Source organism: Pinus tabuliformis, chromosome 6, assembly GCF_031772625.1.
Source record: "Pinus tabuliformis cultivar Carrire ecotype Pingquan chromosome 6, CPIR1, whole genome shotgun sequence".
Classification (NCBI taxonomy): Eukaryota; Viridiplantae; Streptophyta; class Pinopsida; order Pinales; family Pinaceae; genus Pinus; species Pinus tabuliformis.
In genome coordinates, this window is record NC_142292.1 from 80,456,562 (window position 1) to 80,528,650 (window position 72,089).

At 39.0% G+C, this 72,089-nt stretch overlaps 1 protein-coding gene and 2 pseudogenes across 1 annotated transcript; all 3 read right to left on the minus strand.

Moving 5' to 3' along the window:
• Positions 1-5,317: 5,317 nt before the first annotated feature.
• Positions 5,318-7,196, minus strand: LOC149257352 (adenosylhomocysteinase-like). The gene is made up of 3 exons (XM_089414099.1): positions 6,901-7,196; positions 6,053-6,268; positions 5,318-5,918 (listed from the first exon to the last, which is right to left on the minus strand). Exons 1-2 carry the CDS (start codon positions 7,084-7,086, stop codon positions 6,170-6,172), a joined length of 285 nt encoding a protein of 94 aa, XP_089270225.1. The 5' UTR covers positions 7,087-7,196; the 3' UTR covers positions 5,318-5,918; positions 6,053-6,169.
• Positions 7,197-21,199: 14,003 nt separating this feature from the next.
• LOC149257353 (putative carboxylesterase 18) lies at positions 21,200-22,441 on the minus strand (annotated as a pseudogene).
• Positions 22,442-22,512: 71 nt separating this feature from the next.
• Positions 22,513-22,863, minus strand: LOC149257354 (adenosylhomocysteinase pseudogene; annotated as a pseudogene).
• Positions 22,864-72,089: the final 49,226 nt, after the last annotated feature.

The following is a 72,089-nucleotide window of genomic DNA, read 5'->3' on the forward strand; positions in this document are numbered from 1 at the left end:
GATCTTGGACATGCCTTTGCTATTTGTTCTTCGTGGACCAAACATGCCAAATTTACCCTTTCTTTTGGCTATGGTAGCAAATGCTTGCTCCTTTGATCCCATATCTTCGTTTGCCTTAAGTTTGGTTTCCTCTGTTCTGCATAGAGATCACATTTCACTAAGAGTGGTTGCTTCATTCTTGGCATATATGCTAGATGTGAAGTTTCCTCACTCATCAGGTAGAGCATTGAGTACTACAGTTGTCATCTCTATGTCAGACATGACTTCGCCAAGCTCTTGAAGTTGATCTCTCATTTCAGATATTTTCATGAAGTAGGGAGCTATTCCTTCATTTGTTATCTTCATCTTGTATAATTCATTCCTCGGAGATATTACTTCTTCGGTTGTGGACACCAAGAATAGCTCTACTAATTTATCATAAATTTCTTTTGATATCTCAAACTTGGAGACATAAGGAATGAGAGAGTCTTTGATTGATTCTATCATAATCCTTTGAGCTCTTGTCTCATCCTTATTGTACTTGGCTAAGGCTTGAGTCTGTTCCTTAGCAGGGATAGTGATATTCCCTTTGACATGCTCTAGGAGTTCATTCTCCTTGAGTAGTAGATCAGTCCTCTTCTTCCATGCAAGAAAGTTATTGGTACCTACCAATTTATTGCTTTCCTTGCAAAAAGACATTGAAATATATTTAGAAGGGGACATGTACTTACTTGATAGATTTTGAGATGTAATGGATTTGCTTCCTCCTTGAAGGCTTGATGGCTTGTCTTCCCTGGATCTTGATGTTCTTCAAGTTGCCTTCTCCAAGTGGACTTGTTTGGTGATGAGGTTTGCTTGAAGACTTGTAGCTTGATGTAGGTCCTGCTTTAACCTGCTCTTCTTTGTAGGTGCCTTTATGCAAGGCTCTTCTTCTAGCTTTGTAGACCTTATTGATGAATGATGGATTATAGACCCTTCTTGTCCTTGAAGTTATTGAGACTTCTAGGCTTACTGCTTCAACCTTGTAGATGCTTCCCCTTAATGAGTGTTCTTGAGTTTCCCTTTCCTTGATGTGTCACCTTACCTCAGATACCATGTTGAAGAATCTAGGGCAAAGTAGTGTAGTGTGGTTCTTTGTTACTTGATAACAATTTGTGGAGTATTATACTTTTCTTGTTAGCTTATGCTTCTTATTATTAGTGCATATGTGTTTACTTCATCAAACTGCTACCAAAACATAAAAACAACAACACAAGATGTCGGCTCTCTACCAGGGCCAGAACCTTTCTACTCTTGAGAGGAAAACCCTTCAGTGAATTTCTCTTATTGAAGCGTCTATTGATCAATGCCAAACCCTAGACCCCTGACAATGAGATCCTCCAAGCACAAGTCAAGTTGCCACTCCTTTCTGCAACATATACACCTGCACTTCGTCTTCCTACTTTTGGCACTTCGTTCTTCTTGCAACTTGTTAGTAACCTTGTAGTCCTTGCTCTAGAGAAGATACTTTTGATGAGACCCTTCTCCTTATGATGGTTCCTTTCACCAATCAACTAACTTTGGATGACTGTAATGTAGGGTTGTTGTGACTGCAGAAAGAGATCTAATTCTCGCACGTGTGATTGTTTTCTACCCTAGAAAACAGTCCCTTTAACTTTGGTCTTGTTCCTTCTTCCTTCGTTGGTGAGGGCTTCTCCTTCGCTCTTGGATGGAGGCCTTGTAGACCTTAGTTTCTAACCCAAACAAAGATAAGGATTGAGTTGTTGTATTACTATTGTTATAGCCGCAGAGAGACCTCATTCCTTCGCACGTGTGGCTGTGTATGACCCTAAGAACAGTCTCTTAACCTTTGTTGTTTCTCCTCCTTTCTTCGCTGCCCTAACAGACCTTTTCCACGACTTCTTTTTCTCTTCTTTTCTTGCGGATTTCAGAGCTTGAGTTCTGTGTTGTATGAGTGGACAACCTCTATAAATAGAGGTTTGTCCCTCCTTTTAGGCCAACTTGTAGGCCGACTTGGTTGCTGCTTGTAGGCCGACTTGTAGAGTTGTTTGTACGCTGACTTGGAGGGCAATTTGCTGGCTGATTTGTTGAGCAAACTTCACACATTTTCTATGGTGGTGTAGCATGCTTGAAGGAGCTTCTTGAAGGGTCATTACATAGGATCAGACTTGACTTTGCTAGGAGGTTTCCCTTTGACTTTAATATGTATTTATACATAGTGTAACATGCCCTTAAGGCCTTCAAAAATTTCTCTTGACTATTTGACTCACCTATAGCATTTTGACATGTGCTAGATCTACTTCAATGAGCAAGAAACTCATTGACATATATTATAAAGATAATATTTCTTTTCTTGAATAAGTACAAATATCAAAAGTACATTTATGAAGACCAAACCTAGTTACACTTCCTTCAACAAAATATGCTTCAATAAAGACTTCTAAGGTTGCTTCACAAAGTATCCATAATTAGCTCTATAATCACTTCAAATTCTGATTAAACCTTGATCCAAAGTCTGCTCAAGAATAGTCAAAACACAAGCCTGGTTTTACACTTTTGCTTTAGGACATAAGTCCATCATAAGAGGTTGAAATCTTGCCTCAGGGTTGGATTATTTCAAGCCATGGAGGGGGTCGAATTATGTCTCACCTTAGGGTCGAATTTCAATCCTTTTCAAAGCGTATAAACATTGAACAATTTTAAAATTGTTTCTAAGCTACTAGTCTAATGTCCCAAGTGACAACAATTTTAAAATCTTTTCCATATTACAAGTGTGATTTCCCAGGTGATAAACCAACAAAAACAATAATTAATTTAAATTCATATTTTTAATAATAATATAGATATTCTAGTTCTATCTCAGAAAATTCTCCATGAATAAAATATTGTATTTAGTTGAGTTTTATAGATTTAATAAAATTAATAAGTGAACTGTCCACCGTAACATTATATACCCAAGTTACCCTCAACAACTAGACTTGAAAAAGTTGATTTCAGTAAGCCACCTTAAAATACAAGAAAATTTTAAAAAATAGAACTTTAAAAAAACAATAGCATAGAACATCTCTCTAGATAAATTGACCCAAGGTCGGTAGGTTATTCTCTAGATAAATTGAACCAAGATCAGTGAGTTATTCTCAATAGGTTATTATCACGATAAACGGCTATTGAAATGATGATTTATACAATTTTAAAAGAAATTGTAATTTTATTTTTGTTGTTTAAAATATTTCCAGTATAAATAAATCTGCAGCCTTGCTTTTAAAAGGCTCTACTTAAATTTCGATTAAAAAAGTTGACAAGTAAAATTGTGCTAAAAATTAGTCATTCAATTTATTAAATGAATATTACCCGTAAAAATGTGTTTTAAGAAAGCGATTTCATTTATTGTAATGACTTTGCCGTTGAATTCTTAAAAAATATAATTAGAAAGTGACCAGATCTGGGGTAAAATCAACTAAATCGTATTCAGTATCTCATTGAGTATATGGTAACTAAATCTTATTTAGTATCTCAATGAGTATATGGTTTATTATGATCTTGGCTTAGATCCCTTTATTAGTGAATCTTAGTTCTTGCTAAATTGTAAGATTTGGTATATCTGGTTTAGATCCCCTTATTCTTTATTCTCTTTATTCTTGACTCTCAGTTTTTGCTAAATCATACTATTTGGTATATCTGGCTTACTAAATTATAAGATCTGGTATATCTGGTTTAGATCCTCTTATTCATGACTCTCGGCTCTTGCTAAATCATAAGATCTTGTTAAGCATAAAATCTGGTATATCTGATTTGCAAATCAAAAAATCTGGTATATCTGACTTACAGGTCGCTAGTTGTACTCTTAATGTTATAGAATAACCATAAGAACTCTCAAGAGTTAATCCTGAACCTCCCTAAATTACAAATTCACCATCGTTTAACCAAAAAACAAAAAAATAACTCCAAAAATAACTCACGTTCATGTTAGATCCGTAACAATTTAATAGTACAATTCTCAATGGAATTACTATTTTACATACAGAAATACATTCAGCATCTTAGAACTACACAGATTCTATAAACTCACTCAGATGGTCTAAACAACTTAAAACTAAGATTTACCCCGTTTCTAATCATATTTTAGACGAAATGCAAATACAAACTATGGTGAGTAAAAGTTTGAAACGTAAAGCTAACTACACCCAGACATTACCAATTACCAGAAGCGATTTGTGGTAATTGAATTTCAAACTCAAAATTTAGAGATTCAAACATAGAAATCTTTCAACTTTGGATATGAACACTTGAAAATCCCATGTTTCCAAGATTGAACTTCAAAACAAAATGGACAACCATTTCCACAAAAAATTCAGGACCACACTGTACTCAAAAGTGCAGGTGAGAACGTCAAAACTAAAATGATTTTGGCACCCCACGAAAGAACCCCAAGATTTCAAGCTCAGCATCAGCAATCTTCCAAACTTCGGAAGTGAACTATCGAAACCCCATATCCCCAGAATTAATCACCTGTTCCTACTCGAACCGTTGAGCATAAAATATTCAGTAGATAGGATTCTCGGAAGTGCATAGAGAATTCCTCCGAGACACAGCCTACAGAGATAGAAGAAGCCGGGCAGAGAGCTGACAGTGAATGGTTACCAAACCCGACACGGGCGGAAGCACGCGGGCACAAAGTTAGAGGACAAAGCACACGGACCAGACAACATCTCTGGGACAAAGACCCAGTCATAAAGGGCTTGGACAAGCCAGCTCATAATTCACGACTGCCCTGTGTATGTCTTTTCTCTCATCTTTTTAATGATTCACCGTGTCTTTATTCTTTCTTCAAGATAGGTTATTTTGTAGGCATTGATGATGCAATGTCGAGCTTTGAAAATTCTCAAAAACCTTCCATGCAGAATAGACCATAAATTCTTCCAACATAATGGGATACTCTCTGGAAACCCTCACTCAGAAATGATTTACTGTATTATGCATCATGTTAATGACATTGTTAGAGCAATAGGATCAGGCATAACGCATATTCATGGCACTGTAGAATAATAGAATTGCTGTCCAGGCCATAATTTAAAATTCATTTGAATTGTAAAAATATCCACATTGGATCAAAAAGCTAAATATCCTCTCGAATCCCTCACTCAGAAATTATATACCATATCATGCATGTTAATGACATCGTTAGAGCAATAGGATCAGGCATAACGCATATTCATGGCACTGTTTGAGTGATACAATTGCTGTCTAGGCCATAATTTAAAATTCATTTGAATCAAAAAGCCAAAAGTGAGCCCACATATTCTCAAGTCCATTCTAAAATTCCAATGGAAAACACACATCAGAAGAAGGCAAATATGAATTCTATATTAGGCTCCTAAAGCAGATATACTGCATCCATCTCCATGACATTCTTACAGTCATTTAAATTGCAGTCCTCAGATAAAAATACACTTGAATCGTTTAAAAGTCAAAACCCGAGGGAACCATATATCTTGCTTGAGTTCTGAAATTTCAGTAACTCGTTAAAAAAGTCAAAACCAGAGACAACCATATATCTTGCTTGCGTTCTAAAATCTCGGCAATGCAAAAAGCTAGCTACATCATGGAGAAACCTCGAATACCAATTCTATGGCAAACTACTTCTATCATAAGACCATACTAAACAGGAAAACCTTCCGTGCTCCTGTAATAATGTCAGCAGACATACATAACAACAGCATTTTTTAATTAAAATTGGAACAAAACAATGGAACCGGCCACGGAGGGGGTTCCCTCCTTCAGCATCAGTAGTGGGCAGGTTTGTAGGGTCCCTTAACGGGCACCTTGACATCCAACTGAGCAGCCACCTTGTCGTCTAGATGCTTAGGCAACAAATAGACCTTCTTCTCGTACTTCCTGACTTCTGACTTCTCGTTCCAGAGCTCCAACTGAGCAATAACCTGCAGTTAAAAATAGAAATTATCAACCATTGATGGACCCATGTATCACTTCAACACGCAAATACATATGCAAGCGCGGTTGGGATGTCTAAGCAAATCTAATATAACGCTTGGGGGGCATTGCAAATATTTACCTGGTTTGTAAAGGAGCAATACATGACAAAACTTGGGTGGCCAGTAGCACAACCCAAGTTCATCAGACGTCCCTTTACATCCTCTAGAGCTGCAGCACAACCCTTTCCAACATCTCCTTATCCACACACAACAGCAACCTTACCAGCTATCATTACATCTGTGTCTCTCATCAGACCATCTGGGAGAGAGTGTCTACATCCATATAAGTTATCAAACTGCAAGAAAATAGAACAAAGACGCTATCAAACTTAAGACGACCCACAAAAATCAAATAGCATAAAAACACTACCAAAAGAACACTGCCAGCCCTAGATCTGATTTCACAGTGCTTCAAAGAACACATAACAAACTTCCAAAGAGGCCCAAACAACTTAGCACCCTAATATGACCTAGATGGATCCCAAGGCATTATATACAGAGCAACCTATACAGTCTACAATAACTTCATAGCATCCAGCCCAGCATTAAACAAAATACAACCAAGGACATAAATGAAACCCAATGTTTATTAGAACGCAGGATTGCTTTTCTCCCTCTCAATTCAACATTCACAAATTGCCCTTCACTAAGATATCTGTAAAAACTCACACGGATCCTTTAAAACCGAGTTCTACCACATCATATTTCCAACCTCATCATCTGGCTGTCACAGAAGTAGATTAATTATCTAAAACTCCCAGAAAATAAAATCTGAAACAAATCAAGGTATTTTTAATCGAAAGGGTAGCTTGGAGGACGCCCATTCAAACTTCAACCCCACTTCACAGACATTCACAACAAGAAACAAGATATATCTCCAAACAAGAACAAAACAAACACAAAATCCTAGCAGCTACTATACACATACCTTGCTCTTGGTAACAGAGTCATTAACATTGATAGCAGGTAACAGCAATGTCCCACTGGTTTGCATCTGATAAAGCCTCTTAACACCAGTAGTTGTCTCTTCAGAAACACCAACCAATCTATCCTTCATCTTGTGGTACCTCAAGGGATCGACCTTGATGCTCTCCTTGATCAATCCCAAAACCATCTGAAACTCCAGATTGGTGGTAGACTCCGGTTCAGGCAGCTTTCCGGTCTTGGCAAATTCCTCCTCGGCCTTCACCCCCTCATGGATCAACAAAGTTGCATTACACCGTCATCAACGGCAAGGGCTAACCAGCCATATATTGAGTCATAAATGCCTTTGCCATCTATGTATGTGGTGCACATCAGTGGGATGGCATGCATAACTCCGGCGGGCGACCTCGCGTTTCCGGTGACATACACGGGACCCAATATTCATCATTCCTATTCATACTCTTGTATGGATGAAAGGGCATGACCATGTATACTCCACGTTGTCAACTCAACACATAATTAATGCGTACTATCTTCCAAATTTTGAATTGTATAATGGCGCTCTAAAATTCGAATTCGAATTTTGAATGTGTTAACCCACCTTCTAAAATCCAAACACGAGCGCAAGCTGGGGAGGACGAGCTACAACTTCAGCAACATCCTACAGACTTCAATGCTATAACGTTCGGCTTTGAGCTCAATTAGCTGACTGAAGACCACAAGCATGCCCACACGGAGTTCACACCAAGGACTTCGTCATCGATACCAAGATGGGAGTCTGGGTTCATCTGTTCGTGCTCGAGATGGGGAATCGAAGGTGTCGGAGGAGAAAAGAAAGAAAGAGGAATTGGGGTCCCGCTTTCCTGTCATCTTCTACTTCCATGGTGGCAGGTTCTCTAGCTTCTCTCGCCATTTTCTATTACACAGAATATTCTGGAGGCACTTAGCGAGGAGGCACGAAGTTATAATCATCTATGTGGATTGTAGGTCCTCCCCACAGTTCCATGCAAAGATTGCTTTGGTGACATCACATGGCTGTGCTCGGACAGCGGTCGAGCCCAACTCCCAGGTAATGCAGATCTATCTCGTTGTTTTCTAATGAGTGACAGTGCAGGTGTGAACATAGTTCACCAGGTGGGTTGCAGGGTCTCGGCGCAGAAGGATATGGCTATGAAGGGAGTGAGAATAGTGGATATTGTGCTTCTGCACCCATTTTTCGGTGGGGAGGAGAGGACGCCCTCTGAACTCAGACTTCAGAGAGCTCCCATCGTCAATATCAACAACTCTGACTGGCATTGGAAGGCATTACATTTATGTCTATGGTGCCAACAGGGACCATCTCGCATCTCGCCTGCACGTTATTTGGGTCGAATGATATCTCCGTCCTCCCCCTTCCCCCAACGTTGGTCGTGGTGGACAGCCATGACGCTTTGTTGGATTGGAATCTCAGATACGTTGAGAATCTTAGGAAAATTGGCAAAGACATTGAGCGTCTCTTCCACGGGAAGGGCATCACATGGCTGTGCTCGGACGACGGTCGAGCCCAACTCCTAGGTAATGCAGATCTATCTCATTGTTTTCTAATGGGTGAGAGTGCAGGTGTGAGCATAGTTCACCAGGTGGGTTGCAGGGTCTTGGCGCAGAAGGATATGGCTATGAAGGGAGTGAGAATAGTGGATATTGTGCTTCTGCACCCATTTTTTGGTGGGGAGGAGAGGACGCCCTCTGAACTCAGACTTCAGAGCGCTCCCATCGTCAATATCAACAACTCCGACTGGCATTGGAAGGCATTACATTTATGTCTATGGTGCCAACAGGGACCATCTCGCCTGCAATGTATTTGGGTCAAATGATATCTCCGCCCTTCCCCTTCCCCCAATGCTGGTCGTAGTGGACAGCCATGACGCTTTGTTGGATTGGAATCTCAGATACGTTGAGAATCTTAGGAAAATTGGCAAAGACATTGAGCTTCTCTTCCACGGGAAGGGCATCCACGCATTTTTTCTATTTTTCTACCTAAAGTCCTGGTCGAGGCTTATATGAGATCTCAACTGATTCATGACGAAATTCTGTGGAAAATGAATTTAGCTGCATTGAAATACAATGCATATGGTGGCGGTGATGAATCAATATATAGTGAAAAGCATGTTTTTACCTTGTATTTTTTATTTATTTATGTAAAATAAGTCCTGTCCAAATTGTTTCGATATGTTAAAATTTAATTGGTTATTATATACAAAGAGATCGTTGAAATATAATATTAAAATTAATGGTAAATATAAAAATTATATATATATATATAGATATATATGATTTTGTATGCACATTTCTTTTCTAATATTTCAAGTTTTTATATATTAAATATTAAAAATTATATTTTATATTATATTTTTTAGATATTAATTAAAAGTTTTAAGTTTTCCTCTTAATGTAATATTGTTTATTTGTAAATTTTGTATTTTTTAATATTAATTAAAAATTATATAATATATTGATGAATTCTATAAAGTTAGATGAAATTAATTATTTAAATACAAATAAAGTGGGAAAGTTCATGATCTTGATTCACACGTTTATGCAATCTATATTTAAAGACTTTTACCAAATCTATAACACGTAAGACTTTAATCATTCTCAAATACAATTCAAGCTATGGAAACTATTATTCTCTTTTATGGATATATTTGAAATGGGGGACATTAATAATTCTAAAATATAACTTGAGCAAGGGAAACTCTTATGCTCCTCTTAGGGGAGATATATAGAAATACATAACAATCACAAGGGGAGATATATAGAAATACATAATAATCACAATTTAAGCGAAATTGTTATTTCCTTACAAGGGGACATATAGCAATCACTTTAATTCTTGAACTTATTAGTTATTTTATGAGAAGTTATTTAATGCGACCAACATTGATATGGTTTGGTAATGTTTTTATTGATATATATTTTAAATAAAAAACATGTAGTTGCACTATGATTGGTTGGTGGTTAGGTGAAATAAACCTCATAGAATGTGTCTTAATAGGTAATAGCTGTTGAGGTTATTATGCATTCACTACTATATAGTGTATTCATTCTATTGCATTAATTTCTCTATCATGCAGTGAGTACACCAGATTCATTCTTTTGATGTGTTGTGTAGGGAAATTCATTTGGATCTACTGGACTTTATCTACTTGTTAGCTCAATAAATGGTTCACATTTGAATTTGTCGGTCGTCAATGCAAGGCTGCTTGGAAGAGGGAGCGAGAGTGAGAGAGAGAATTTTCAAAAGCTTTCGGGTTGGGAGCGTTTTTTATATAATATATTTTTATATTTTTTATGCATATATGTCAACAAAAGCATGCAAAACCACATCTTCATCAACCACATGTCCACACACATCTCGATTCTCATCAACCTTAAAGTTTTAAAGTTTCAAAATTCAATATATAACATTTGTCATCACTAAAGTTGTGCTTGCAACCATTACCAATCTATAACAAAGAATATCAATCATGAAATGAAATGTTTCAAGAAGCATCATATTCATAATTCACTACCAATGAGTTATAATTGTCAACTTCAAACTTCAAACTTAAATTGTCATATATTGTTTACAAAATATACCATAATAAATATTAAAAGGTCAATAGTTATAAAAAGTACTAGAAACTAGAAAAGACAGTTAAATGTACCATCTACTTATATTTCTTCATGCCATGAGAAACTTCTAATTTATTTTCTCATGATCTATGAATAATGGGAGTCTCCTCCCACATAGTCTAACCACATCCAGAACCAGAGAACACATGAATTCCACGTAATGTTGCAGATGGAGGTGGCAACAAAGCTAGTGCAACTTCAACACTACTAGTGGATGGGTGTGGCATTGTTGTTGATGCTATTATTGCTACTTGATGATTGTCATCCTCATCATCCAAAAGTTCTACTTCCATCTATTCTAAATGTAAGGCTCCATCTCCAAATTGTCCTCCTTTGGTTTGTTGTCCCAAGTGATATATGCTCTATCAAACTGAGCTCGCTCACATAAATGTGTTAATGACCTCAAGTTTCTGTGTACATAAACCAAGTGTTTTTCCTAGTTTTCATTGAGGTGGTTTCTTTTGACATTTTGGAAGAAGTTATAGGTGCTCCAACACCTCTCTGTATAAGAAGTATCAGCCACCTATGAAAGAATTTTAATTGCCAATTTCGCCAAAGATCCCCAAGAGCCATACATGTTCCACCATTCAACAAGATTCAATCTATCTGTATCATCGATTGCGTGTAAAGTACCAAAATTTCCAATTTGACTGAAGTATTTTCCTAATTCTTCACACATTCTCGCACACTCCTTGTTAGGGACCATCTTCTCTAATGCTAGCATGTACCCATTTTGTACCTTTGGATTTGTATGAGGATTTATCCTAATACCACCCCTAGCTGTAGGTTTGGTGAACCAAGATGAAGAGTAGTATTTGGACGTAAGGACATATGCCAAGGCATGGAGTGGAACATTAAGATTATCCCACCCTTTTACCACATTTTTGTGAATATGATCATACAAGGTGGCATCTTTTGGCTAAAAAATATCTTTGATTTTCCCTAGCATGTTATCCATCTTCTCATACACCTCCTTAATCCCGACATATCTGTATCTACAAAAAAATCATGTTATAAATGGGCTTGGTGAACTGAAAAACATACTCCACACTTGCCCAAAATTAACCATAAAAAACAATGTCCCCCACCTCTTGAAAATATTCCCTGTGAAATGCAGTTGCAACCCTATCCTTTAATACCTTGTTGGAAATAATACTGAGAGGGGGGGGTGAATCAGTATTATCAAGTCAATAAAACTTTTTCATTTCCAAACTCTGATCCATATATTCTACTTCCACAACTTCTTATGATTAAGTTAATTGATCTTCAATGAGTGCATTAGAACATTATCAACCATATTATCAGTTAACAGATGCAGTAACATAGAGTAGATCATCACACATAAGGCACACACATGAACACCATGATATAAGGTGGAAACCCAATGCGGGAGAAAACCAACTGCTGCAAGTCATCTCAATCTTCTTCTTAATAAGAAAATCCTTTTACAATATTTTGTACTGGTGCAGTCTTATACCAGTACGGGAGCTACAACCCCCTTTGCTCTTGTACTAGCTTAGATACTAGTACGTGGGTGCTGACCTACAATCTTCTCTCCTCCAGGTACCACGTTTCATCAATTTTCAGACTGGATACACTGAAGTACAACACATAATTTGAAAGGCCACGCTTCATCCAATTTTCATACTGGACCCAACAACAACATTGAAGCTCATAATCAAACAACCTTCTGAATCACCCAATCACCAGATCAATACATATACAATGAGAGTTATCAACCAGATCTAGTCCACCAGATCATATAAGGATAAGTCATTATGAACCTGATCCATAATACTGAAGCTAATCATAATCATTCAATCAATCACTGCTGTTATCAGAACATAATACCAGAAACCAGACGTCACTTCAAAACCCAAAACACAACAATAATAAATAGGGGCAGCTAAATAGATTTCATGAAAAGTCCGCAGCTTCACCCATAGACCACCTGCGTACATCCGCACTGTTTCCAACTGCTTTCCTGCGCACCTCCGCTCTGTGTCCAATGGAAAGCCTGCGCCCCTCCGCATCTTCTCCAATTCTGGGTCTGCGGACCTCCGCACCCACAGTGCTTCTGGGCCTGCGTACCTACGCACTTTTCCTTCACTGTACTTGCGGTCCTGCGGGTATAGATAATTTCAAGACTTCAAGAATAACCCAGACTGTCAGATCTACAGATCTGAACATGCACCGAGGAGATATCAACCCATTAGTAGATCCGACTTGTAATTCTCATGTTTCTCCTTGATATTGATTCAACTCTCTCTCACAAACCAATTACAAGAATTTCAGATCTAGCTTCTCTTAAGATCTTTTAATTTCACAAGTGTCTAGCCAAATGATCTCCTTTGCTTTATATAGGCAAGCTCTTGCTAAAACCATGAGTCAATACCATAGATAACCAATACAAGGGGCCCAAAAACATGGGGCTCAATAATAATAATAATATAAAACAATACCACTGACCAAACCATAGGATCAAATACGTCGGGCTAAATACTATGGTCCACCATTGGATTCCCACGTGAGAATACTTTTTCACTGCATGAAAGTGCGTGAACTGGGGTCCGCACCTTTTACATGGTGTACCTGCGGGTATGTACGCACTTTATCTATGATATTCCTGCGGGTCCGCAGCTTTTGTACGGTGTACCTGCGTACCTCTTATTTTCTTCATTATTTGTGAGCTAATCATCAATCTCTGCTACTGACCTGTTGTACTGTGATCCATCACCTGTATGAGTTGCCATCAAGGACAACACTTTAGCCATAATGCCAACAATCTCCCCCTTTGGACTTGATGGCAAAGCTTACTTGTCATACTAAGAACTTGTCATTTGATTCCTTTGAACTGTCCTGCATCCATGAATTATGTTACATCTGATATCTCTTCTGTAGATTCATCTGAATGTATATAAGTGAGATGTTCTTCTATGAGAGGGTTGCCATCAAGTACAACATATGCATCATAATGCCAACAATCTCCCCCTTTGGACTTGATGGCAACAACACCACATTACTCTCCCCTTTGACATCAAGGGCAAAGGGTTATGCTCCCCCTAAGAACATGCTCCCCCTGACTATAAATCAGATGAGCTCCCCCTTTGTATATGCCATGGTGCACCAATCTGATCATGTTGAAATGTCTGCTCTATTATATAGTGTTGTTCATGCTCAAGCTCCCCCTGACAGTAAGCAAGGTCTGCAAAAAGATGTTCTACAAGAAGAACATGACTCTATACATCATAAATGACCTTCCTATCACCAAAAGACTCAATACATATATCCATCACCCAACCAAGTGAGGATCATCCACCCAACCAAGTGGGGATACATAAGAAATATTACATCTTCATCCCAGGCATAGTGGGGAAACCAACATAGGCCGTTACATGACCTGAAGAGATCTCATCAAATGACTACAATAGATAGAGACACACTATTACATCATGAGTCCTGATATGACCTTTACAGAGATCAGACACCTAAATAAGATCATGATAAACATCAGCAACAACATTGTATGATCTGCTTCATAGTATCTATCAACAGCAATTAGTGCATGAATCATCAAGGTATGTCCGCATCAACAGAATTTCACATTCTATGTGAGAAACACCATAGCCATCATGATCATCATTTGGGAATATCTGCATCAATCAACATATGTATGAAACAACCTATCATCATATAGGTAAGAGCTCATCATCATCATGTCTCCAACAATGCAACTTTGAATAATCACCCATGTATCCAGCTAACAATCCTCATATGTGCCAAGAACAATACGAATCTTGCATCATAATTCTTCTTATCCTTATGAATATCACCATGTAAGCACCAGATATGTAGCATCAGAGAATCAACCATGAATCTGATCCAAGAATCATATGAGATGGACAACTCATAACCACATTATAGCAAGATATATCATTTAGCCACATAATCTTCATCACCAAGGACTATTAACCATAATGCCAACAATGCATTAAAAGCATATGCTCCCCCTAAACTGGTGCCATCTATCAGATCTTATCAGTAAGAAAAGTCAGCCAACAAATGCCTCAAGACAGATTCGCAGTTTCTCATTATATGGCCTGCGTGGATCCGCACTTCACCTTCCGCTCCTCTACGTATCCCCGCACTTGACTTTCTGTGGTTCTGCATATTCCCGCAGAGAGCCTTCTACTACAGCGCGTACCCATGCACTGTTTCTTCAATCACGCCGCGTACTACTACTGTGGCCACGCACCCTCAGATGCTATCGCGCCGCGTATCTACACACCTGCGGCTTCTGTAGCGCCGCGTACTTTCACTGTGCCTCCGCACCTGAACCTCTATTACGCCGCGTATCTACGCACCTGCGGCTTCTGCCACGCCGCGTACCTTTACTGTTCTTCCGCACCTGAACCTCTATTACGCCGCGTACCTCCGCACTGGGACTGTGCCTTCGCTGCGTATCCTCGCACTTTCACTGTGTATCACCTGCGTTCCTCCGCACAGGAACTTCCACTCTGCTGCGTACGCCCGCACTTTCGCAGTGAATGGTCTGGGTACCTCTCATTAGAACCCAATTAAATAGTCCTCCTCTGTGCCACTGACAGTCAGATTCCTAGATCTGATCTTGTGCTCGAGAGATCATACTTCATAGATTCACTTCCAACTTCACTTTCCCTACTGCCTTTCTTCAAACAATCATATACGCGATTGTGCAGTATCCAACTCGCGTATATACGCAACTTTCCTTTATGGAGTTTGCATATGAGATTCAGGACACTGAAGTTTTGTACTTTCAGCTCCCTCTGATTCTGGTATGTCTGTACGTTGTGCTGTGCCGCCTTTTTCTGACTGTACTTCCTTTTTCCTCCATATCTTCAAGCGTGATGATGACATTTTCTCCTTTTGATATGGTGCCCACACTTTGTTCCTGCATTCCTTAGCTATATGTCCAAGCTTGTTACATGCATAACATCTTACATGTTTCATATTCCTCCTGTAACAGTCAGCAGCTTTATGACCATACATATTGCAAGCAAAGCAATATCCATTAAAGTACCTTGAATGTGATGATCTTTCTGCATAATGGTCTTGAACCCTTCTTCTTCTACATCTAGCTGCAACATGTCCAAGATTATGACATACATAACATTCAACATTATTCATAGGAGGAGTAAAGGATTTTCTTTGAGGAATCTCTTTCCTTGGTTGATGATGAGATTGATCTTTCATTTCTTCGTTGATCACTTTAGATTTCTCTTTAGAGTTCCTTGCCTCACCTTGTGAGCTAGATTCACCTTCAACAGATTCATGGAAACCAAGACCAATCTTTATAGCAGGAGACCTTTGACTACTAAGAATATCATCCAAGACTTTAGAACTATCTTGAAATCGTAAAAGCTTATCCTTTTCTTCTAATTTACCTTTCAAGATATTTACCTCAACCTGAAGCTGTTCTTCCTTTTCAAGAGATTGCTTTTTCAAATCTTCTTCAGCTTTCCTTCCTTCTTCCATTTGTTCCCTTAGTTTGAGAATCTCCTTTTCTTGTTCTTCATTCAGATCCTGTTGCATTTGACGAACTCGGAAGGCACATTCCAGCTGAGATTTTAAGCTGATGACTTCGTTGTCTTGTTTTTCAATTGCTTGATGTAGATCTTCATTCTGCTTCTTTGATTCGTCAAGATCTCCTTTTAGTGAGAGAATTGTAGCTTCAAGATTTTCATAGTAGTTGGATCTATCGTTGAGTTTCTTGATGGTTGTGCTTCTTTCGTTGACTTCTTTTCTTAATGATGTCACTTCATGCTGCAATTTTTGACATTGGTCTTCCTTGTCCTTGAGTAGTTTTCTTACCTTGTTTCCTAAACCCTAGGAATATGAACCATAGGGATTGATATTATAAACCTAATGGAATAATAAACCCAAGGGATTAATACTAAACCCCAAGGGATTATGAACACAAGGGAATAATATTAAGCCCAAGGGATTAATATTATAAACCCAAGGTATATAAACCATAAGATAAATATTTAAAACCCTAAAATAAGCATGGTTGACCATGGTTGATCTTCATATTGAGATAATCCTTGTCACAATGCAACGTTGGAGCATGTTTGACCATGGTTGATTTTCATATTGAGATAATCCTTGTCATAATGTGACGTTGGACAATGGTTGACCATTCTTGACCATGATTGATTTTCATATCGAGAAAATCTTTGTCACAATGTGATGTTGGAGCATGGGTGACCATGGTTGACTTTTATACTAACACAATCTTTGTCACAATGTGACGTTGGACCATGGTTGACAATGATTGATTTTATAAACCCAAGGATTAATACGAAAACCTCAAGGGATTATGAACCCAAGGGAATAATATTAAACCCAAGTGGTTAATATTATAAAACCAAGGTATATAAAATCGAAGATAAATATTATAAAACCTAAAAAAAGAATGGTTGACTATTGTCTACCATGGTTGATTTTCATATTGAGATAATCCTTGTCATAATGTGATGTTGGACCATGGTTGATCATGCTTGAAAATGATTGATTTTCATACCGAGGCAATCTTTGTCACAATGAGACGTTGGACCATGGTTGACCATGGTTGATTTTCATATCGAGACAATCTTTTCATGAATGTTTCGTTAGACCATGGTTGACCATGATTCACCATGGATGATCATAAAATTATAATCCCTAGGTATGTCAACCCTAAGATAAATACTATAAACTCTAAAATAAACGTGGTTTACCATGTTTTACCATGGTTTATTTTCATATTGAGACAATATTTGTCATAATGTGACATTTGACCATGGTTGATTTTCATATTGAGACAAACTTTGTCACAATGTGACATTGGACCATGGTTGCGCATGGATTACCATGATTATAAACCCAAGGCATTTATATTAAACACTAGGATTAATATTATAAACTTGATGAATAATATTATACCTTAGGAATATGAACCCTTAGATTGATAAACCCAAGGGATTGATATTATAAACCCACATTAGTAAATGTGGTTAATATACACCGAAGGCATATAATTATGATTGTTATGATTATTATTATTAATTGGTACTACTACTATTATTAATTTATATTATTATTTTTATTGTTAATTAAATTTAATAACATAATCAATTAATAAATATTAATAATAATTAATTAATTCATTGAATAATTAATTGATTAAGGAATTACCATGATTTACCATGGTTTATTTTTCATATTGAATAATCTTTGTCACAATGCAACATTGGACCATGCTCGACCATGGTTGAACCCTTAGATTAATAAATTGAAGGGAAAAATATTAAACCCAAGGGAATAATATAAACCCAAGGTATATAAGCTCTAAGATAAATATTATAAACGCTTAAATAAACATGGTTGACCATGGTTTATTTACATATTGAAACAATCCTTGTCACAATGTGACATTTGACCATTCTTAACCATGATTTATTTTCATATCGAGATAATCTTTATCGCGATGCGACACAAGACCATGGTTGACCATGATTGATTTTCATATATAGATAATCTTTTTCACAATGCAAAGTTGGACCATGGTTGACCAGGATTGACCACGGTTGGCCATGTTTGATATTATAAACCAGAGGGAATAATAAACCCAAGGGATTAATATTATAAACCCAATGGAATCATAAAACTAAGGGATTAATACTAAACCCCAAGGGATTATGAACACAAGGGAATAATATTAAACCCAAGGGATTAATATTATAAACCCAAGGTATATAAACTTTAAGACAAATATTTAAAACCCTAGAATAAACATGGTTGACCATGGTTGATCTTCATATTGAGACAATCCTTGTCACAATGTGATGTTGGACCATGTTTGACCATGGTTTATTTTCATATTGAGACAATCCTTGTCACAATGCGAAATCAAACCATGGTTGACCATGATTGATTTCCATATTGAGATAATCATTTTCATAATGCTAAACCTAAGGGAATAATAAACCGACAGAATAATACTAAAAACCCAAGGGATTATAAACCAAAGGGAATAATATTAAACCCTAGGAATATGAACCCTTATATTAATAAACCCAAGGGATTGATATAATAAACCCAAGGGAATAATAATAAACCCTAGGAATATGAACCCTTATATTAATAAACCCAAGGGATTGACATTGTAAACCCAAGGGAATAGTAAACCAAAGACATTAATACTAAAACCCCAAGGGATTATGAACACAAAGGAATAATATTAAACCCAAGAGATTAATATTATAGACCCAAGGTATATAAACCCTAAGATAAATATTATAAGCCCTAAAATAAACATGGTTGAACATGGTTGATTTATATATTAAGACAATCCTTGTCACAATGCAATGTTGGACCATGTTTGACATTGTTGATTTTCATATCGAGACAATCCTTATCACAATGCGACGTTGGACTATATTTGACCATGGTTGATTTTGATATTGAGACAATCCTTGTCACAATGCGGCGTTGGACTATGTTTTCCCATGCTTTTCAAACCGCAAGAATGGTTTGATAGAGCATATATCACTTCGGACAACAAACCGAAGGAGGATAATTTGGAGATGGAGCCTTACATTTAGAATAGATGGAAGTAGAACTTTTGGATGATGAGGATGACAATCATCAAGTAGCAGCAATAGCATCAACAACAATGCCACACCCATCCACTATTAGGGCTGAAGTTGCACTAGCTTTGTTTCCACCTCCATCTGCAACATTACGTGGAATTCATGTGTTCTCTAGTTCTGGATGTGGTTAGAGTATGTGCGAGGAGATTCCCATTATTCATAGATGACGAGAAAAGGAGATTCCCATTATTCATAGATCACGAGAAAAGAAATCAAAAGTTTCTTGTGGCATGAAGAAATATAAGTAGATGGTACATTTAACTGTCTTTTCTAGTTTCTAGTACTTTTTATAACTATTGACCTTTTAATATTTATTATGGTATATTTTGTAAACAATATATGACAATTTAAGTTTGAAGTTTGAAGTTGACAATCATAACTCATTTGTAGTAAATTATGAATATGATGCTTCGTGGAGTTTCATTTCATGATTGATATTCTTTGTTATAGATTGGTAATGGTTGCAAGAACAACTTTAGTGATGACAAATGTTATATATTGAATTTTGAAACTTTAAGACTTTAAGGTTGATGAGAATCGAGATGTGTGTGGACTTGTGGTTGACGAAGATTATCACTACTAGATGATTGATCTTATATGGTTTAATCCATGTTTTTATGCTTTTCATATCTAATTCATTGTTCTGCATGCTTTTGTTGACATATACGCAAAAAAATAAAATATAAAAATATATTATATAAAAAATGCTCCCAACTCGAAAACTTTTGAAAATTGTCTCTCACTCCCGCTCCCGCTTCCAAGCAGCCTTGGATTGACGACCTACAAATTCAAATGTGAACCATTTATTGAGCTAACAAGTAGATAAAGATCAGTAGATCAAATGAATTTCCCTATACAACACATCAAAAGAATGAATTTGGTGTACTCACCGCACAAGAGATAAATGAATGCAATAGAATGAATACACTATATAGTAGTGAATGCATAATAACCTCAGCAACTATTACCTATTAAAATACATTCTATGAGATTTATGTCACCTAACCACCAACCAATCATAGTGCAACTACATGTTTTTTATTTAAATTATATATCAATAAAAACATTACCAAACCATATCAATGTTGGTTGCATTAAATAACTTCTCATAAAATAACTAATGAGTTCAAGAATTAAAGTGATTGCTATATGTCCTCTTGTAACGAAATAACAATTTTGCTTAAATTGTGATTATTATGTATTTCTATATATCTCCCCTTGTGATTGTTATGTATTTCTATATATCTCCCCTAAGAGGAGCATAAGAGTTTCCCTTGCTGAAGTTATATTTTAGAATTATTAATGTCCTCCATTTCAAATATATGCATAAAAGAAAATAATAGTTTCCATAGCTTGAATTGTATTTGAGAATGATTAAAGTCCTACGTGTTATAGATTCAATAAAACTCTCTAAATATAGATTGCATAAACGTGTGAATCAAGATCATGAACTTTCCCACTTTATTTGTATTTAAATAATTAATTTTATTTAACTTTATAGAATTCATCAATATATTATATAGTTTTTATATCTTTTAATTTACAAAATTAAAAAATAAACAATATTACATTAAAAATAAAACTTAATTTTTTAGTATAATTTTTGAATAATATTAAAAAATAAAAAATTTACAAATAAACAATATTACACTAAAAGGAAAACTTAAAAATTTTAATTAATATCTAAAAAAAATTTAATATAAAATATATTTTTTAATACTTAATATATAAAAATCCTAAAATATTAGATATCGTTTTTTTTTAAAAAGAAATGTGCGCACATATATATATAATTTCAATATCATATTTCAACGATCTCTTTGTATATAATAACCAATTAAATTTTAACCTATCGAAACAATTTGGACAAGTCTTATTCTACATAAATAAATAAAAAATACAAGGTAAAAACATGCTTTTCACTATATATTGATTTATCACCGCCACCATATGCATTGTATTTCAATGCAACTAAATTCATTTTCCACAGAATTTCGTCATGAATCAGTTGAGATCTCATATAAGCCTCGACCAGGACTTTAGGTAGAAAAATAGAAAAAATGTGTGGATGCCCTTCCCGTGGAAGAGACGCTCAATGTCTTTGCCAATTTTCCTAAGATTCTCAACGTATCTGAGATTCCAATCCAACAAAGCGTCATGGCTGTCCACCACGACCAGCGTTGGGGGAAGGGGGAGGACGGAGATATCATTCGACCCAAATACATTGCAGGCGAGATGGTCCCTGTTGGCACCATAGACATAAATGTAATGCCTTCCAATGCCAGTCAGAGTTGTTGATATTGACGATGGGAGCTCTCTGAAGTCTGAGTTCAGAGGGCGTCCTCTCCTCCCCACCGAAAAATGGGTGCAGAAGCACAATATCCACTATTCTCACTCCCTTCATAGCCATATCCTTCTGCGCCGAGACCCTGCAACCCACCTGGTGAACTATGTTCACACCTGCACTGTCACTCATTAGAAAACAACGAGATAGATCTGCATTACCTGGGAGTTGGGCTCGACCGCTGTCCGAGCACAGCCATGTGATGTCACCAAAGCAATCTTTGCATGGAATGGGATATCGATACTGTGGGGAGGACCTACAATCCACATAGATGATTATAACTTCGTGCCTCCTCGCTAAGTGCCTCCAGAATATTCTGTGTAATAGAAAATGGCGAGAGAAGCTAGAGAACCTGCCACCATGGAAGTAGAAGATGACAGGAAAGCGGGACCCCAATTCCTCTTTCTTTCTTTTCTCCTCCGACACCTTCGATTCCCCATCTCGAGCACGAACAGATGAACCCAGACTCCCATCTTGGTATCGATGACGAAGTCCTTGGTGTGAACTCCGTGTGGGCATGCTTGTGGTCTGCAGTCAGCTAATTGAGCTCAAAGCCGAACGTTATAGCATTGAAGTCTGTAGGATGTTGCTGAAGTTGTAGCTCGTCCTCCCCAGCTTGCGCTCGCGTTTGGATTTTAGAAGGTGGGTTAACAAATTCGAAATTCGAATTCGAATTTTAGAGCGCCATTATACAATTCAAAATTTGGAAGATAGTACGCATTAATTATGTGTTGAGTTGACAGCGTGGAGTATACATGGTCATGCCCTTTCATCCATACAAGAGTATGAATAGGAACGATGTATGCATACATCCGCAGGCGGAGTATTGGGTCCCGCGTATGTCACCGGAAACGCGAGGTCGCCCGCCGGAGTTATGTATGGCATCCCACTGACGTGCACCACATACATAGATGGCAAGGGTATTTATGACTCAATATATGGCTGGTTAGCCCTTGCCGTCATCAACAATCAGATCAGGGCCACCGCCTGGACCCCAGTTACGAGCACTTTCAGTACTCCACCAGTGCTCCAGCAGCGTCTCCCGCTTCCAAGGGAACGACGCAGCGCTTTCATGGGCAATAGCCGCGGCGGCGTGGTCCTGGGTGGAGAAAATGTTGCAGGAGCACCATGTCACCTTAAAACCACGAGCTCTGAGAAACTCACTAAGCATTGTGGCCTGGAGGGTCATCTGGAGGGACTCAGTGATCGGGACACCCTTAAAGGGCTGAGCGGGTCCGAACTCAGCTCTGCAGGCCATCAATCCATGCATCTCAACTTCGGCAAATTCAATTTCCATTCTCCCAAAATCCGCCTGCAACAGATCCTTCACCTTGAATTCCCGTCCGGCCACCTTTTCTGGGCCAGAAGCAGCCTTGTCCTATCTCCTAATTAAAATGTCCTAAATATAGGAATAAGACAGCCACGATGATGACAATGATAACTAAGATGATAGCTTCGCAGTTGTTTATAACGCGACTTTTTGAAAGTTTTTTTGGCGGGTTTTCCCAGTCGAAATCCGGTAGGAATTTATTGGAATCGCAAGTTTGATAGCTAGTTTCTGCACAATGAAATCGTCCCAGAGGTTTTCGAGGGTGCTGAATCCAAATATACAGTTAAAAAACCATTTTAACTGCAACAAATCAAGATTTAACCTCAATTTCTTTCACCGGATTCCGTTACCGGAATCTCCAAAAAATCGCATTATAGACAACTCCGGATTTTCATAGTCCAACCCCAAAATCAATACACCATTTCCAAATCCTATCACTAACATACTAACATCTGAACTAAAAACCCCTTTGTTCTTTATCAGTCAGCTCTAATACCAAGAAGCTCTGAAATTAATGAGAAATGCAAAAATGAGCTCTAATACCAAGAAGCTCTGAAATTAAGGAGAAATGCAAAAATGGGAACCGACAGAACCATGTAGTACTGCAAACCTAGCTTAGAATGAATTGTTTAATTGGCTAATCAATCTTATATAGTTTTGGTTTTCTTCCCGATATAGGGGCACGGACGGCCAGGTGGATCCAAATAGATTGCTTTGCGAATGGGTTATCTCCTGTGGTCGATCAAACACGGATCTCAGACCGAGGCAGACTTGATTACTAGTATTATTTTATTGTGACTTAATCTGAGTAAATAATTTAACAAGTATGATGTGGATTTATCTTGAAACTAATTTAGATTTATTTAATTTATTAAGTGTTAAGAGGGATTAAATGTAGTTTTTTTTTTACAATTTGATCTTTAGGTTTATGTTTAGGAGATATAAAATTAAGATGGATAACTAGGTTAAATTCATGTTAATTTTAGATTTATCAAGTGTTGAGAGGGATTAAATGTTTTTTTATAAATATTTGTTTTTCATAAATTTGATCTCTCAACTTTTGGGAGATACAAAGTTAAGATGGATCTAAGCTGATTTAATTATTAATTATAATTATAATTGTAGTTATCAATTTTATGTTATGTTATTTATTTATTTATTTTTTATGTTTGGGACATACCTCAGAATCCTTTTAGCTGCTTGCCAATGTGTCTCCTTGGGTGTCTCCATGAACCTTGACACCAAACTTAGTGCATACATTATATCTGGCCTAGTGGCGGTCAAATATATCAAGCTGCCTATCATGCTTTTGTATAAACACATAAACACAAATGTTTATCCAGAAAAACCTCAAATCTGGGGAAAAACCCAACCTAATAAGATCTCATTAGCATTGGCCAAAACCCTTGCCAATCCGACCAAGTGAGCTTTCACCGCTCACCTCCAGGTCTTACATTACAATGAAGTCCTTCCAGTCTTTTATAAGCTCCATTACATATAATACCACGGGCAAAATACTATGGGTGCACAATACCATGTGCCCCAAAACCATCACTGTTTAACCTGGTCAACTTTGACTCTATCCTGAGTCAAGTTTACCTAGCAATTCCCCCCTTAAACTTGACTTAGGGTTCCTTGATTAACTCCAGCCAAACCTGCTAAGTGAGACAATCCCGCTCACTCTAGCTCTTACCCCCCTCAGAGTTTTTACCCGGGGTATTGTTAACCCGACATCCCCCCTATCACCTAGGTCTAACCCAGACTTTACCGGTGATCACCAAGAGGTACACATGCCTTACCAGGTCTTACAGTAGTATGCCCATTTACATGCAATAATTTTGACCTCATTAATTTTTTTTTGGTTTATTGCTGTTGCGATTCTGATCCATCCTCTCTCAATTTGATTTGCTCAGAAACTTCTATCAAACCGCTCCAACTGCGAGCCCGAGAACCTCGTAGATTCCAACACCGGTGGCCTCACGTAGCAGAAAACGAACAATTTTTGAAACCGCATGAACAATTTTCTTCTACTGACCAAAGGTATCTGTCAACCTTCTTTAAATAGCCGCATGAATCCCAAACAATTCGTTAGCATGTTCCAAAGCGATAAATATCGCAAATGCACTGTGATCCCTGGTAGTTACGGCACTATCTTCTGCACATTCTCCTCGAGGTTCTTCCGCGTACGATTGTTCCACCATTATTTTCTAAACCTAGATTTGTAAAAAATGCTGCATTGATCTCATCAGGCACTATAAACCCCTGGCATCAAAGAATCCCTTTGAAGCCAATATCTAGCTCTGATACCAGATGTTAAGAAATTTACTGCATAACATAAATAATTGCTGAGAGGAATATATATAAGAAAATAACCAACAACAACCATAAACACACAAACACAAATGTTTATCCGGGAAAACCCCAAATCCGGGGAAAAACCCAACCTAATAAAATCTCATTAGCATTGGCCAAAACTCTGGCCAATCCGACCAAGTGAGCCTTCACCGCTCACCTCGAGGTCTTACATTACAATGAAGTCCTTCCAATCTTTTATAAGCTCCATTACATATAATACCACGGGAAAAATACTATGGGTGCACAATACCATGTGCCCCAAAACCATCACTGTTTAACCTGGTCAACTTTGACTCTATCCTGAGTCAAGCTTACCCAACAAACCCTATGACAGTTGGAGTTGGTGCGGACTTTCTGTTGTGCATTTTAAACCTCTGCAAAATTTCTGCCACATACTTTGCTTGAAAGATAAAAATGTCATTTTTTGTTTGCTTCACTTCTATGCCCAAAAAATATCTTAACAATCCCAAGTCAGTCATTTCAAATTCACTCTTCATGACTTGTTTGAAATCAGTGCTGAAGAAATCATCACTGCCTGTAAAAATCAAATCATCTACATATAAGACGATGTTATGAAACCAAGAAAAGAGAGATCAACGCCTGAGAATTCAGCCTCTTCGAGGGGGCAACCTCCTTTACATTACACAAATGAACAATTCTTGGATGATCTAAATGAAAAGACTTCCTTTCTATATATAGGAGTCTAAGGGGTCATAACATAATCAGAGCCGACATAACAATAATAATGTAAAGGCACAACAATAACAATAGGGGGCTTTTATGGGGCACAATAGTAATAATATGGGCACTACATGGGTACATCAATATAATAAGTGGGTTGTACTAATAACAATAAGGGGTTACATTAGTAGTATAGGGGCCTAACATGCCCCTCTCCTTCAAAAAACATTGTCCTCAAAGCTTGAGTAGTTCTTGATGCTTTTGTATAAAATTCTTATCCTCCCATGTGGAATCTTCAGCGGGTAAGTTCTTCCACTTGATGAGATACTCTGAAATTGATCGATTTCGTAGCTGTCGAGTTCTTGTTTTTGTGACTGCTCCAAGTTCCAATATGATTTTTCCTTCCTCTTCAATTTCTGGCAATATTATTTAAATTGGGATCTTTTGCAACTTTTGAATAAGTGGCCATACTTCTTCATCCTTCTTCCACTCATCCCTTGCTTCGTTTATCCAATTTGGTTGGATAATAGAAATAGTACAAAACAATACTTCCACATCCTCATCCTTGAAGAGTCTTTCCATTCGGTAAGGTCGCCATTTTTTAAGTGCATGTAGTATTTCCAACATTTCCTTCTCATAAATAGCTTGCTTGAGATGTAGCAGTAAAAATACCCAATCACCTACATCAAAACATTTTTCGCTACGATGTTGATCTACCTGTTGTTTCGTTTGATTTTGCACCGAAGTGGCATTATCCTTTAAAATTTGGAGAACTTGTTGTTGATGCTCGATGTGATCTTTCACTACTTGAACCTTTTTCTTCTTGATATGTCCTTCTATCTCTAGAGTTTGAGGAGTGGTAATTTCTTCCAATCCTTTACAAGATATGGTCGGATTCATTTCTTGATGCTCGATGTGATCTTTCACTTCTTGAACATTTTTCTTCTTGATATGTCCTTCTATATTAATAGTTTGAGGAGTGGTAATTTCGACCAATGAATTACAATATATGGTTGGATTCATTTCTTCTTTCTCGATGTGATCTTTCACTTCTTGCACCTTTTTCTTCTTGATATGTCCTTCTATCTTGTGAGTTTGAGGAGTGGTAATTTTTGCCAATGCTTTACAAGATATGGTTTGATTCATTTCTTCTTTCTCTGGGGTGGGGTCCTGGCGTATATCTTCTTCTTTTGATGTTTCTTGATCCTTTTCTTCCTCCTCTTCATATTCTATGTAAAATAATTTCTTCTCAGCACACTTATGACCTTTAGTGCATTTTCTATCACAATTGTAACAAAGCCCTTTTTCTCTTTTTTCTTCCAATTGTTGTGGTGTAACCCTTGTAGGTTGTGGAAGGCTAGGAGAAACAACACTTCCATCTTTATAGTTGTGAGGGGTATGCTTCCTGGTTTCCATAATTTTGTTTTCCACTATGTCACAAAGCCCTTTTACTCTTTCCAATTGTTGTGGTGTTGCTCTTTGTATCCTCATAATGTGCTATCATTTCCTCTGTGAAAATTGACCACGTAACAAGTTGTTTACGAGAAAAAATCCCTTCATACCATAAAAATTGATCCGGTTCTAAATATGAAGATGCAATACATACCTTTTGTAACAGTGGTACACCATATAGATCAAAATATTGCTCCATCTGAAGTATCCAATTTACCGGATCCTTGCCATCAAACTTCCTCATCTTGCTTTTTCTTGATTTTAGGAGCTCGATCTTGAAATGACTGTAACTCTGTACTTTCGGATCTTTAAGTTTTGAAATTATGACCTGTAGTAGCCCTCTGTGTCCTCTTTCCAATGCCACCAGTCTAATCCAAATTGGATTCTCCAAGAAAGAGTTATGCACAATCTCCCAAGATGACCTGATTATAGACCTTTCCAGAAGAGCGAACTTGTATGAAGTGCCACGTGTCACTGTTTCGACCTTTGGCTCTGAAAAATATCTACAAGAAACTACAGTCTGTTCTCTTTTTGTACCTTCTTACGAAATTTCAATCCGATGCTCATAGAGGAAGTTATGACGATTTTCCCTAGGTCACCTGTTTGGAATGTAATTCAGGAGTCTGCAAAAAGACCAACTTCCTCAGATCATATCTCTGCAAATATAGTGCGAAAAGCTTTGAAATTCGGACCCGACATTCAGCGTGATTTCTTCTCAAATGGGTTTTTTTTTAGCTTCTGAAACGTCACAGAAAAACGTTATAGCGAAAATGCCACGATGACCTGTTTGGAGCAGCGAAACCTAGAATCCAAAACTCCGATACCAAATGTTCTGAAACGAGCTCACAAAAAGATAGAAAAGAGAGATCAACGCCATAGAATTCAGCCTCTTCGAGGGGGCAACCTCCTTTACATTAAACAAATGAGAAATTCTTTGATGATACAAATGAAAAGACCTCCTTTCTATATATAGGAGTCTAAGGGGTCATAACATAATCAGATCTGACCTAACAATAATAATATAAGGGCACAATAATAACAATAGTGGGCTTCTATGTGGCACAATAGTAACAATATGGGCACTACATGGGTACATCAATATAATAAGTGGGTTGTACTAATAACAATAAGGGGTTACACTAGTAGTATAGGGGCCTAACAGACGACAATGAGAATCTTACATTTGCTCTCTTTGATGTAGAGAGTAGGCTCACCATCACATTTGTCGAAACCATTGTCCAACAAATAAGCATTTATCCTGTTGCACCATGCGCGCGGTGCTCACTTCAACCCACAAAGAGCTTTCCTCAACCAATATACTTTGTCTTCTTGGCCTTCAATTTCATTACCAGGTGGTTGTGCGACATACTCTTCCTCTTTCACCACTCCATTCAAGAAATCTGATTTTACGTCCATTTGATATACTCTCCATTTGCGCTGCATGGTAATCGCCACAACTGCGCTCACTGTCTCCATCCGCGTGACTGGCGTGAACATCTTTGTGTAATCTCTTCCATGCTGCTACTTGTATCCTTTGACAACTAGCCTTGCTTTGTGCCTTTCAATCTTTCCCTTAATGTTGCTTTTGGTCTTATAGACCCACTTCACTCCAATAACATGTTTTCCTTTTGGAAGGCTCACTAACTCCCATGTGTCATTCCTTTATATTGCTTCTATTTCTTCCTCCATTGCAGCAACCCATTTTTCTTCTTTAACCGCATCTTCAATGTGGATTGGGTCATCTACATGACAAAATAATGCAAATAAAGAATTCAGACCTACGCCATTATCAACTTTATCTTGCTCATAAATTTCATTTAAATTTTTGAACTTTGGTCTTCTTGTGCTTGCTGATGTTGGGTTGTGTTATATTCTTTCCACAACTAGCCCATGTAGTTAACCGGGGGGTTAGAGGGGGGACGAAGCCCCCCCTTCGGTGCGCCGATTGCGTAGCGGGGGGGTCACAGAGGGTTTGAGGGGTGCAGGTAACCCCACTCTATGGGGTTCGATGCAGCGCCCTGGAAAATTTGGGTTTTGGAGCCTATGTTAGGTTGGGCAGACCCAACTATGGTTTTGTGCATGATTTCCGCACATGTTTTTGGATGGGATGGTTTTCGGTCTATGGTATTGGACGTGATGATTTTTGGTCCATGGTATTAGATGCTTCAGCATGTATAAATATGTATTATAACATTGAAAGGAAAATAATGAAAAATCAAGCTAGTAGTCCCAGTTTTAGGTTCCAGGGGAAAATATATGTGTATATGTGTTTTATGTGTTATGCTCTCGCATTGTTTATTTTATGTGTTTTAGAATTCGTATGCAGGTAACTTCTGTACGGGGTTAAAACCTACATTTGGTATCAGAGCTGTTTTGGCTTCAAGGGGACACCTTTGTTGCTGAGGGGTTTCACTCAGGCCTGTGGTAGACCTTGTTTAGTGGGAGATCTGCAAGATCGATTTTGGTGGTGAAAGAAGATAGCAAGCAGTGGAAAGATAGAGACCGAGAAATTTAATGGTTAGAGTTTTGAGTTGTGGAAACTCAAGATGGAGGATCTGTTGGTGGATAAAGATCAGTGGAACGTGGTAGATCCGGGTACTAAACCAACAAGAGTGTCCGATGAAGAATGGAAGAAGTTGGATCAAAAAGCAAAGAGCACAATACGATTGTGTGTCTCATATTTAGTGTTGATGAATGTATCAGGAGAAGCTACCACAAAGGCTTTGTGGGACAAGTTAGGGACTTTGTACCAGTCTAAGTCTCTGGTGAATAAACTGTTCCTGCGAAAAAAGCTGTATAACCTGAGGATGAAATAAAGAGAATCAGTGACAGAGCATCTGAACACATTTAATACTGTGGTAAGTCAGTTAGCATCTGTTGATTAAAATTTCAGATGAAGATAAGTGCATCAGTTTGTTGTGTTCTCTACCAGATTCGTGGGATAGTCTAGTTAATGCAATAGGTAGCAATGCAACTGCTTTGCAGTTTGATGAAATAGTCTCATCCTTGCTGACGGAGGAGATGAGATGGAAAAATATGGAAAGTCAGAATGGTGATGCCTTGTCTGTATGAGGACGGTCCCAGAACATAAACAAAAATAAGTCATTGAGTGGGAGATCTAAATCTCCAAGAAAACCTGTAAAGGTGGTGTGCTGGAAATGCAACAAGGAAGAGCACTCCAAAAGGGATTGTAAATCTAAAGCTCTTGATAAAGGAAAGAGATCTGATGATGCTCCTTCTACAGAGGCGAAAACCACCTCAGATGAAGGTGGGGATGTGTACTTGGCTTCTTCAAGTACACATGTAGATCATGAGGCATGATTGATTGATTCAGGTGCATCCTTTCACTTCACTCCCCATAGAGAATGGTTCTACGAGTATGAGATACGATGGTGGTGATGTCTTCTTAGGGGATGATAGGAAGGATAGAATCGTTAGTAAAAAAAAAGTAAAGTTGAAGTTGCAAGGTGGAAGGGTTAGAACACTTCCGGGTGTTCTGCATATTTCTGCATTGGCTAGAAATCTGATTTCTATAAGCAAGTTGGATGATGCAGGTGTAAAAATAGTGTTCGAGAAGGATACCTGCAATATGGTTCGAGGAGCACTAGTATTGATGCGGGGAGTTCGAATTGGAACTCTATACAAGCTGCAAGGTAGCACGATTGTTGATGGGTGCAACAGTTCTATGGTTCCTGAAAGTGGAGCAAAAAATCCAGTGGTCTCTAGAGAGAAGACCATGTTGTGGCATCAAAGGCTTGGACATATTGGAAAGAAGGGCCTTCAAATACTTCATGGTAAAGGTATGGTAGAAGGTATGAGTAATAGCTCTTTGGATTTTGATTTCTGTGAAAATTGTGTATATGGGAAGCGGAATCAAGTGAGTTTCCCCTCTGGTAGTAAGAGGGTGAAACATATATTAAAGCTTGTGCATAGTGATGTGTTTGGACCTGTTCCATCACTGGGTAAGTCTGTGTACTATGTATAATTTATAGATGACTTCTCAATGAATACATGGATATATTTCCTTAAGAAGAAATCTAAAGTCTTTGATAGGTTTAAAGAATTTAAGGCTCTGGTGGAAAATCAGACAGAGAAGAAGATAAAGGTGTTGAGGACAGATAACGGTGGAGAGTTTTGCAGTAAGGAATTTGAAGAATTCTGTAAGAAGTGTGGTATAGCACGGCAGAAGACTACTCTATATACACCTCAGCAAAATGGAGTTGCAGAAAGAATGAACAAGACATTGATGGAAAGGGCAAGAAGCATGCTCAGTGGTGCCGGATTAGGACAAGAATTCTAGGTAGAGGCAGTGAAGACAACATGCTACCTGGTCAACAAATCACCTTCATCAGCGTTTGGAGGATAAAACTCCATAAGAGGTATGGATTGGTAAGAAACCATCTCTTTCACATCTGAGGGTATTTGGATGTGATGCATATGTACATGTTCCAAAGGAGAAACGAACCAGTTTGGATAGTAAATCTGAAAAGTGCATCTTTATTGGGTATAAGGATGGTTTAAAGGGTTATAAGCTTTGGAACCCAGTAACAAGGAATGTTGTATACAGCCGAGATGTGGTGTTCAAAGAGGTGAAAGATGTTATTAAACATGAAGTCCAACCAAAGGAACCTGAGAAGATAGAGTTTGAGCTAAAGGAGGAAGAATCAGACTCTACAGAAGAGGAGGAATTAGAAGATGAAGAGCCACAAACTTTGGGTGTGAGAAGATCAGTTCGAGAAAGAAGGCAACCAAAAAGGTATAGTCCATTTGCTTTCTATTCAAATTTTGTTTTATCTATTATTGATGATGATCCCAGAACTGTGAAGGAAGCAGTAGATTCAGAGGATGGAAAACTCTGGAAAGAGGCCATGGTTGACGAAATGGTATCTTTGCACAAAAATGAGGCTTGGGATCTCGCCTGTTAGAAAGAAACCCATTGGTAGCAAATGGGTGTTTAAGAAGAAGACAAATGCAGAAGGAAAGGTGGAGAAATACAAAGCTCAGTTGGCAAAAGGTTATTCCGAGGTGCCGGGAATTGATTTTGGTGATATTTTTTCTCCTGTAGCCAAGGTAACTTCTATTAGATTACTTTTATTTATTGCTATTGCTTTTGATTTTGAGGTATAACAGATGGATGTGAAGACAACATTTCTTCAAAGGGATCTCGAAGATGAAATCTACATGAATCAACCTGAAGGCTTTGCGGTGAAGGGTAAGAAAGAACTGATATGCAAGTTAAAGAAGTCACTGTATGGGTTAAAACAGACACCAAGGATGTGGTATCAGAAATTTGCTACATTTATACAAGGACTTGGCTTCACTAGAAGCAAAGCATATCACTGTGTGTATTTTAAATTAATTGGTGACCATGTTATTTATTTGGTCTCGTATGTGGATGATATGTTGCTGGTTGGAAATGACAAAGAAATTATCCAGGATTTGAAGACCCAATTGTCTTCCAAATTTGGCATGAAATATCTTGGTGCTGCAAACTAGATTTTGGGCATGGAAATTAAAAGAGATCAGGCAGAGAGGAAGATTTGGTTAAACCAGAGGAAGTATGTCGAGACAATATTGCAGAGATTTAATATGAAAAATAGTAAATCGGTGAAGGTTCCTATTCTTGTGGGGGTAAAGTTATCTGCTGAATAGTGTCCCAAGACACAAGAAGAGGAAGAGAACATGTACCGTGTTCCATATGCAAGTGCAGTCGGTAGTCTGATGTATGCAATGGTCTGTACTAGACCAGACATTGCACATGTAGTGGGAGTATTGAGCAGGTTTATGTCAAAACCAGGAAAGGAGTATTGGACAACAGTGAAGTGGGTTTTCAAGTATTTGCGTGGCACTAGTGATTATTGTTTGTGCTACCAAGGAAGACTAGGATTAGACAGAGTGTTGGATATTCATGGCTTTGTTGATGCAGACTGGGTTGGAGATCTGGATTAGAGAAGATCTACAAGTGGGTATGTGTTTAACCTATTTGGAGGTGCAGTCAGTTGGATGAGTAAGAAACAATTTGTAGTGGCACCGTCCATTACAGAAGCAGAATACATGGCAACCAATCATGCAAGCGAGGAAGCAGTTTGGTTGTAAAGGTTGTGTTCAAGTATGGGGTTAGTACAGGGAGCTATAAGGATAAACTGCGATAGCCAAAGTGCAATTTTCTTGGCAAAGAGCCCTGCATATCATTCAAAGACAAAGCACATTGATGTTCAATATCACTTTGTGAGGGATATGATAGAAGACAAAAATGTATTGCTGGTAAAGGTGGACACTTTGAAGAATACTGCAGATGCATTGACAAAATCTGTGAGCTCTAAGAAGTTCTCTTGGTGTAGAGAAACAATGGGCATTGCAGAGATGGATAAATGACTAAGATCTCTTGTGGTCCCCTGTGGAAAGAAAACAACAAGTGGGAGAATGTTGGGTTGTATTATATTCTTTCCACGACTAGCCCACATAGTTAACCGAGGGTTAGAGGGGGGGCAGATCCCCCCCTTGTTGCGTTGATTGCATAGCGGGGGTGTCACAGGGGGTTTGAGGGGTGTAGGAAACCCCACTCTATGGGGTTTGGGGGAGCGCCCCAGAAAATTTTTGTTTTGGAACCTGTGTTAGGTTGGGCCTATGGTTTTGTGCATGATTTCTACACATGTTTTTGGATGCGATGGTTTTCGGTCCATGGTATTGGACGCGATGGTTTTCAGTCCATGGTATTGGATGCTTCGGCATGTATAAATATGTATTATAACATTGAAAGGAAAATAATGAAAAATCAAGCTGGTCGTCTTGGTTTTGGGATCCAGGGGAAAATCTCTGTGTATATGTGTTTTATGTGTTATGCTCTCGTGTTGTTTATTTTATGTCTTTTAGAATTCGTATGCAGGTAATTTCTATACGGGGTTAAAACCTACAGCTGAAGATGGGCTTGACATGTCACTTGGTGTCATGCTTAGCAGTGTGTTTGGAGAAGCACTTGCTTGGCTATGCGAAACTGTCCTATTATTTGTTGATGGCATTGCTTGCTACCTATTTTGCTGCGCTTGAATAGGAGTAGAGGAAGTCACTGTTGAGGAATTACTTGTTGCTGTTAATTCCTCTTTGTCCTCATATGGTAGGCATGCTTTGACATTCACCGTCTTTTCAAAACTTCCATCCCATTCTTCCTCTTCTATAAACTGCACATCTCTGCTAATTATGACCTTCTTGGTTAATGGATTGTAGAGTTTGTATGCCTTGGATTCATCACCGTATCCAACAAATATACATTTCTCCCCCTTGCTATCCAACTTCTTCCTCAACTCATCAGGGACATGTGCATACGCCACACATACAAAATATCTCATGTGAGTGAAATTTTGTTTTCTTCCACTCCATGCCTCTTCAGGAACAATGTTCTGGATGCTTTTGGTTGGACATCTATTCAAGATATATGCTACAAAAGTGACAACTTCAGCCCAATAGTCATTTAGAAAATGCATTACCTTCAACATACTCCTTGCCATCTCCATAATGGTCCTATTCTTCCTTTCTGCCACACCATTTTTCTGCGGTGTATATCTTGTTATAAATTGCTTGTGAATTCCATGCTCCTTGCAAAATCGAAGGAAGTCATTTGAGATGTATTCTCCACCTCTATCAGTCCTAAGGACTTTGATGTAGTGTCCACTTTGCTTCTCAATAAGAGCCTTGTATTGGTGAAAGCGCTCAAACACTCCACTTTTCTATTTTAGGAGATAGACCCATGTCTTCCTTGTGTAGTCATCTATGAAGGTCAGTACATAGTGGCTGCCACCAATTGATGGTGTCTGCATTGGTCTACATAAATCTGAGTGGAAAATCTCCAAAGGTGCCTTTTCCCTCACTGACTTTCTTGCTAGAAATGTCTCTCTATGTTGCTTTCCCAAGATACATCCTTCACATATGTTGTCTGGTTTTTCTATGAGTGGTAAAGCCTTCACCATGTCTTTCCTATGCAACAAATTCAAACCTCCAAAGTTGAGATGTCCAAATCTCAAGTGCCATAACTAGTTTTCATATTTTACCTCTGCTCGAAAGTTTACTTGTGTGGCAACTGCCTCTTTTCTTCCATCTTCTTGTGAGTTCATAAATAGTTGTGCTTGTGCACCTTCTTTCTACAAATATGATATTATTTTTAGGGGAAACATTCTATTGTTTGTCATCTGAACCTTTGCAATCAACTGTCTGCTTGGAGGCCTATCCAAAATTGTGCACACATAATTTTTGAAGAAGACATTGTAGCCTTTCTGCATGAGTTGTCCAATGCTCATGAGATTATGTTTCAAACCGGGGACAAAGTAAACATCTAAGATGTATTTCTTCTCCCCCTTCTTTGTTAGAATATTAACTCTTCCTTTTCCCATGACATAGACTTTTCTATCAGTCGCTAATGTCACTTCAGATTTCACACTTTCATCTAGATCAGAAAACATTTCTATGTTTCCTAACATGTGGTTGCTACACCCTGAATCTAGATACCATATATCACTCTGTTTTTCTTGTGCTACATTACAAGCAAAAAACATGCTATCATGGTTCTGATTTTCTCTTGTGAAATTTACACTTGGTTTGTTACTAATGTCATATTGGTTCTTTCTACATTCATTTGCATAATGACCATACTTCTTACAGTAATGTCATTGAACTTGAGATTTATCATACCTCTGACCTTGTGCTTGATTTTGGCTTGGACCTTGACTTGGATTTTTATTGTTTCCTTTTCCATTTGAGCTTGAAGGGCTGCTTCTTCCACCTCTGTGTGGGCTTCTTCCTCTTCCTCTAGCATATGATCTTCCTCTGCCTCGACCTTGACCAAATGATACTTGTGTCTTGAAGGCATGCTCCAATGAGGAGCTTGCTGCTCTAAGTCTATGTTCATGAGAAATCAGTGATGCATTAAGCTCATCCACTGAGAACTGTGAGAGATCCTTTGTCTCTTCTATGGCCACAACAATGGCCTCAAACCTTGTTGGAAAGCTTCTGAAAACTTTCTCAACTATTCTTCTTTCCTCAAGTGTCTCACCATGAGACCTAATTTGAGTAACCAACCCATTTACATGTATAAAAAACGAGTCTATATTCTCAGACTATTTCATGCAAAGTGTTTCAAAATCTCTCCCCAACATTTGCAACTTTACTGTCTTGACTTTTGCCATGCCTTGGTAGGCTTTCTGGAGGGTGTCCCATGCTTGCTTGGACTTCGTTGTTGCTGCATCCCTTGGGAAAATACTTTCATGAACTACTTGGAAAATATAAAACAGGGCTTTTGAATCATTCTTCCTATTGTCCCTTAACAAATATTTTTCTTATTGAGATAAGGCATTGTATGCTGTTGCATCAGCTGGTTCTTGAAAACCATTCTCCACCAAATCCCAAATGTCTTGAGAAGAAAACAAGGCCTTCATTGTAATAGCCCAATAATCATAATTTTTTCCATTAAACTAAGGTATTTGAGGATTAGTCAAGATTGTGCTTGATGTTTCCATTTCTGAGCGTAAAAAAAACTTTCTACCTGCTGGTAAATATGTTAAAAACAATCTGCCCTCAAAACAATTCTTACTGCTAGTAAAAACACTTGTTTTTACACTAACAATATTTAACCCGCTCTGATACCATGTTAGAAATATTTAAGAAATTTAATTTTCGCAGAGGGGCAGAGAGCTATGACTTTAACGAAGCTACTTTCGGGTAGCTAGCTTTGCGCACTGCGAAGCTACTTTCGTGCAATTACCTTCGCGCACCACGAAGCTATTTCACAGACTTGGATTTTGCAGACCTAGATTTCGCGGAGCTATTACACAGACTCAAATATAAACATGATAAGGTTGGAGCAACACAATAAAACTTAATATTGAATTTTAAAACATAAAAATACATTCACATGAGACTACGGCTCATTCACTAAGTAAAAACTAAAATTTCACGCGGAATAACACACAGTAAAATACTATAACTGTTGTTTTCACGCGCCCACCAAAATTTGCTCCACCATTTTCTCCCCAGAGACTTGCGATCTCTTTTTCTCTAACCTCTTACAAAATGACTTTTACATTCATATATAACTCAACATACGATTTTACATTTAATTCATGATAGATCAAAGTAATTAATATGATGTTGTTGTTGAGTGTAATCAAAATCACGCAAGTGTTTCTGGAGTGTGGGCAATAGTATTTGAATGAATTCTTGCCCATATCTATTTACCAAAGTACATTGACTGCTTTAAATTTCTTTATGCGTTCCAGAATGGTTTGCGCCTGGCTTCAGCCCTTCCATCTTCAAACAGAGACGCAACCTGCAAAAATACGTCTGACAAGTATGGCTGCTGTCAGGCTGTTTATTGCGGTGGTTGGGATTATTATTTCCAACATTAATGGAGTCATCTAAGGAGGCCGAGGAATTTCCCAAATGACCAAAAGTGTTTGGAATCTGGGCCAAAAAAATCAAAAATCTTGTAGATGCAGTGTTTGAATCATGTTTTTGATGGTGGAAATGGATTCAGCACCATAAAAAATGTGGCACCTAAAATTATGAATTTTGACAGCTTTTACTTGGATTTACAAAAATTCCTACCAAATTTTTGCAAAATATGGCCTGAATTTTCATAACTCTTAGGGCAAAAAAGCATAATTTTTAGACTACAACCTTTTTAATTGCCTCATTCAACAACAAAATCAAAGCTTGACTGGAACAATGAGGTGTGGGGTGAAACCAGAGGTTGGTATTTGCGTATTTGCAGGGTTTTTTCACTTAATTTTTTTATTATTTGTTTTAGTAACATTATTCAAGTTTTTCAGATTTTCTATTTAATTTTTTTAATTTTTTAATTTTTAAAATTTTTGTGTTTGGAATTGATTTGTAGTAGTGTCACTCTATTCCCAGTTTTATTGGTTTTTTAGTTTTAAAACTTGGTGCCCTTCAATAATTAATCAACTATACTGAATGTTGCAAAACTGATAACAAATCTAAAATAATTTTGAGAGCATATTCACCCTTGTGTGTGATGCAGGTATATCCTCTCCAGCAAGTACTCGAACAATTAGGCACAAGATGGATGGCTACGATTAAACATGGGAACTATTAAATTTCAAAACCACCGGAGGGCCTATGCAAACCATGAATGTTTTGGTGTGGGTTTGCCTTTCGTTAGCCGAAGGCTCCCCTATTTAACCTTTAGGTGGATGTACGGCCGTTGACCTTTATGTTTTTGATGGATGGGATTTACTGTCAAGTGAATATATTTTTCGTTTGGGTTTAAAATGTATGATTTTTCTGGTTTGTATTATATTTAATTTTATAATTGAGTGGAGAGGTTTATTCTACAACCAAGTGTGAAATGTGATGTATAAAGGGTTCATTTTACAGCTTAGTGTGATGTGTAACTCTGTTTGTCTGTTATGTCCAAATAAAATATTTAAAAAAAAAATAAAAATTATACAAAATATTTAAATAATGTGAATTCATAAAACAATCTACACTAGAAGAAATTAATTTCTAGTAAAAATATTAAATCTTTCTTCTCATATAATTAAATCTGTATTTAAAATAAATCTATACTGATTAAATTAAAATGAGAGGCCCTCCCTTATTCCTTTCACACATTATTTAGATGGCTCGACCTGAATCCTTTCCATTCTCTGGATCATGTTAGTTATGTTTCAATGACCAGCGCCACGTTACAAAGAATTTACCTGCTCTATTCCAATCCATTCATTCAATGGGAGCACTAGCTGTAAGCGAGACCTCACATACGCATGCACGACTTCTAAGATTGTAACAGGTCATAGCCAAAGTATTTAGACTTCATGTTATTTTTATTGAAATTGTACTTTGTTGTTTTTGGTTAACCAATTAAAATTAATGCCCGTTGAATACTACGAAAAAGAACGCATCGATTCTCAGATAGTAACGAGTGATGGCCGAAACATTTAGATCCATTCTCTCGAAGGCTTGCTATCTTTTCTGTATGCCAAACAAAATAAAAGGAAAAAATCAGTGGTGATTAGCTTGTCTTTTCTTTAGATTATGAGTTGTCAATGATCCAGAGGGAATGAGTTCCAGAAATCTGAATATTGAATAAATTAGGTTCGTTTATTATTTTTATTAAAAACATATAAATGTTTTCAATCAAACATAGGAGTGTTTGTTTGTTAGGTATTAATCACAAACGGCCTCGCTCACTCTTCATATGGCATCGATCACTGTTCAGCAGTAAGCTAGTGTCAATAGATAATAAAGTCATTTGCCGTAGTTATTGCTCTTCTGTAGCTGAAGACGTCTATAAATTGCAATGTTTAGTAATGAAAGAAACAAGTTCTGAGTGTGATTTTGTTCTCTGATATGGTATCAGAGCTCAGGTGAGCTGAGCTGAGCTGTGGGAGAGGCCTTGTGTGGTGGAGCTTGATGTTGTTGTGAACGTTGAGTAGTTGCAAGCCTGTTGGAGTGGGGTTGAGCTGTGAGCCTGTTTGAGTGAGGCTGAGCTGTGTGTTGAAGCGTGGGCATAGCCTGTAAAGAGAATTGTTTATTTTGTTGTGTGCTAGCTGATTGTGAAGAGTAAGAACTTGAAATCGTGCTGGTGGTGGCTGATTGTGAAGAGTAAGAACTTGAAATCATGTTGATGGTCACTAATTGTGAAGAGTAAGAACTTGAAATCGTGTTGTTGTGAGTGACGTTTTTTGAAAGCCAGTGAGTGACTTGTAACTGGTTTGTAGATATTCTGTTCCAGACATTGAGCATTGGCCCTATTAGCACTCCAGGAAGCTCTCCTAGGTTGTAGCTTGGAGATGCCTGGAAACATATAAATATTCAATATTGTTCTCTGAACTATTGAAATGGATTGGGGTTTGGATCAAGTCAGATGATTGTTTCAACTCTATTTTCACTCAAAACATGCATGAACACCCTCAGCTTGACAAGGCTTTCAACCACTAATGCTCAATAGTTTATAGATCCAATAAATAGATGGAGAATCCTGACTGTACCAACAGATACATACATAAACACATATGAATGGCTAACTAGACAAAGTAAATGAAGTTTACAAATCTAATTTATCAACGCAGAGATAAGATGACAATTATCTGGCATTCGACAGAGAAGAAAACATGAATAACCCATTCACGTGCAAGCTTAGAACAGAGGGAAAGATGGAGATTGAGCATATAACAGCAAAAGAAGCTTGTATTACTGGAATGAAGATGAGACGCTGAGAGGGGCAGAGTCTCCACTGTCTCCAAAAGTTGAACCCTTGATACTTCTAACTTTTAGCCATTTATAGGATTTTTACAATGCTCTCAGGGTCTCTGAGGCTCGAGGTGTCTTAATATATCCCCTCTGGCTTCTAACGGCTTCACGCCATCATTAGACAGACATAAGCAAGAGGTCTCTTTTTTTAACAACACAGTAACCAAATTCTGGTAATTTTGCCGCATTGTCAGGTAGCTCGCTCGTGCCAGCGATGCTCCATGATCACTTCTGTTGTTCGGCTGCATCGTGCTGTGGCTTTTTCCCATTTTCGTCTTTCTATCTCCCGGCCTCTGTCCGCTCAAATCCCTCTTCTAGCGTTAATAATCATTTCATAACGCCTTATGGGGAGGTGGCCACCTATTCTGCAATGGATGAATGCGTCGGGCCTTTGAAATCCTTGAAACGGCTTCTTTCTGTTAACACAGAGAAATGCATTCAAACTATGAAAATCCACCAAAAACATTGTTCACTCGGACTTCAAATGTCCTCAAATCCGGTCTATTCTCCTATCAGGTCCGCCTATGAGTTGCTATCGCATGTCGCAAATGGCTTGTCCCTTTGTATTTTAGAAATACATTAAAACACTAAAAATCCTGTAAAAATGGCCTTGGGAGGATTTGAAATGACATACAATAGCCTTACTGAACCCTTTTGGGTCCGATTTATCGCATCAGCGTTTTATCCTTTGTATTTCACTTGATAAACGAAATACACAAATACAAAGGAAATTGTTGTTTCCCAAGAACTCAAATTATATTGAATATGGTTTATAATGTTATCAGGTCCAGCTAATCGCGTCGCACATACATATAGGTATAAGCTCCGCTCCATTGTGTTTCTCTAATTGTGATATCGCGATGCGATTAATCACAATCGCATATCGTGATAACCCCGGGCCATTTGGTGAGCACTCTATTGTTGTTTGCCGACAGCAATTCGCCTATCAGACTTGAACCATTGATCGGCCATATCTGACGGCTGCTGTGCCAAGTTGCTGTAAGCCTCCGCTAAGCCTTATTTCACTTTTTTCTTGTGTTTTTTCTCCTCCCAATAGTGTTTTTCTGCCTGTTTTAAGGTTCCCCTTATGCGATGGTTTTGATCTTTTGAATTATTTTAAGAAGACTTCGAAGACTTAGAGAGTGTTTTGGATATATTTGGTTTAACACCTCAGGGCTAACACTGGCTCCTTCTGGGGATGAAAGCCTCCCTGTGAGGTTTCAAGGATTGCAGACTACTGCCTTTCTAGTAACAACCCAAACAAACTTATCTCCTAGTGTTCCATTGGGCATGGAGTTTATTTGTATAGAAAACAAAAACTGAAAAAACCTATTACAATATTAAGGCCTTAAAGCCTCATATGAAGTAAAATTTCAAAAACCGCCCATTGACTAGGCCATCAAAAACACCTTCCCCCTCCAAATTGTGTAGAATAAAAGTATTGTTCATCTGAACTTGTGCAATAATGGTCCTGTCCATAAGGCAACAAACTTACCATGGTTGCCCCTCTTTTCCTTCAATGCATCCCATTTGAGAACCCAGTCACCAACCTGAAAACTATCCATTTTTGCCTTCCTATCAAAGGTTTCTTTGATTTTCTTCTGATGAATTCTTGACTTCTCAACTAGTTGTTCTCTGATCTACTATAATTCAACCAATTTACTCATTCTCCTCGCCATGTCATTCTCTTCATCATGTTCTTCTTGCAAGAATTTGGCCATGGGGAGAATCAGCTGGATAGGAAAAACAACATCAGTGCCATAAACCAGCTTAAATGGAGAATTTCCTATGGACTTCTTGTTGGTAACTCTGTCAGCCCATAGTGCAAACTTCAACTTGGAATCCCAGTTCTTTTTGTTGTCCTCCAGTAGTTTTTTTATTATCCTTACAAGACTCTTGTTAGATGATTCTGCCAGGCCATTGCCTTGAGGATAATATGAGGTAGAATGCACCAATTGAATGCCCATGGATTCACACATGTCCACCAATTCGTCTGCCCTAAAAGCTATTGCATTATCAGTGACTAGTTTGGTTGGGCAACCAAATCTAGTCAAAATATTCTCATTCAAGAACTTTATGATACCCTGATGATTAGCATTTTTAGTGGGTATGGCCTCAATCCATTTGGTGAAATAAACAGTGGCTACCAAGATCCATTTGTGATGTCCACTGGAATGTGGATTGATCTCACCTATGAAGTCCAATCCCCACAGCTGGAAGGGACCATTGACGTGTACTGGCTTCAAGGGCAGAGATTTTAGCTGTTGTCTGCACGCAAACCTCTGACATTTGTCACAAGACTTCACAAAAGAAAACACATCAGAGAACAAAGTAGGCCAATAATACCCAGCTCTCAGGATCTTGTGGGCCGTGGTTTTCCAATAATGATGCCCTCTGCAGATGCTAGAATGGAACTAGTGCGTGACTTCCACAGATTGTCCTTTGTGTTGGCATCTCAAGAGGATACCTGATGGGTCTTTCCAATAGAGCAGGTTTTCATTAATGCACAATTGGTTGATATGAGATTAATGGCCTGGACTTGACTTGAGCTATGCCCTGGAGGGACTTCTAGCTTCTGCAAAAAATGAACTATACTGGAATACCATTCACAGGTGGCTAGATTTTCAGCCAAACACTGATTCTACTCTTTCTCTTCTGCTGCTTCCTTTGTCCGCTCACCACCTAAATTTGAACCCACGCAATTGATGTCTAACAAACTACAATTTTCCTCAGCCACAAGCTTAGCCAAGCCCTGGCCTTTGACAAGCTTGGTGGGCTTCACCTCTATGTTGAACTCTATGAATTTTGCAATCCATTTAGCTCTCTTTCCATCAATATCTGGCTGAGTTAGGATGTCTTTCACTGAGGCTAAAGGTACATACGCCACCATTTTGGAATGCAGAATATAAATTCTGAACGCCTTTAAAGATTTTATGAGAGCATAAGCTTGTTTTTCAATAAGGTCGTACCTTAGTTCAACGTCCCTCAGAGTTTTGCTGAAAAAGGCCGGAGGGTGCTCTACACCTTCATTGTTTTTCTGCAATAGAACTGCTGCAAAGTGGGAGATTTCATTATAATTGTTTGATGGCTTCAAAAGAGCTTCTTGCACCATCTGTCCATTTTATTTCTAATCCTTTCTTCAGCATGGAAGTGATGTGCTTCACTAGCTCTGTGAAGTTTGGAATAAACCTCCTGACAAAGTTAATCTTACCCAGGAAAGATTGAATGTCCCTTTTTGACTTTGCGATGGAAAATGTCTAAATTTCTTGAACTCTTGCTGGATCGATCTTCACACCTTCAACAGAAACAATATGTCCCAACAGTTTGCCTTCTTCTAGCGAAAACTGTGAATTCTTTGGGTTCATAGAAATTCCAAAACGTTTGCACTTTAGAAACACCACCTTCAAATGCTACAAATGGTCCTTTTTACTGCTGGAAAAGATTGTTATGTTGTCGAGGTAAATAAGGACAAACTTGTCCTTCTCTCCCACAAAGGCTATGTCCATGGCCCTCTGAAAAGTAGCCCCAACATTCATTAGTCCAAAAGGCATCTTGGAGTACATGAAAGTGGCCCAAGGAGTAGTGAAGGTAGTATTTTCCTAATCTTCTGGATGTACAACAATCTAATTGTAACCTGGAAACCCGTCTAAGAAAGACATGACTCTAGCCCCTGAAACTTTTTGCAGCAAGTGTTCCATCTTAGGCAGGGGGTAGTTGTCTTTTTTAAAGCATTTGTTCAAATTCCTGAAGTCAACACAAAGCCTGATTTCTCCATTCTTCTTTCTAACTACCACAAGGTTAGCTACCCACTTTGAATACCTTAGGGGAATTATGATCTTGGCCTCCAACAGCTTCTTGATTTCCTTTTCAATCAAAGGCAATAAGAGAGGGCTGATAGGTCTTAATTTCTGCTTAAAAGGGATAGTGTTCTTCTCCATTGGAATTTTATGCTGAATGGTATTAGTGTCATAGGTCATAAGCTCATTGTACTCCCAAGCAAAAATATCAGCAAATTGTTTTGTCAGGGTGCAATCCTCAGAACTTTGGGCAAAAGACAAGTGAGTGGACAGATTTATGTACTTTGGATGGGTTGGACTCCCTACATTATGTTTATGAACAACAGACTCATTTTCTTTTCTGGCAGGCTTATAAGGTACATTATTATGATCAAACAGATTCTTTAGGGGCACCAATCCTTTGGGTATATGGTTACTAGGCAACTGAACAATGTTGTCCTGACCAATATCGTCCTTTAGCTCGGACTGGTTGCATTCTTCAATGGTTGCGTTTTCTTGGTCGATGTGCATTTTAGAAAATTCATCAACGACTTGTAAAATCCTATTAATTTCATCATCATCTTCAAAAACTTTCCATTATTTTACATTGTCAGGAAGAGATGGTCTATATTTCACCTGAACCTCATAAGTCAATTTAGGAGGCAAAGGAGGAATAAACATGCTAGCAGACACAACAAGGGAATTAGCAAGATGGTTCTTCATTCTCGGGATGTAAGAAATGCTGAAAATATTAAAAGAGTCCTTGAGCTTCCATACCTCATCTCTATATGCTTTCAGCCTTAGATGCTTTACTTGGAAATTTTTGTTGACCTGCTGAATGATAAGATCTCCATCTCTAAACACCTTTAGACCTTTGATGCCCATTTCTTTAGTAGTGTTTAAGCCCAATATCAAGGCTTCATATTCTGCTATGTTATTTGTGACCTGAAAAGTTAACTTGAAAGATAAATGAATGCATTCTTGTGTGGGGGACACAAGGACTACACCTGCCCTTGCAACTTCCTTAGAGAAAGCTCCATCAAAGAACATGTCCCAAATTTGTGGGCCTTCTTCCTCTGTGATTTGGCAAACCGGTTTCCTAAGCTACATGGAGGCCAACTGGGATTCTTCAATCTGAAGAATACAGGCTCCAAAATCAGTGTCGACAGCATATATGGGATGATTAGTGGGATTCTTTTCATCACTGATGATATAAGCCAACTGAGCTTCTCTGTATAATCTCCTACTCTCACCTCCAAAAACTGGGACAGTAGCATAAGACAAATCATTTTGCAATGTTCCACCTAATCTCTTGATCCAACCTCTGGAAAGCAACATGCCAAACTTGGGGGGTACATCTGCTACCACAATATCTATCATCATGCTCTTCATAGGCAGCTAAGACAAGGTGATGGCTAGGTCTTTGATTAATCCCAAACATTTCATTTTTCTGGAGTCAAAAGAAAACAGGTCATGATAAGGCTTGGTAATGTCAAGACCCAACTCATCCATGATAGCCTTGGGCATTAGATTATGGTTGGCTCCTGTGTCCAGAAGGCAGTTGTGAAGGATTTTGTCATGAATAGTACAAGAGACATAGAATGATAGGGAGCTATCATCACAATTTTCAATCATTGGGCTGAGAACAACAGCTGGTTTGTCATCTTGCAGATTTACATAGTCAGTGGAGGCTTGGATGGCTTTAGGCTCAAGGGCCTCGAGGATAGATCTCTTGAAGGACTCATTCTTCACTAGTTCAATCAGAGGTATAGGTATGCTTAGCTTCTAAATTTCTGATTTGGAACTGAAAGGAGAAGGAGACTTGTCAAGGCCTCTTACCTCATGAGCTAGAGCTTGGAGGATGATGGGATCAACTGCCGGTCGTTTCTGCTTTTTAGCTTGCTATATTGCAGGGAAAACATCTTTCTTAATAGGATTTTCCTTGGAATTATTCATCTTCGACCTTAGATCATATCTGTGTTGATCACCAGTTTGCAGAACAGCTCCACCATCCCACTCTTGGCTAATCTGGTCATTGAATAATGACTTTTCATAGGCAGCTAAGGTAAAAAATGAGGCACTACCTTTGTCTTCCATACAATGGATCTCATCATCTTCATCAAAATGCTCCTCTTCCATGACTACATTCTGAAAAGGGGTCTTCACCCTTTGGTCCTCATTGGCATCTTTTCTTCTTTGCAGAATCTGCAGCTCATTAGCTCTTCTATATGGATTTGGATTTCTAGGAGCAAAGGTATTAGGAACTCTTCCTTTCCCAGGGCGCTTGTCAACCTTTAATTTGGAGATTTCAGAGGATAATGACTCTATCATCTTGGTCATTTTATCTATCTTGGGATCTGAAGATGATGAAGCTTCGCCCCTCTGTTTCCTTCTATCAACATTCCCCTTGAGCTTCTCTGCAACCATGATGTTTTATTCTACTTCCAAATCTGCATCCTACATATCAGCCAAGGTAGCACATCGTCTCTCCCTCAACAGTAGAAAGAAGTCAGAATCAAAGGCACTAGGATAGGTGAGTTTAGCAGAGGTAGTGGTGGGTTTTACTTCAGCTGGTATCTTGTTGTACATGCTGTTAAACCTCTTATTAAAATCAGAAAACAACTCACCATTTTCCCTCTTTAACTTTCCAAACTCGGTGTGGTAGTAGAGTAGATCCTTCTTATCCCCCCAATGCTTTAGTAATGCATCATCTAAAGCCTCAATATCTGCTATAGACCTTGGGGTCAGTTCTCTGAACCATTTTCTAGCCTCTCCATCTAGACTTTGGACAAAGACTCTCATCCATACATCATCTTCACTAATGTCCAGGTTATCAACATAGCTATAGAATGATTCAAGATGTTCCTCAGCTGTAACACCTTCAGTTCCAGTGAACTTAGGCTTATACTTCTAGTATTCTCCAATAGGCATGGCATTCAAAGGAGTGGGCAGTACCAGAGGTCCATACCTAGCAGCTATGATTCTTTCCATTTTGGTAGGTGCTGCCATAGCTGTGGTGGCTATAAGGGTACTGGAAGTCTAAATGACAAAGGGTTGAGGAGTGACTGATAAGACTAAAGGAGTATGATGGATAGGAGGAGAGGCTTCCTTTGGGCTTACAATGAAAGGAGAACCTAAGGAATAAGGAGCTCTATGAATCTCTGAGATTTTTTCTTCACTGCTAGTATTATATGCTATACTCTCAACATGTATTTGTTCTATTACAGGATTTTCTTGAAGAAATATAGAATATTGTTTAGAGCTACTTGAACCTGATGCTCCTTTATGCAATGCCTTTCTTTCTTTGATGATTTTTTCAAGGTCAGGTATTGGGTCAGCTAGTGGCTTCTAAGGATTTCTCCTAGTATGCCTCACAAACTGAGCCAACTCTATGGAGTGGAGTCGCCAAGAGGTTCGTCCTTCAGCAGAGTCGCCAGATAGATGATTACAACCCAAATAGAGTCCAGACTTTGTCTATCATCAAAGCTGGATCTGTGTTGTCCCCCAGAGAAGCTGAGCTTCAGTCTCCTCTCCCCGACAACGACGCCAATTATGTTAGCACTCCAAGAAGCTCTCCTAGGTTGTAGCTCAAAGATGCCTGGAAACATATAAATCTCCAATATTGTTCTCTGAACTATTGGAAGGGATTGGGGTTTGGATCAAGTCAGATGACTGTTTCAACTCTTTTTTCACTCAAAACATGCATGAACACCCTCAGCTTGACAAGGATTTCAACCACTAATGCTCAATAGTTTATAGATCCAATGAATAGATGGAGAATATTGACTGTACTAGCAGATACATACATAAACACATATGAATGGCTAGCTATAGAAAGTAAATGAAGCTTACAAATCTAATTTATCAACGCAGAGATAAGATGACAGTTATCTGGCATTCGACAGAGAAGAAAACATGAATAACCCATTCAAGTGCAAGCTTAGAACAGAGGGAAAGATGGCGATTGAACATATAATAGCAAAAGAAGCTTGTATTATTGGAATGAAGATGAGACGTTGAGAGGAGCAGAGTCTCCACAGTCTCCAAAAGTTGAACCCTTGATACTTCTAACTTTCAGCCATTTATAGGCTTTTTACAATGCTCTTGGGCTCTCTGAGGCTCGAGGTGTCTTAATATATCCCCTCTGGCTTCTAATTGCTTGATGCCATCATTAGACAGACATGAGCCAGAGGTCTCTTTTTCTAACAACACGGTGACCAAATTCTGGTAATTTTTCTGTGCTGTCAAGTAGCTCACTCGTGCCAAAGATGCTCCATGATCACTTCTGTTGGTTTGGCTGCATCGTGCTGTGGCTTTTTACCTTTTTCGGCTTTCTGTCTCCCGGCCTCTGTCCACTCGAATCCCTCTTCTAGCGTTAAATAATCATTGCATAACACCTTAAGGGGAGGTGGCCACCTATTCTGCAACAGATGAATGCATCGGGCTTTTGAAATCCCTAAAATGGTTGCTTTCTGTTAACACAGAGAAATACATTCAAACTGTGAAAATCCCCCAAAAACATTGTTCACCTAGACTTCAAATGTCCTCAAATCTGGTCTATTCTCTTATTGGGTCCGCCTGTGAATCACTATCACATGTCACAAATGGTCTGTCCCTTTGTATTTTAGAAATACATTAAAACACTAAAAATCCCATAAAAATGGCCTTGGGCGGATTTGAAATGACATACAATAGCCTTACGGAACCCTTTTGGGTCTGGTTTATCGCATCGGCGCTTTATCCTTTGTATTTCGTTTGATAGACGAAATACACAAATAAAAAGGAAATTGTTGTTTATAGAATATGGTTTATAATGTTATCGGGTCCGGCTAATCGCATCGCACATACATATAGGTATAAGCCCTGCTCCATTGTGTTTCTCCGATTGCGATATCGTGATGCGATTGATCGCAATCGCATATCACGATAACCCCGGGCCATTTGGTGAGCGCTCTATTGTTGTTTGCCGATTGCGATTCACCGATCAGATCTGGACCGTTGATCAACTAGATCTGACAGCTACTGTGCCAAGTTGCTGTAAGCCTCCGTTAAGCCTTATTTCACTATTTTCTTGTGTTTTTTTGCCTCCCGATAGTGTTTTTCTGTCTGCTTGAAGGTTCCCCTTATGCGACGGTTTTGATCTTTTGAATGATTTTAAGAAGACTTCGAAGACTTAGAGAGTGTTTTGGATCTGTTTGGTTCAGCACCTCAGGGCTAACAGTCCCTTCTATGGTATTACGAGCACCCATTGTTAAAATTGTGGCAGTAAATTCACAGTGCCTTTCATATTTTTTGCCACGGTGCCTTTCTTGTTTTAATTTAAAAGCTTGACATTGTTATCAAAACAAAAATCGTTGTTGGAAGGCAACACAATGTTTGAGTTTGTTTTTATTTATGGAGATATAAGTTTTTTTTTAAATATTCACTTTTGTTTTAAGTGGTGAAAAGAATGAGCAGTGAGAAAAATTAAAAAAAGGGTGTGTTTGTTTTTCAATGTGAAGATTATCATAAGGAGTGATAAGGTTTTCTAGTATTTTTTTTTATTTAAAGTGGTGAAATGTGTTAAAAAAAGAAGATAAAAGGTGTTAATGGAAATTTTTAATAGTGGAAAGGAGTTAGTAAATATTTTTATGGTGCATGTGTGGTGAAATTTTTCTGGGATTTGGTGAATTTGGGTACATTTGGATTTAGATTTGGTAGTATTTTGTTGATTGGAGAAAGTTTTTTTTCCATCATGTCAAATTTGTTGGCTGATACTTATTTGAATGAATCCACTAAACTTGATGGAGGAAATTATGTGAATTGGAAATTCAAGTTGCTCACAATTTTAAAAGGTTATAATTTGTGGTCCATTGTGAGTGGGGATGAGCCCAAACCCACTGTTGCAGCTTCTATTCCAGATTGGGAGAGAAGGGAGACAAAAGCAAAGGTGTTGTTGCGTATGTCCGTAAAGGACAACATTATTCCTCACATCAGAGATTGCAAGACATCAAAGGAAACATGGGATATGCTGAAGGGTTTGTATGAAACAACAAATACAAACCGGATCTTGTTTTTGAAAACTAAGCTTTTATCTCTAAAAATGGAAGAAAATGAAAATATAAGCAATTTCATATCTCGTGTCAAAGATTTAAGTGATAAGTTAGGAGATATTGGTGAAAAGGTGTCTAGTACTGACTTAGTCACCATCACATTAAATGGCTTAGTGCAAGATTATCAAATTTTTGTTTCAAGTCTTTCAGCTAGAGAGAAGCCCCCTACATTTGATGAATTGACAGGAATTCTTCTACAAGAGGAGGAGAGGATGAAGAACTTTAATTTGGGCTCTAGTAGTTCATATTTGGTGTTGGTAGCCAAGGGCAAACATCCATACAGAGGCAAGCCATGGGACAAGAACAAAGGAGGAAAGTTTCAAGCAAAACAAAAAGGTATGACACAGTCTAAATTTCCAATCCATGATAAGAAAAATGATGATTGTTATTATTGTGGAAAACCTGGGCATCATTCTAAAGATTGCTATAAAAGGAAATATAATGAGTCTAGGCAAAGAAACAGAAGGCATAATGGAACTTTTTGGACAAAGACACCTCAATCAGTGATGGATTTAAAAATCTTAAAATGTTTGTTTTTGATGCTGCATTATCTGTGGAAAATGATGATGTGAATTCTTGGTTCATTGATTCTGGTGCATCACTCCATATGTCTTGTAATAAGGAGTGGTTTGATGAATATTATGAAAACATTGATGGAACATATGTTTATCTAAGAGATAACAGATCACTTAAAGTTCAAGGTTATCGAGTAATAGGTGTGAATTTTCCTAATGAACAAGAGAGACAAATCCATAATGTGATGTATGTTCCTGGTATCAAAAAGAATTTAATTTCTGTTTCTACTATTGCTGACCAAGATTTGAAGGTGGAATTTGTTAAATCACAGTATGTAGTGAAAGACATTCAAGATCAATACAAGGTTATTGCCACAGATACCAGAGTTGGAGGCTTGTATAAGTTGTATGTGACCAGGAAAAGTCATCAAGCGTTGGCATCTACAACAACATCAATAGTAGAGTTATGGCATCCAAGGTATGGACATCTAAATCACAAAGGTTTAATGCTACTTCAAAAGAACACAATGGCTGAAGGTCTTCCTGTCTTGAAGAATGATCATGTTGAATGTGAAGCATGTGTACTTGGCAAGCAACATAGGGAGGAATTTCCTATACATAAACAAATAAGGAAAAGGGAAATACTTGAATTAATTCATACTGATGTAGGTGGACTTATGCAAACTAGATCTATTGGTGGAGCATGGTATTTTCTTATTTTTGTGGATGATAGATCTAGGTATACATGGGTCTATTTCATAAGAAAGAAGAGTGATGTTTTTGAGTACTTTAAAGAGTTTAAGAGTATGGTGGAAAAACAAACTAGCAATTGCATCAAAATTTTGAGATCTGATCAAGGGGGAGAATACAAATCAAGAGAATTTAATCAATATTGTAAAAGCAATGGGATTCTACAACAATTTACAGTGCCACATACACCTCAGCAAAATGGAGTTGCTGAGAGGAAAAACAGAACACTAGTTGAATGTGCATGTAGTATGCTTCAAGGTAAAAATATTTCTAATGGTTTTTGGGCTGAAGCCATTAATATTGTTGTTTATTTGAAAAATAGGAGTCCAACCAAAAGTTTAGAGCTTAAAACACCTTTTGAAGCATTTTATGGGTACAAACCAAAAGTGAGTCATTTAAGAGTTTTTGGTTGCAAGGCATTTGCTCATATTCCAAAAGATGAAAGAAGAAAACTTGATGCAAAGTCAATTAAGTGCATATTTATTGGTTATTGTGATGATCAGAAAGCATACAAGTTGTTTGATCCTAGTACTCATAGACTGCTTGCAAGTAGGGATGTGGTGTTTCATGAGAATGCAAATGAAGGTGATAAAATGAATAATACTGGTGTATGGCATGATACTGATGATTATGTCAAATTAGATACAAGTGTTGAACAAGAACATGAACAAGCACAGGTACAGGTACATGCTCAAGAGCAAGGAGCATCAAGCAATCGTGACACTACAAGAAGAGAAGAGGAGATTCTGCAAAGCAAAAAGAAAGATGAAAGCAGTAAAACTCCAAGAAGGTCATCATGTCAAAGTAAGGTACCTATAAGGTATAAAGGTTATGCATTAGTGTCTCTTGTTATGAATGTTGTAGAACCTTCAAGCTATGAGAAAGTTAAAGAATATGAAGAATGGAGAGATGCAATGAATGAAGAATATAACTCTATAATGAAGAATGACACATGGGAATTAACAAAATTGCCTAAAAACATGTTATGAATGTTGTAGAACCTTCAAGCTATGAGGAAGTTAAAGAATATGAAGAATGGAGAGATGCAATGAATGAAGAATATAACCCTATAATGAAGAATGACACATGGGAATTAACAAAATTGCCTAAAAACAAAGTTCCCATAGGATGCGAATGGCTTTATAAATCAAAGTTTAATGTTGATGGAAGTATTGATAAGCATAAAGCTAGATTGGTTGCAAAAGGAGGGAATTGATTATGAAGATAATTTTGCACCTGTAGCTAAGTTGAACACAATTAGAATCATGATTGCATTAGTTACAAAATATAATTGGAAAATGCATCAATAGATGTCAAATCTGTATTTTTGAATGGTGATTTAAAAGAAGGAAGTTTATTTGGTTCAGCCTGAAGGGTTTGTAAAACAGGGACATGAGCATCTGGTTTGCAGGTTAAAGAAAGCTTTATATGGTTTGAAACAAGCACCAAGATCTTGGTATGTGAAAATTGATTCTTTCTTTTATGAGAAGTAAAAATGATCCTAACTTGTACATCAAGGAAGATGAAGGTGGGAATGATGCTTGAATATCTGTATATGTTGATGATCTTATCATAACAAGAAATGCAGGCAAGTTGATTGAAGAAATTAAAATTCAGTGGTCACATGTATTTGAGATGAAGGATCTTGGTGAATTGCATTATTGTTTAGGCCTTCAAGTTTGGAGGGAATCTGGTAAGACAATAATCACACAAAGCAAATATATAAGGGAAATTCTTGAAAGGTTCAATATGATTGAATGCAAGGCAACATCTACTCCTTTAGAACAGAATGTCAAATTGTGCAGTGATGATGGAACCAAAGAGGTGAGTATCATCAACTGGTGGGAAGTCTAAACTATCTCACCACTACCAAGCCAAATATAGCATATATTGTCAGCATACTTAGTCAATTCATGGCTAAGCCTTGTGAAAGCCATTGGAAAGCAGCAAAGAAAGCCCTTCGATATCTAAAAGGAACACTTGATTTTGGTATTATGTATACTGATGAATTTGATGTTGAGTTGGCAGTTTATTCTGATTCTGACTAGGTTGGAAATCTAGATGACAAGAAATATACTACTGGATACGTGTTCAATATTGGTTCAGAACCAATATCATGGAGCAGTAAGAAATAACCAACTGTTTCCTTGTCATCCACTGAAGTTGAGTATAAAGCATTATGTAGTGCTACCTATGAAGCAATATGGCTTAGAAGGATACTTGAAGATGTTGGAGAAACAAAACAAGCACCTACAGTAATCAGATGTGACAATCAAAGCACTATCAAATTGGCAAACAATCCTATATATCATGCAAGGACAAAACACATTGACACACAACATCATTTTGTAAGAGAAAAAGTGCAATCAAAAGAAATTGACTTATCATATTGTAATACAAATGAAAATGTGGCTGACATATTCACCAAGCCTCTTAGAAAGGATAAATTTGAAATGTGTAGAAGTATGTTGTGCGTTGTAGAAAATCCAAATTATGTTGTAATCCTAGCTGAGACTTAGACCAACAGGCAAGTTAACATATAGATCGTGATTAAGGGGAGGTGTCAGGTATTAATCACAAACGACGCCGCTCACTGTTTAGATAGTGCCAATCACTGTTCTGTAGTATGCTAGTGTCAGTAGATAATAAAGTCATTCGGTGCAGTTATTGCTCCTCGGTAACTGAAGACGTCTATAAATTGCAGTGTTTAGTAATGAAAGAAACAAGTTCTGAGTGTGATTCTGTTCGCTGATATTGTTTGGGGTAGTTTAATTAGTAATGGTTTTGGAAATAAAATTTTAGTGAAAGAAGAATTGTAGGTTTAAATTTTATACTATCTTTTTTATTAAAATGATAAATTAAACATGATAATTATAAAGATATAGTCTTGCCAAACTTATAAACCAGAAACAATATATTCAATAAAGCCACCTATAGATATAAGAGAATATAGAGTAGAAATTGCTTTCCACCGCCAGTATGAGATAACTATTATAAGATCAGTTTAACATCTTGCAATGAGTGGAGTTGCATAAGACCATACTTTTTTCACAAGATTTCAAGTTAAATTGTTATCTTTTTTCCAAGACGTCAGGTTAAGTTGTTATGGAAGTTAATGTTAAATTTTGTTGCATCCTCTGATTTGATCTATAAAGATAATTTTTCGATAGTCACTGAGTTGATCTACAAGAAAGGAATTTCAGATTTCTACATATTGATTAAGGGATGTCATCTTTTTATGGAAGTTAATGTTAAATCTTGTTGCATTCTCTGAGTTGATCTATAAAGATAAACTTTCGATAGTTAGTGAGTTGATCTACAGAAATGAATTTCAGATTTCTGCATATTGATTAAGGGATGTCATCTTTTCTTGGAAGTCTAGTGTCAATTGGTTTCCGGATGAACTCAACTTTCTAGTCTATTCTATCTAACATGAACCAAACAAACATCTTTAATTTATACAGTTGGAGTTTAGATCATGTTGCTGACAAATTACTTGTGGTAATTGATGAGCCCCAAAATTGGGTAACTTATTGGGCTCATTTTTCCTAATTGTCCTTGTTCAATCCTCCATTTTTCATAGATTATGCATGTTTTTTAGTATGTTTGTGTTATTTGAACGAATAAGGGTGGTCTCTCTACCTAGGAGGCTAATACGTGGTTATTTCAGGATTTTTGGACAAATTTTGGAGTAAAACCAAGCAATCATGGGTCAGCTGACAGCCAAGCTTGGGGTGAGGATTCATAGGGAGGTTGTCTCTTGCATTAAATGGCCTTCCTCGAAATCTCCACCCTCAACTCTGAGCTCCACAGGCCACCAAAACGAGTTTTAAAGGCAGCCAAACAGTTTTGGGAAGAGTGACTGTTTACTAGCAGTTGGGACAGTCGAGTCCCTTGAATCTAGGAGGGCTGTTAGCCCCCTCGTATTGTACAAATAGGAAGGCCTCAGCCTTCATAGTTTACTTTTTGAACTATTGGTATTTTTGGCACTATAGTGCTGTCATTTTGCTCAGCCTGTTTTCTTGTAGCTACTGTTGTACAACTTTCATATGATGATTATTTTTTAATAATGAGAAGCAGCTTTACTTGGCACCGGATTTGAGTTCTTTATAGGAGCCTGCAGCTCTTGGGGTTGGGCCCAACTCGAGTGCTAAGGCCTCCTTTATGTATTGTTAGTTGTTCTTTATGCATTTGCAAAAACATTTCTGTTAAGTAGATTAAAGTTTGCTGATTAACTAGGTCACTGTTAATGGTTAGAAAGACTTCTGATGCTCAGATTTAGTTGATAGGTTGTTAACAGGGAAAAGCTTCAAAAAAGGGCCATCAAACATCTCTGGTTTCACCTCTCCCTCAGTGGGATCAGGAGCTGGGATCAGGGTGACTTTGCTGCCCACAAAAACACTGATTTTGCTTTGCCATGCAATCACTAGTGTTTGATTTTCATGTGTAGAAGTTGGTTACAAGTTCAGACTTTTGCTTGCTTAGTTGCATGAGTTAGAATACATGGTTTCATTGTAGTTCAAACTTCTGTTCATTCTCTTTACTGACAACTAGCACAGATTAGGTCAACATAACTAGGTCTTTGAATTTACAAGTCTTTGTTGGTTCAGATTGGAAAAACGACTTGCAGAGCACCTGTACCACTCCTTCATCTGCTTATTCTCCATCAACACCATCCACTCCACCCTCTACTCAGAATCCTTGCCTCACGTTGCCATTTGCTCCCATAACCCTAGTTTTGTGTAACATTGCTTCAGTCTTCTTTGAACCAAATCCAGCCATCTACACCTGTCCACAACTCCATCCACCAAGTCCTGGACCATCTCCAACCCTCACCCTACCTCCACACTCACTCCTTCACCTTTTCCTCTCCATCCATCCACCAAAATCTCACTTCTGAACATCCTGTAGAAAATCACAGACATCCTGTAGAAACCCCTACAGACTTCCTGTAGAGGCTCACGAGTGAGGTTTCTTGATATCCAACCTCAGTGAAACTCTATGGAAGGGTGTTAGGGACCCCTTAGGCCCTCTCTGAACCTTCTTGACCTCCTCCAAGCATTTCTTCTCGCCCGTCCACCTCTGCACATCCAAAAACAGTCAGATCATATGCATAATAACTCCGGCAACTTATTCAAAAATACAAAAAGATGTTTTTTTCAGATGTTACTGTAGAAGTAGCTTAGATACATGTATTTACCTTCCTAGAAGTCAATGTCATTTCTTTCAGTAGCTTGCATCCTCTTTCTTGCATCAGTAGGGTTAGCTGGTAGAATTAGGGTTTGCTAGGATTTACGTTTCATTTTAGCTTTTCAGTCTCTTTCTGCAAGTAGATCAGCCTTCTTTAAGTTAGCTTTCATCCATCAGTTAAAAAGCTTCTTCTCAGAGCTCATAGAAGTTGGCTTAAGCCCCTAGTGGACTTGTGCCAGCTGACCAAGTGACAGCTGCGGCAAGAGCTAGTACTTGTGCATATAGCACCATTGCTTCCAAGTTTGTTACGAACTACCGGGTTGATAAAAGTAAAGAAGGGAGTCCCAGGAGTTGTAGCATTATTGCTGCAATACTGGAGCTCACCACTCTTTTTGGCGTCGTTGCCGGGGAAGCGTCAGAGTATTTGTGATTGCTGCTTTTCTTCTATTTTCCTACTCTCGCCTTCTGCTAAGTAGTTTATTTCATTTCCATTCTGCAATTTCATTTCTGCAAAAGTAAATTAGACATTTCCTGCTTTCATAGATTAACCTTTCAATTCTGCAAGCGTAAAATAGAATTTCAATTTTGCAAGCGTAGTCTAGTATTTCCTTCTCGCAATTTGATTTCAGCAAAATAGATTAGTCTTTTCCTGCTTTCATTTCAATTCCGCATTTTCATTTCTGCAAGATAGATTTTAGTTAGTTGCAATTCCATCTGTTTCAGTTTTGCAGGTACAAGCAGAGAAAAAAGCAAAAACAACCAAAAATCCTTTCATGCCTCGTAGGAACAGAGATAATACTGGAAAATTCCTACCCAACACCCCCACCACTTCACTGAGTCACCCTTCTCTCTTCTTTGGTGGAAGTGATCCAGAAGAACCTATAGGTGAACCTCCTGAGATATATGAAGATCCTATAATAGAAGAAGAGCAAGAAAAAATTCCTTTTGAGACCATGGCTGACAACAGAAATGGTAGAAACAATGACGAGAGAATAGAAGGTACCTTCCCCATCCGAGAGACTAACGGGGACATGAAAATGAAGAACATAAGTCCCTCAGCCTTACCTCATTTCCATGGATTGACCACTGAAGACCCTGATACCTTCCTGTTTGAGTTTGTTTTCCTTTGTCGAACTTATGACTATACAGAAGACGAGCAAAAGTTGAAACTCTTTCCCTCTACCCTCAAGGATGCAGCATTACGTTGGTTCATGGGGTTACCTGGAAACAGTATCACTACTTGGGCTTAGATGCAGCAAGCCTTTAACAACAAATACCGGGATTACTGTAGGTCAAAGGAAACCAAGGGAGAAATCTTTCGGATGACCATGGGAAATGATGAGTCTTTAGAGGACTACGAGGAAAGGTTCCAACTCAACTATAAATGGGCCAGGTGCACACTTGACCCTGAATCTCTAAAGTTGGTTCTGCTCCAAGGAGTCCCTGAAGACCTTCTAGATACCCTTCACATGCTAGCTGGAGGAGACATTTACCAACTGCCTTATGAGGACATAAAGACTGTGTTTAGAAACCACTCTAGTGCAGCCCAGAAAAGAGGTAGGGGGAATCCACTTTCATCTAGTACTACCTTCTCCAAGCATGAGTTTGCTAATCAGATGGAAGACCTCAAAAGTGAGATGAGACAGACCATTGCCATGCAACTTGATACTTTCTGAATCCAACAAAAGAAAGAGGAAGCTAAGAGGGCTTTGACATTTTCTGTCCCAGATGTACGAGGAAGCACCCTAAGAACAAGTGTCCATTGCACTCAATAGAGGTATGTTTCGTTTGTGAGGAGGACCTCCCCACAAACCAATGCCCAACCTTACACAGATTCAAATCCATGTACCAAGGGACTGAGGCACCCACTGAACCTCTCTACTTCCTCAATCAAAGGAGGCCGCATGGACCCAGACCTTACCAGCAGGGGATGCAAGGGACATCCCAAGCTTATTATAGCCCCAACCAATCTACTCACATGCGTTCTTGGGGTCCCCCTACTCATCCTTCCTGGTCTGCACCTCCTCTGTGGTCTTATCCACATCAATACCATACTCAACCCATTGCTCATGCATTTCACTCACATGTCCAGCCACAACCTCAGTGGAATGCACCTCAACCGGGGTGGAGGCCCAAATACAACTCTCCTCCCGCCATTCTGCCTCCACCATCGGCTCAGCCACAACCATTACCTCCTGCTCCTCCAAGACAACCCCAGATGCCTGCTCAACTGAACCCGAACCCCAACAACCGACAGGCCCAGCAGGTATACACTGGCGAGACAACATGTCCTACCTATGCTGTGGAGATCCAGGAGATCAACCTGCGATCTGGGAAGACCCTTCCAGATCACCAACCTCCTCCCCTAGAGGACGAGGAAGACAAACAGGATAGTGAACCCAAAGCCATTCCACCCTTTCCTGAGCGACTAACAGTAACCACACAACCAAACCCAGAGGAGATTGAACTTCTAGGGGAACTAAAACAGTTATGTGTGAAAATACCACTTCTCCAGGCCATCAAAGATGTACCGATATACAACAAATTGATTAAGGAGAAGTGTTTCAGGCACCCAGGCAGGAGAAAGAGAGATGCCTCGACTATCAATGTCATAGGACAACTGTCCGATCTAATGTTGGGGCAAGTAATCTGTCCAAAGTATTTGGACATTGGGAGTCTTGTAGTTGATGTCCACATCAATGGCACCATTATCCCCCATACCTTGATTGATCTAGGGGCTGCCATTAATGTGATGACCAGGGACACCATGCTTAAACTCAACCTTTAGAGTTCCTTAAGGAAGACCTCGACAGTCCTGCAGTTGGCAGATCGCTCCACCGTGACTCCCGAAGGGATTGTGGAGGATGCCTTGGTCTCTGTTGACTCTTGGGAGTATCCTACGGACTTCTTGGTCCTTCAGCCAAAGGTAAAGCTTACTGGATACCCCCTCATTTTGGGAAGGCCTTGGTTAGCCACTGCGGATGCTTACATCAATTGCCGAGCTGGAAACATGACCATAAAAAATGGTCCTATGTCCAAGCAGCTAGTCCTATACCCTCATGCCCAACCTCTGCTAGAACATGACTTACCACTCTGGTTGGAAGAAGGAGATGAGGACGAGGTCTACTTTGCACCCTTGTGCACAATAGAAACCACTAGGGGAGGTCCTCAAATCGAGGATGATTTGATTGAGACTTTGATTCAAAATCCACCTCCCAGTGCACTGTCCTTAGAGGAATTGGTGGAAGATACCCGAGCCAGCACCTTAGTGGACCTCTGTGTGACTGATCCAACCTCTCCCAGAGTTAAGAATGTGGAGTTTGGTCCCGAAAGAACTTTAAAGATCAGCTCTTCCCTATCTCCTCCCCAGGAGAAGGAGCTGAGTAACTTACTGAACAATCATTTAGATGCTTTCGCTTGGAGCTATAAGGAGATGAAAGGATTCCATCCTTCGGTCTGTACCCATCACATCTACATCAAAGAAGATTGTAAACCAGTTAGGCGGCCTCAGAGGAGAATGAATCCAGCCCTTAAAGACATTGTTAAAGAAGAACTGCAAGAATTATTGGATGCAGGATTCATCTACCCTATCTCCGATAGTGAGTGGGTTTCGCCTCTAATGCTTATGCCCAAGAAGAACGTGAAGTGGAGAATCTGTGTAGATTACCGAGAACTTAACAAAGCCACCAAGAAAGACCATTTCCCTTTGCCTTTCATAGATCAAGTATTGGATGGACTGGCAGGGAAGAAGTTCTTCTCTTTCCTAGATGGGTTCAGTGGGTATAACCAGATCCAAATCAGCCCGGAAGACCAAGATAAAACCACCTTCACCCCAACCTTGGGGTACCTTTGTCTACCGAGTCCTTCCCTTTGGGCTATGCAACGCTCCTGCCACTTTCCAGAGAGCAGTATTAAGCATCTTTTCTGAGTTGGTCCATGATTCGGTAGAAATCTATATGGATGACTTTACTCCTTATGGGTCCAACTTCCAAGAAGCATTGACTAATCTGGGAAAAGTTCTAACCAAGTGCATTGAGATGAACCTGTCCCTCAGTCCCGAAAAATGTGAATTTCTGATGACTGAAGGGACCGTGCTAGGACATACCATTTCTCGCCAAGGGTTACAGGTGGATCCTAATAAAATTGCTATCATCCAAAAGGTTCCACCTCCTCAGAAGGTAAGAGATGTTCGGAGTTTCCTAGGCTTAGCAGGATATTATCGAAGATTCATTAAAGACTTCAGTAAGCTAGCCTCGCCTTTGTTTGGACTCTTAGGGAAAGATGTTGAGTTTAAATGGACTGACAACTGTCAAGGGGCACTGGACGAATTGAAAGATAAGCTGGTGTCCGCCCTGATCTTGAGAGGTCCAAACTGGGCCTTACCTTTCCACATCCACATTGATGCCTCGAACAAAGCCATAGGGGCAGCCTTAGGACATGTTGAGGAGAAACTCCCATATGCCATATACTTCATCAGCAAAAACCTGTCCAAGGCAGAAATGAACTATACTGTAACCGAGAAAGAGTTCCTGGTTGTAGTCCATTCCCTAAACAATTTCAGACACTACATCATTGGTTATCAAACATTTGTACACACTAATCATGCTGCGATTAGATATTTAATGAATAAGCCTGATGTCAATGCTATCATTATTAGATGGTTACTTTTGTTACAGCAATTTGATTTGACGATTGTCAACAAGCCAGGTAAGGAAAATGTTGTTGCTGATTTCTTTTCTAGATTGGACTTGCCTGCAAGTGAAAAAGGAACAATGGATGACCAGATGCCGGATGAACATCTGTTTGCTATCTCGGTACTCTCTCCATGGTTTGCTGATATAGCAAATTACTTGGTCTCAGCACAGTTCCCTCCGCATCTATTCTCAAAAGAGAAGAGCAAAATTGTAAGGAAGAGTGCCCCGTTCACTTGGATCGGGGGCAACGTATTCAAACTTGGCCCAGATCAGATCTTGAGACGTTGTGTTAGGGAGGAGGAAGTCTTTGACATCCTCCTAACTTGTCATGATGGACCTTGTGGAGGCCACTTTGTAGCAAAAAGGACTGCCTTCAAAATTCTACAGGCAGGCTACTATTGGCCTACTCTTCATCAAGATGTCAGAAGATACATCAGCCAGTGTGACCAATGTCAGAGGATGGGGAAACCGACTCCAAGAGAAGAAATGCCTCTCCAACCTCAAGTGACCTTCGAGCCATTTGAGAAGTGGGGCATGGATTTTGTGGATCCTATCAACCCTCCTTCAAAGCAACGGTCTTACATCATTGTGTGCATTGACTATCTGACCAAGTGGGCAGAAACGAAGGCAATCAAAGCAGCAACGGAAGAAAAGGTGGTTGAGTTCCTGAGGGAAAATATCTTCTACAAGTTTGGCTACCCAAGAGAGTTAGTCACCGATCAAGGAAGCCAATTCACCTCCAACCTGATTGAAGACTTGCTTGCGTATCACAAGATCAAGCACAAGACTTCCACCCCCTATCATCCTCAAGCAAATGGGCAGGTGGAAGTCACTAATCGAGCATTGGAATGGATTTTGACTAAGGTTGTGAGCAGCAGCAGAAAGGATTGGGAAAATCGCCTGGTTGAGGCCACCTGGGCCTACAACACCACTTGGAAGACTACAATCGGTTTCACACCTTATGAGCTGGTCTACGGGAAGAAAGCTTTGCTGTCCATAGAGTTCGAGTACAATACATTGAGGGTGGCAGCTCAGCTGGCACTAGATCTTAGCCATGCTCAATGTGAAAGATTATTGCAGCTGAATGGATTAGATGAACAGAGAATGCAGGCCCTCCTCCACTCAGAAGTAGTTCAACTCCAGAGGAAGATATGGCATGACCGACACCTTAATGAAAAGTAATTCTAGCCGGGAGATTGGGCGCTACTGTATGACTCAAGATACAAGGATTTCAAAGGGAAGCTGAGGACAAGATGGTTAGGACCATATACAGTAGAGAAATGCAATGACAATGGTTCAGTCCTCATTAGGACCATTGATGAAGAAGCCATCCCCATGCTTATCAATGGGCATCGGTTGAAAATCTACAAGAAACTCCTTTCAAGGCAGGAGTTCATTGAAACTGTGGAAAAGTCAGTGCTTGTAATAGAGTAGGGTTCTACCCCTGTTCCGGCCACACCTTGATCATTCAAAAAAAAAAAAAAGAGGAATAAAAAGATCCCTGGACGAAAACCTCTCTGAGGCGGCCAGGGCAGGCAGTGAGGGTGAAAACCTCAAGGAGGCGCCCCTGCTGTCTCTCAGAAAATAAAGAATTTGAATAAAAAGATCCTTGGGTGAAAACCTCTCTGAGGCGCCCAAGGCAGATAGTGGGGGTGAAAACCTCATAAAGGTGCCCCTACTGTCTTTCAAAAAAAAAAAGAAAAAACAAAGAAAAAAAAAGAAGAAGAAAAAGAAGAAAAAACAGGTCTGATCTCTGAAATTATTACAGGTTGCAGGGATTATAGTGCAGATGAAGAAGGTCGCGCAAAACAAGGACAGGGGTCCATCCCAAGCTACTAGAAATCCTCACAGACACCCCCTCCATGGCCACTCACTTTTTTCCAGGATTTGGATACATTCTGGTCAAGATTCAACCTCCTACAGGAAGTTTCAGGGCTTTCTACAGGAAGTTCTGCATTTCTACAGGAAACATCCTGTAGAACCCTTGGGCAGGCAAAAATCGATTCTGGAACGGGATTTAAAGCTTGAGGTTTGGTGATGAGGCCTGCAGCCACCCCTCTCTTCCATCCATCACCGGTTTCATCACTTTCCACCGCCATGCAGCGATCTGGTCATGAATTCCTGCACAGTCATGCAAAGAGCCCTGTTTTCCTCAGAGTGATTTTTTTTTTCCTAAGGGACAAATCAAGCATTCAAAAGCTCACACACTCTACCTGTCAAAAGCTTCAATAGGACCCTTCATCCGTGACTATAGCCTTGCCCGTTTCAGCATGCAGCCCAGGAGGAGAAGCAGCTACAGGATGTCCTACAGGAATCCTGTAGCAGCTGATCCGCCTGGAATACACACTATGGAGTCAAGAGCAGTTGAAATCAACACAGGAGGCATGCAACCAGCTCCGCGTAAATGTGAACACCTCCTCGACAGCTGAGAAAAGACGGGGCCGTGCATGCAACGTTCACCACCAGAGGACCGGGTCCTGAAAGCCTTGCATCCAGCATCAACCAATGAATGAAGGAATTCCAACGCCTGTGCACGAAGCAGCAGTGAGCAAAGCCATCGTTTCATGTCCAGAAACCTGTGAAACACGTCCATGGCCACACAGGTAAGTGCCTAACCTTATTTCGTCAAATTGCATAAGCTATACTATGAACACTGCATATCTGTGAATGGTGCGGATTGAACGAATGCAATGGCCAGTCAACTGGCCACCCACAGCCAGTAGAATTGCCTCGTGGGATCCGAACGAGCTCGGTTACGCTCGATTCCGCCAGAAGGACGTGGAGCCGACACGTGGGAAGTGTCCAGTCGGGGAAAATCAGCAGATTTGCAGTGAAATCGGCGGACTGACAGGGATGACGGCGGGTAATGGCGGAGATAGACATTGGCGGTCAGAGACACACTGGGGAATGATGGCCGTGACGTTGTCTAACGGCTCGGCCTGGACACCTCACCCCCCGCGCCATGAATTGCGCCGTATTTCAAAATCATTCGGCCAGAGCACTCACATTAACCACTGTCATTTACGCCTACAACTGGTTTTCAGCAACGTGAGCGTCATCCTCCTCTACAGTTCATTAGCTCGAGTTTCTCGGCCCGGTTCAAAATCTTCCTACGTCCCAGGCTTTCTCAGAAGCACCCTAATGTCCTCCAGAAGCCGGAAAAGCTCTCTATAGGAAGGAGCTCTATAGGAAGCACAACATACCCTCCCAGAGCAAAGAAACCCGTATCTTCTGCGTCGGAATTGGAAATTTCGAAGAGAGGTAGGCTCGAACACACCATTCCCATGCTTGATATTTCGAAAGGTGGTGAATTAGCTTGTTTGAAGTGGGAAAAATTAAAACCAGTCTGCCTGTGGGTCAAGAATGGTGGTTTGCTTATATGATACACAGAATTTCTTTCAAATGATGCTGCATCACATTTTCCTCCACGGTTCCTGTTAACCAATTCTCTCCATGAATGATAAACCGCTGTAAGGCTCACCTGTGCACATATAAAAAAAAAATTGTGACTGTTATGTGGATGGAATAGAAAAACAAGCTCTGCACCCTGTCTGTGAGAGCCTAATTTCCTTTTGACAAGTCGAGTTTTGGGTAGCAGCAGTAGTATAACCAGGAAATTGGTGAAAGGGGAGATACAAATAGCTGAGAAACCCTGTCCTGAGAATCAAAGGAGGAAACCATATCAGAATTTCCATTCTAATCAGAGCTAAAGCCAAAAACAGAGTGTTTTCATCATGCCAGGAGGGTTTATCAGAAAGGAACCCTCATATTCCAGAAAATTGAGGGAAACTCCCGAGGTGGTAGAACTGTTTACCGTGCCCACTGGATGACCTTCTGTGACAGAATTCAAGGTCACGATGTTGAAATAACAGAGGAGTTCCTAAGGTCCCTGCAGCCCAAATCAAAAACATTGGCTACTGTAAATTTCAGAGGATTGACCTTGAAACTCACCCCACAACTCATTAGTCGGGTCACTGATTTGCCATTGGGGATACCCTAGGATAAAGAGGAAAGGAAATTGGGCCAGAAGGCCAAAAAGGAATTCTTCCTACTGGAAGAACAGTTTTCAGAGGATAAGAATGGGGTCCGGAGAGCCAGCCTTCAGCCATTTTGGAGCGAGGTCAGCCTTCAGATTATGAAATATATTACCTGTGAGGGGCGATTCAGTATTGTGTATGGTTATCACTTCCGCTTGTTAACTAAGCTCAGGCATAAGATGGATTTGCCCTCAGAACAAAAATTGAGCATCCCATACTTCCTCCTATAGTCATTGATTGAGTGTGGCACAAAACTGAAGGAGGGGACACCAGACCAGCTGGCTCATCATGGGCTTATCAAGCTCCTCATAGAAGATGCCCTCCATACTTATACTGTCCCTATCTCCTGGGAGATTTTCCGTAATATGTCCAAGGATGATGATATCCAGACTCTGGCCGAAGAACTCACTTCATCCAGCAGTGAGGAAAAGGAGCATATTGAGGCAGAGAGGAAAACTAAGGGTAAGGAAGCTAAGGGTAAGAAAACCCAGGGCAGACCACCACAGGAAAAGCCACAGGTAAAGCAACAGGAAAAGCAAGAGGAAAAGCAAGAAAAAGGACAAGCTGCTGAGGCCAAAGCTGTGGGTGGAGTAAAAACACAAACGCCAAGGGAGAAGCGGTTGCAAACCCGGGAAGAGAGGACTGAAAAAGTCCAAACAAGTAAGGGCACACCCAAGGCAACCACAGCACAAGTCAAAGAGAAGGCACCCCCAGCCAAGCAAGCCAAATCAGTAAAAACCGGTTCTACAGGAAGTCGGCAGACTGTTTCTACAGGAAGCCAGAAAACTACTTCTACAGGAAGCCAGAAAACGGTCACTACAGGACTTTCTACAGGAAGTCTGGGAAAAGGGCAGCAGAAGGAGAAATCACCCGAGATTTTAGCTAGGGAGGCAGCAGCTGTGCTGGCCACCCTAAGCACATCTCCCAAGCAGAAGGAGAAGTGAAAGAGGGAGCTTCCACTATATTTTAAGGCGAGAAGGAGCGTGAGGATTAAGACTGGCAGACCCCAGCCCCTGTCCAAAGAACCAATCACCATTTTAGACACCCCTACCACACAAAAGGAGAGGTCCCCCTCCAAGGCATCCATCACTTATGAGCGGGGAATCTCGAAGACATCCACCTGGAGGGAGAGAATGAAAATGTTGGACACAAAAGCCTCTCTACAGGATGCTGAAACTATTCTATAGGAAACATTGGCCAGGCTCAAGAAGACCGAAGAAATGGAAGGTGAGGCAGCCAAATCACCACAAAAGGAAGAAGAGGAAGAGCACATTATGGAACCTAGCCCCTAGCCCAGCTTGGTCTCCTATTATAACTTCTTGGAGGCCGGAAAGATCATTCCTCGAAAATTCACAGTGCCACTTTTCCTTGCACTAGAAGAAGAGAGAGTGAGGACCCACACTTGGATGAAAATCGCTAAGTCCAAGGGAGTGGCAGATATAGGTCCTTTGGAGGAGCAGCTCAAGGAGGCCAGAAGAGAATTGGCTATGGTACGACATGTGGAGAGCAGCGAGCAGGTCAGGCTACGGGAAGAAAATGAGCTGCTCAAACGACAGCTACAATCACGGGGGGCAAGGGGAGGAAGACAGGCCTCATATCTTGGGAGAGCAACAACAACAGTAGGGGCCCACAACAGCCATAGATACCCCTTATGAACAACAGAGAAAGGAAGGGATGCCGACTGAAGTTGAGGCACTGAACCAACAGCTACAGGAACAAGAATTGCAGATACATTCTTTGAAACAGCAGGTGCAAGAAAAGGAGGCCCAACTGGCCTGCATGGCCAGCTGGGCAATGGAAGCTCTGCAGTGCAGGCAACCTGCCAAATCCTATGCCCTATACCTCAAGGACCAATGGTTACAGTTTCAAATCAATACCTTGGCTCAAAGGGGCATCACCCCTTTTCAAAATTATCATCAGTTTGCAGCTCTATGTGGCAGTAGTTCATCTGAGGATAGGGCCAAATTATCAGAGTTCTACTTGCACAACTTCGCCCTTCTGGACATGAACGCATGGGATCCCAACACGGTGGTAAGAGATCTCCAACTTATGGCCATGGCCTCTTGGATGAGCCATGAGGAGAAGAGAGCAGCAAAGGTCCGCAGTATCATAGGCAGAGAGCTCAGTGAGCCTCTCATGATCAGAGCAGAGTCGGATGACCCCTCAGCAGTGATAAGCGCCCACCAGCACTTGGCCAACAGTCCTCAGGAGCTACCAGAATACATTGAGCAACAGGCTCAAGCCATTGCCCACTTTGAGGACATGGAGAGACTGTTGGGAGAAAACTGCATGCATGCCTGCACAAGGCAGTGGAACACACTACCTCACAGCTTGAAGATAAGGGAATACCACTCTCCCACTAGGATGAGGGAGGCCTTGGCAAGGGTACCTCTCTACAAAAAGTTGATGCAGAACTTGCAGGCCAATTCGATTGGCTTGAAATTCAGTCCTCCTTTACTTATTTGATTGCTAGAAGGAGTGAAGGAAGAGGAGGAAGGTAGACAATGGGAGGAAGTGGAAAGGAAGGCAGGATTCCATGATCGGGAAGAGGATATCACAGCAGAGGCCTGGGACGTGAGGGAGGCGGTCAAAGCCATCAAGGATGATGAGCTGGACTAGTTGCTCAGAGGATGAGCAACCGATTTAGCAGGGGGGTGATGATGAGCCCCCAAATTGGGTAACTTATTGGGACCATTTTTCCTAATTGTCCTTGTTCAATCCTCCATTTTTCATAGATTATGCATGTTTTTTAGTATGTTTGTGTTATTTGAACGAATAAGGGTGGTCACTCTACCTAGGAGGCTAATACGTGGTTATTTCAGGATTTTTGGACAAATTTTGGAGCAAAACCAAGCAATCATGGGTCAGCTGACAGCCAAGATTGGGGTGAGGATTCGTGGGGAGGTTGTCTCTTGCATTAAATGGCCTTCCTCGAAATCTCCACCCTCAACTCCGAGCTCCACAGGCCACCAAAACGAGTTTTAAAGGCAGCCAAGCAGTTTTGGGAAGAGTGACTGTTTACTAGCAGTTGGGATAGCCGAGTCCCTTGAATCTAGGAGGGCTGCTAGCCCCCTCGTATTGTACAAATAGGAAGGCCTCAGCCTTCGTAGTTTACTTTTGGAACTGTTGGTATTTTTGCACTATAGTGCTGTCATTTTGCTCAGCCTGTTTTCTTGTAGCTACTGCTGTACAACTTTCATATGATGATTATTTTTGAATAATGAGAAGCAGCTTTACTTGGCACCAGATCTGAGTTCTTTATAGGAGCCTGCAGCTCTTGGGGTTGGGCCCAACCCGAGTGCTAAGGCCTCCTTTATGTATTGTTAGTTGTTCTTTATGCATTTGCAAAAACATTTCTGTTAAGTAGATTAAAGTTTTATGATTAACTAGGTCACTGTTAATGGTTAGAAAGACTTCTGATGCTCCAATTTAGTTGATAGGTTGTTAACAGGGAAAAGCTTCAAAAAATGGCCATCAAACATCTCTGGTTTCACCTCTCCCTCAGTGGGATCAGGAGCTGGGATCAGGGTGACTTTGCTGCCCACAAAAACACTAATTTTGCTTTTCCATGCAATCACTAGTGTTTGATTTTCATGTGTGGAAGTTGGTTACAAGTTCAGACTTTTGCTTGCTTAGTTGCATGAGTTAGAATACATGGTTTCATTGCAATTCAAACTTCTGTTCATTCTCTTTACTGACAACTAGCACAGATTAGGTCAACGTAACTAGGTCTTTGAATTTACAAGTCTTTGTTGGTTCAGATTGGAAAAACGACTTGCAGAGCACCTATACCACTCCTTCATCTGCTTATTCTCCATCAACACCATCCACTCGACCCTCTACTCAGAATCCTTGCATCACGTTGCCATTTGCTCCCATAACCCCAGTTTTGTGTAACATTGCTTCAGTCTTCTTTGAACCAAATCCAGCCATCTACACCTGTCCACAACTCCATCCACCAAGTCTTGGACCATCTCCAACCTTCACCCTACCTCCACACTCACTCCTTCACCTTTTCCTCTCCATCCATCCACCAAAATCTCACTTCTGAACATCCTGTAGAAAATCACAGACATCCTGTAGAACCCCTGCAGACTTCCTGTAGAGGCTCACGAGTGAGGTTTCTTGATAGCCAACCTCGGTGAAACTCTATGGAAGGGTGTTAGGGACCCCTTAGGCCCTCTCTAAACCTTCTTGACCTCCTCCAAGCATTTCTTCTCACCCATCCACCTCTGCACAGCCAAAAACAGTCAGATCATATGCATAATAACTCCGGCAACTTATTCAAAAATACAAAAAAATGTTTTTTTTTTCAGATGTTACTGTAGAAGTAGCTTAGATACATGTATTTACCTTCCTAGAAGTCAATGGCATTTCTTTCAGTAGCTTGCATCCTCTTTCTTGCATCAGTAGGGTTAGCTGGTAGAATTAGGGTTTGCTAGGGTTTACGTTTCCTTTTAGCTTTCCAGTCTCTTTCTGCAAGTAGATCAACCTTCTTTAAGTTAGCTTTCGTCCATCAGTTAAAAAGCTTCTTCTCAGAGCTCATAGAAGTTGGCTTAAGCCCTAGCAGACTTGTGCCAGCTAACCAAGTGACAGCTGCGGCAAGAGCTAGTACTTGTGCATACAGCACCGTCGCTTCCAAGTTTGTTACGAACTACCGGGTTGATAAAAGTAAAGAAGGGAGTCCCAGGAATTGTAGCATTATTGCTGCAATACTGGAGCTCACCAATAATACATATATTTAGTAAGTGTATTTCTCTTAATTGTAATATCTCTTTCTTATGCCTTCACCTATCACCCTATATAAACGTTACACCGCTCATAATTATACTTACCGCTAGACGCTAATAATTTTTTCTGGAAACAACCATGCAAAATGCAAAAGACAAGCAAATAACATATTTTAATGTCTTTACCTCTCACTCTATATAAATGGTACAACACTCTTAATTATATTTACTATTTCAGGTCGCTAGCATTAGTAATTATATTTAGTTATATAAACGGTACAACACTCTTAATTATATTTGCTATTTCAGGTCCCTAGCATTAGTAATTATATTTAGTTTTAGAGATGATGTCGAACATCTTTTAACTAATGATTTTTTTATTATTTTAATTTAAGTTATATTTTAGAGGTCTCTTCTCAATGTAGTTACCTTTCACTCTATATTTGTCAAAGATGCTTTGTTTGATACTGAAGATTTGTGAACTTTAATTTTTAAGTATATTTTTTAATAATAATAAAGTTTAATTTTAATTTGGAGTTTATATATTTTTTTAATTTAATTTAATTTAATTTCTAATAATAAAATATTAAAATTTAGTTTTTAAATTTTAATAATGATAATTAAATTAATAATTACTTATTATTAATTTGTTAAAGATTTATTTAATTTCTATATTTAAGCTTCTGTGATCCATAATGAATTAAACAAAGTCTTTGTTATTTCTACCAAAAGACTTTGTTTAATTTATTTAATTATTAATATTACAATATTTAGGACACAATAATTATATAAATATTTAATTTTTAATATAAAATTAATATTTAGTTATGACATTAATGTGTTATCCAAATAAATAAATATAAAACATCATTACAATATTTAAATATCATTTATAAGAGTTTAATATAATATTAATGAAATACTAATTATATATTAATCTATACATTTACATTGTTTTACTATATATATATATATATATATATATATATATATATATATATATATATATATATATATATTAATTATGGTTAACTATTGTTGACATGGTCAATTATAGTCAACATGAGCATCATAGTCAAGTCAAATTGGGGAAAGTTTAAATAATTATATAGAATTGAAAATATTAAAATTAATATTATCGTTGCAAAATAAAAATAAAAAATTAACAATTATACATGTTGGTGATTCCAAGGTTAGGTAAAATATGAGCAAAGATGTCACAAGGTATTCCTAAATTTTTCCTTAAAAGAGGCTAATGATTTGACTATTTCTTACACCATCCTAAAGTTTAATTTTGAAATTTCAGTTTAATTTTTAATTTTCAAGTTTAATTTTAATTTTTGAGTTTAAGTTTAATTTTTAAGTATAATTTTAAGTTTAAGTCTAATTTTTTATAACAATAAAGTTTAATTTTAATTTGATGTTTATATTTTTAATTTTTAATAATAAAGTTTAATTTAATTTATAATAAAGCTTAATTTATTTTTTTATTTTAAAGTTTTAATTTTTAACGTCTCTATATGAAGATCATGGACAATCATGATCAACCATGGTCGAACATCGCATTGTGACAAGGATTGTCTCAATATGACAATCAACCATAGTCAACCATGGAAAACCATGGTCCAACATCGCATTATGACAAAGATTGTCTCGTT

What these genes read in the sequence shown, in the direction of transcription:
- LOC149257352 (XM_089414099.1), bottom strand. Translation starts at nt 7,086, where the DNA reads ATGGTTTTGGGATTGATCAAGGAGAGCATCAAGGTCGATCCCTTGAGG. An exon ending in ACTCTGTTACCAAGAGCAAG is followed by an intron (nt 6,269 to 6,900) that starts GTATGTGTATAG and finishes ATTTTCTTGCAG; the next exon opens with TTTGATAACTTATATGGATG.